The sequence below is a fragment of the Lygodium microphyllum genome, chromosome 5 (genome assembly GCF_053477565.2).
Source record: "Lygodium microphyllum isolate KBCC chromosome 5, Lygodium_microphyllum_v1.1.10, whole genome shotgun sequence".
Classification (NCBI taxonomy): Eukaryota; Viridiplantae; Streptophyta; class Polypodiopsida; order Schizaeales; family Lygodiaceae; genus Lygodium; species Lygodium microphyllum.
The window spans coordinates 73,968,611-74,040,699 of record NC_141139.1 but is presented as its reverse complement, the minus strand read 5'-3'; the positions used below and the strand labels follow the sequence as shown (position 1 = coordinate 74,040,699).

At 41.2% G+C, this 72,089-nt stretch overlaps 1 protein-coding gene across 2 annotated transcripts; it reads left to right on the top strand.

The window, feature by feature from the left end:
• Window positions 1–30,518: 30,518 nt before the first annotated feature.
• LOC148035987 (3-oxoacyl-[acyl-carrier-protein] reductase 4-like) lies at window positions 30,519–57,908 on the top strand. 2 transcript variants are annotated; one of them, XM_087677983.1, is made up of 11 exons: window positions 30,519–30,995; window positions 31,997–32,139; window positions 32,250–32,303; window positions 54,681–54,761; window positions 54,850–54,895; window positions 55,938–56,032; window positions 56,163–56,195; window positions 56,364–56,498; window positions 56,727–56,820; window positions 57,336–57,418; window positions 57,573–57,908. In XM_087677983.1, the coding sequence occupies exons 1-11, from the start codon at window positions 30,809–30,811 to the stop codon at window positions 57,603–57,605; spliced, it is 984 nt and encodes a 327-aa protein (XP_087534109.1). In that variant the 5' UTR covers window positions 30,519–30,808; the 3' UTR covers window positions 57,606–57,908. The 2 variants fall into 2 exon arrangements, with proteins under 2 accessions (XP_087534109.1, XP_087534110.1); XM_087677984.1 differs by having other exon boundaries at window positions 55,938–56,036; window positions 56,167–56,195.
• The last annotated feature ends 14,181 nt before the right edge of the window (window positions 57,909–72,089 follow it).

The window sequence follows — 72,089 nt, the reverse complement described above, 5'->3', positions numbered from 1 at the left end:
TCTATGTCCTGGCAGACATGGGCGCATTCGCTAAAGAGCAGCTCGAAGAGTACTTGCCATTTTCCTTATCATGGGAAGAGCAAGAACATCTTGACGAGCACTATAATAGGCTCCTGTATGAACGCATGCGACTCATCTCGGACGAGGAAGCCCACGAACTACGCTTAACTATCACATTCAATGATATGCCCTGCCAACCAAATCTCTTAGAGATAGAGTAACTAAAGTGACTATCATAGGGTCAAAGTCAATTTGAACAACATTGGTGTGAAAACCATGTTGCAATGGCCAAACTAGGAGCCCAGATCATGACAGTCTCAGAGGAGCGATTGGCCAAATGGCGGTCTCAACGAGACCCAACCTATGTGGCACCAACTTCCTTTCGAGTGCTGACTGCCATTCGAGGTATGGACTTAGCTAAAACTAGCCAAGAGAACTCTCTATCTGATAAGGTTCTCACAGAGGAGGAGTTACATGTTGCCAGTAGACTCGGACAAGGTTCCATTCTACTCGATGTTGCAAAATATCTATCGGTATTGAGTAAGCTACCACGAGTACTAGATGCGTGTGCCAGACTCCAGTACAATCCGGAGTTCTGCAATTGGCTTTTATCCTCATGAAGTGACATGGATTCATGGATATGTATATAAATAAGCAATGACTTTTGTGACCTTGTATAGACACTATCAACACACACAAACAATAATAGTCAAGCGCAGGGAGAAGAGTTGGGGTCAACAGGCTAAGCTCCTCAGGTCCTCCTCTCACCACACATTTAGAAGTTGTGTGACCATTTCCACCTCCGGGCGGAGGGCATGCAACCCTCATTACCACCATAGGAAGCCCTGACCAACATCTTTGATGGTGTAGACAGGGTACCGTCCCTTTCTATACACATTTCCCCCTTTCTGGTCTATCCTTCCGAGGATGAGCCTTGTCCCACTCCATGACCACCAGTCCGCGTAACTTAGCATGAGCCAAGATCTGCTAATGGATGGAGGCTACATGAACATCATCATGGGGGCCATCCCTCTACAACAAACACTGCATGCCTCACCCCTCCCCTTCTCGTCATATGCGCTTGATAACCCACACTATAATCCCTTCCATGTGAATGGTTTTATCCTGTATCAAGGTCTAATCCCTGGTTCGCATTTTGCAAACCCCCCTACGAGGAAGACATGGAGCACGTAGAGCAACTGGCTTGCAAAGACGCTCTCCACTGTCAAAGGGAACATGCAGCAGAAGCTCCTCCATCGGTGCGCTACGTGCCTACCCTCAAAAGGTATGCAAAGAAACGAGGTCCTAAGCGACACCATCCCAGACGTAGGCTGAAGAATCCCCAAGCCAGGGGAGTAGAAGCTCAAAGAAGCACACAAGGTGTGGCAACACCGGTTGTGCAAACCCCCAACAAACGCTCGAGCACCACGTGCTCAAAGGCAAAAAGGGCAGCTCCAGACAAGGAAGAATTCAATGCATTGCTCAAAAGCACTTTGGAAATGGTTGCGGGCAGAGACTACACCATTTAGGTCCCGGCCGATATCTTCCATGCCCAACCTCACAGGAACCCCTCACTAGCAGAGCCTCAGTCGCTTGACCACCTGGACTCACCCCGCCTCGTGCAAATCGAGTAGCCCCTATGATATACAAGCAACTTAACAAGCCATCCTGCCATAACTTTTTGTCTTTTGATGGTTAAAGGGGCAGGCTCCCCACTTATACACACTTCCCTTACATGTCACTAATATATTCCATGTCTTTAACAAGCACTGGAATAGGCATCGCAATTAGCATCATAAGATTTTTAAAAAGTTATATCTTGATATGATTGCATTTGTTCGTTGTACTTGATGCATGCGACTTGCATATACTCTCATGAAGTAACAAGTGGATGTAGGATGACACAGGTCTTCATGCAAACGTGCTCAATGCCCAAGTCACCGCAAGACCACCAACCTCACAAAGAACTGCGACAAAGCCACGCTATCGAATGCAAAAAATCACCCTTGCGAGTGTCCACATTGCACGAACCAAAGCATAGTCATAAGCTGGGCTCTCTTCCTGGGTCAAACTCTACAGTGGGCTCATGACGGTTGTTACCTCAATTGTACCAACATCGCGTGTTGCAAAGAGGTTTGCAGTATCTCAAGTACATCTCCCTATCTCAACAACTGCTTCTCTAACAACGATGCTAGGGCACCATCATCATTGTAATATCCATTTCCTGAGCCTTCAAAGCTTGACATTTCCCAACCCGTTGAAAGGCTAATAATCTCAACATATTGCAATGGTTGTACTCAGGCAAGTCACCAAAAAAAAAAGAGAAAAAAAAGAAAGAAAGAAAGAAAGAAAAAAGGCATAAGAAAAAGAAACAAAAAAGAAAACAGAAAAAGAAAAAAAAGAGAAAAGAACGAAACGATAAGAAGCACCCACAATCACAGCATAGCACCTAGGGATCCTCAAATTAGGTGCGTCGAGTGACCTTGGTCGGCTGGCTCCGTCCCTAGTTCCCTAGCCCCCTAGCATCACCCACAATAGTTCAAGGCACATTGAGGACATGACATACCTAGGGAGCTTTTCTCGCCTATGGTTAGACCTGTCACCCTAACCCATTTACACGATTCCCTCTTGCACTCTGCCTTAACACCATTGCAATCAATTGTGGTCAGCACTGCACGAACGGCCATGAAAAGTATACTGTCCTCATCACACAGGTCCAATAGAAACTAGCTATCGATAGTGTAGTGTCCCTGTGTTCAATTATGTTACGTCGTGCAGTCACAATGCAAAGGATGTCGCATACACCTTCACGTGTACTTCTTCTCACCATGGACAACTTTGCTTCATCCACACATCGTTATGAGAGCCCAGCCCGCGGTCTTCTAACTACGTAATATCTAAGTATACACGAGCACTCATATAATATTTGTACCAAAATATATACACAGTTTAGGTCCTCAAGTGCAGGACAATACTCTCAGCTTGCTTAGAGTTCGACCTGTCTCCCAAACTAATTAAACTATGTCTTGTGCACGATAGAGAAAACTAGCACTACCCCTAGGGAGAGAGCACCTATGAGAGATTTTCAATTGCAGGTATTGAAGACTCCAATAAAGGTGTCGTTTGCTCTTCATCGACACTCAACTTTGAATTCCTATCCTTTATCATCCTGCAAGCCCGCCAAGAATCGTCATGTGCAAAATCCCCAACAAACTGCCACTTGTACTCCATCAGTGCAATCCCCACAGAGAATAGCCCTACCACCAACCACCTAAACCACCAACGTGCCCCCAATGACCTTCCTCCCCACCACTACCAACACTCCACCATGGCAACCATAGATGTCCTTGCCACCCACATCCTCGGTGCATGCTAAAGCCTGCTACCTACGACGGTGAGTGCCATGGGACTAGCACTCGTCTAGGAGGGGGATAATGTTAACCCTCAAATGAACGAAGGTGGAAAATCCATAAAAGCTAAAGTAGAAGACAAAGACAAAGGCCAAGGTAAAGAGAAACGAAAGACAAAGACGCACAAGGAGAAAAGTCCTAAATAAGGGAGAAAGGCGCGCAAGGAAAAGCGCAAGTCAATACTTTAGTAAAAGAGCGCAAGCACATCATGGTTTAATTCAAGGAGCATCGGGCTCTCACCCGTCGTGCAATTTGTAAATGTAGACGGGCGGTGGAAAGGAAGCTAGGAAGATAGAAGGACAATGGGAAAAGGGGCCTAGGCCACGGTCAGGACATGTAAAAAAGGGGAAAAGGGGATGACCGCCCAAAAGGGATTTAGGGTTTTGTATATAAAGTTGAAAAGTAAATGAGAAGCTCATTCTTGTGTGTGGTCAAAAGTAGCTCTCCTCTTCTTCTTCTTCTTCTTCTTGTTCTTGCTTGCTTGAGCTTGTGCTTGAGAGAGGGAGTGTGAGAGTGTGAGGGAGTGAGTATGTGAGGGTGAGGGACCAGGGAGGACTGTGTGAGCGTGGAGCTTGAGGATGGAGCTTGCTTGAAGCTTGCGCTTGGATCATGGAACTACCGGAGTGCGCGGGAGAGGAGGTAACTCAATCAACATGGAGGTAAGCTCACTACACCCGTAGATATGGATTTGGCGTCGACTATGTAAGAGGTAGCCATTAGTGCTCGGCTTGGAACTCTTGAAGCAATAAGCGGTCAGAGGGTCTTGGCGGTTGAGCGAAGCTCCCACACCAAGGAACACCTACAAAGAGCCTATGAGGGCCAGGGAGAGGTGGGAGATGAAATCTTATCTCAGGTGGAAGAAGCCATAGCTGGCATTGAAGCTCCAACCTCTAGGTCTTCAATCTGGGCTAAAGTAATGTCCAGCCAAGCTCCATGATCAAGCTCTGATACCAGTTGAAAGGTGAGAAGGATCGAAGCTTGCTTGGAAGTGAGTTACAGCAGAGAGCAAGAGCAAGAAGAGAGAGAGACACAAATAGGAACTCCAATAGTCACAATGTGTGACCGGGCCTTCCTTTATTCAGACTGTCACTAAAAGAATAAAGAATAAAGTAACGGTGATGGGTACCCGCCACCTGCAGTGTGCAATGGCGAGTACTGTCAGTGTAGTAATACATGGGCAGTTAGGTAGAGGCACCTTTACCCCGAACAAGGATAGATGACGTCTATTCCTCATCCTATTGTCCCTATATGTATAGATTGTACTTTATCACTTTTTTTTTTCTTCATACTCGGGCACATTTTCCTTTAAGTGGGAGATTGTTGGGGGTTAAAGGCCACCTATGCCTAGCCACCTATATTTACTTATACTCATTGCCTATACACCTATAGATTCCAAGTGGTGACCACTTATCACTATCACTTTATTATTTATTCTTTATTCTTTACATGACAATAGAATAAGAAAAGGCAAGTCACATATTATTATGACAATAGAACAAGGAAATGCAAGTCACATATTATTGTGATTGTTAAAGTCCCCGCACATTGATCTCTTTTTTATTTTCTTGAACTTCTATAGCTCTTACTTCTCTCTTGCTTCCGCTCATGCTTTCGCTCCAGTTTCATCTTTGACATATGATCCAACTAATGCTTTAATGCCAATGAAACTATTTCCTTGCTTTATAACTAATAGATTCCTTACAACCAGTATTAGGAAGTAAACAGACTCAAAAATGGGCCCTTAAATATATTATAGTCTAAGATATGGGCCTTTTGGATTGTTCAATAGGAAGGCAAGATATTGAAATCTATGGAGGATGAATCTTTTCTCTCAAAATCTTAGGTTTTTAACTTTTTCAAGAGGTAGTGGGGGATTTTAAAAAATAGAGAACCAATAGGGCACAAAAATTGAGTATCTCTATTCTCATTAACTCTCCCCCTTTTGGCCATTTTTAAATTTTTCTCTTTTTTTTCTTTTGCAAGCTCAATTTAACATGAAAAGTAAGTAGCAAACTCGTGTTCCTCTCTTCACTATTTTTGTACATTTTCATATATATTGGAGCTTTGTATTAAAAGAAATTAAGGTCTCTTACCTCTTCACTTTCTTCTACTTAAAACAATAGATTTTGGGCAAAACAAAGATTTTTAATCCTCTCTCTATTTCCTCTTTTCTACTATTGTTTCAATAGTGTTTGATGTCAAATCTAAAAGAAATGAGAATTTTGAGGATTGATCTTAACTATTACTTTTGTTCATCTTGCAACAATCAAACTTTGAGTAAAGTATCCCCCTTCTCTCTTTCTATACATAAGTTTTCACTTCATAATGCTACCACAACTTTAGGGTTTAATCATCATTTTTGGATTTATATTAATGTGTCTGACTTATACAATGTTGCAAAAAAGTTAGCATCTAGATTAAAGAGTATCTTTGTTCTAGTGAGTTTTATTGGTTTTAAGAGAGCTAACTTCCGTCCCTCATATCACTATCTTGCTAATTATTGAGTTAATTTAGATCTCTATAGCTCAATCTCTATTTTCTTATATATATCATCTTTCTAATAGGATTTGATATCTCATCTAAGTGAAATGACTTTTTTGAGTGAATATGCTAACTTTGGAATTGATTATTCTTGCAACAATCAACTCTAAATAGAGCAGAGATTCGATCTTCTCTTCTAGAAATCTACTTATAGGTAAATTTACCCTTTTGTATTAGCAAAGATCCTGTGATTCATTTGTTTATCGTCCATCCCCACTTCATTGAATCAATGCTCCATCTTTCTCTCATACACAGCCATATAAACAAGAAACAAAGAGAAGAGAGAAAGACTGAAATTGGATCTTTTTATTTATTGCATCATTTCTCTCATGGTCTAAAGTGTTGAAGGGCGAAGAATTGCATGATCTCATCGAGGAGGGCTAATGCCAAGGATTACAACAATCCATTTTTTGATTTAAAAATGAGGACACAAAAAAATTTGTACCCCCTCCCGCCTCATAGTAGTTTTTTAGAGCTTTTAGTTCTTTTAATCATGTTTAAACACTTAACTATTAAAATAACCAATTCAAACTTGCATGTTCACACTTGTTTACAAGTGGTTTCAAGCCAAATGGAGGGGCAAACGACCTTGAATTCACGATCCGACTAGACGAGCAACTTCTTAACATCAAAATCTATTACTTTGGTCTCTATCACACACTTTTTGGCTTTCGAATCTAGTAGCCACTTTATAAGGCCAAACCTTGCAACCATTAAATGAGGGATCAAGTGGGCTTCAATCAACAAGCGGACACTTGCATTGGATTCATGGGGTCGAAATGCATCTAGAAAAACTCTAGCTCCTTGATCCATAATCGTTTCGTTTTTCACCAAAAATGCCTCTTTTACGAGTCTCGGGTCACTTTTGCACTATAAAGTTCGGCTTTAAGATCAGCTCTCAGTCTACACATTTGAATGAATTTCACTCCATCATCAACCATTTAGCTTTGTATGAGATTGAGTTCAATGATCCTTTGCATCCTTTATTTCTGATTGGTATTCTACATGAGTTATGGGACACTTTTTAACAACTCTATGTGCTAAGGATGGGCTGAAATTGCAGGATGTTGAGAGTGCCCTCTTGACAGAAGAATATAGACGCTTCCCATATGTCACATGCATTGATTGTGAGAGGCCGGTAGGATGGAAATGGTCATGGTAGAGACTCTCAAAGATCTTAGTCTAAGACACGTGGATAGTCTTGCAATAAGTCCAGGTGGCCATAAGTCCTAGTATTACTTGTCATAATTGTGGGAAAGCAAGTCATATTCGGCCACAATGCCATAAAATGTACGAAGACAAGCATAAGGAAAAGGGAAAGGGTAAAGTGCATGACAAGAATGATCATTGCAACATTATACCTAACAAGTCCAGCATCAAGATTGAGGAGATTAATGTGATGCAGCCTAATGTGTCTGATGATCTCACATTGACAACCTCTTCCTTGGATACTTCACAACTGATTGATGCTTTGTTAAGATATACTCAGTGTTGGTTGACAAATTTAGGGGCTTTCTTTCACGTGACCCCTCATAGAGATTGATTTCACTCCTATCGTAGTATGACTAGATCTATCAGTTTGGGTAATGACCTGGCATTGGAAATAGTTGGTATTGGTGATGTACAACTACAATTTGGTTCAGGTAACATGTTCACTTTTCATAATGTACATAATATACTAGCTCTCACAAAGAGCCTTATCTATATTAGCACATTGGATGATCCAGGTTATGTTGTCTCTTTTGGTGATTCCAAATGAAAGCTTACTCGTGGGAATCTTGTTATTGCACATGGTGCTAGGTCTAGTATCCTCTATCCCTTTTTTGTATCTATGTTAGTTAACCATGTTTTGGTTGTGTTTGTAGTTTCACATATATATCTCTTTGGCATCGTCACCGTAGGCACATATCTTTGAAAGGAATGAAAATTCTTACTAGTTTGCAATATATTTTTTCCCTAGACTATAAGTTTTTTGAGTCATGTGATCATTGTTTATATGGTAGGCAAACTCGTAGTATACATAAAAAGTTTGGCATGAAGCACATGGGTGAGCCTTTGGCTCTTGTTCTGTGGTTTCATTTAGGTGGTGTGAAGAAGTACTTTGTCACCTTCATTGACAAGCGATTACTCACAAAAGGTCTGGGCTTACCCTATTAAGTAAAAATCGAATGTTTTATCTACCTTTCAACACATGGGCTTGCTCTTGTTGAGAACCAGTTTGGGTATAGGCTGAAATGCTTATGGACAAATAATGGGGGTGAGTATATCTCGAAAGCTTTTGAGCAGTTTTTGCGATGAGTAGACATTAAGTGTCAATTGACTGCACCCTACACCCCTCCCTAGAATGGTATTGTTGAACGCATGAATAGGACGATTCAAGAGAGAGTCCACAATATGCTTAGCTAGGGAGGCTTACCATGGCACTTTTAGATTGAGATAATTACTACTACCGTACACTTGATTAATAGGTCCCCTTACACTACTATTGATTGCCAAGTTACAGAGGAGGTATGGGCTAGGAAACCTCCATCATATGCTCATTTATACGTCTTTGGTTGTGAGAAATTCTAACATGTTTCCAAGGATAAGTACAATAAGTTAAATCCTAAGCTTGTGAAATATATATTTTATGGAGATACATGTGAGATGGGCTATGGCCTATGGGATCTGCATGCTCCCAAGATTATCCGCAATCATGATGTAGTTTTCCATAACGAAAAGATGTGTAAGTAGCCTAAGTGTTGAGATATCGAGCTCCACTCGTGATATGCCAGGGTGACCGTTGTGCATTTATGTCACCGATGTGTTAGTTGCAGATGCGGTTGGTACACCGCCCATGAATAATAGCTACATGATAGCTATCCTTATCTACTCTAGTTCGTGGCTCAGTTAGTATGCCACCTTAGTTAGTTGAGTTTGGTTTGAGACCCATATATAGGGTTCTTCTATTTCTTTGTATGAGAATTCTTTTGGCTTACACAACTAAGAAGAGGAAAACTGTTTTCAGCCTCCACCCTTGTGTGTATTCCCCCATTGTGCAAGCAAGAAAGCTACAAGTGAGACTCCTTCCTTCTCTCCCACAATCTTGACATGGTATCAGAGCCTTGTTCGTGGTAAGGAGCTCAAGAAAGCAAGCTAAGCTCGCGGTGTTCTGGTAAGAGGAATAGTGTTGCTTTCATTTTCTGTTTTGGGAGCAGATCTCTGCAGGTAGCACAACCGGAAAGTGCAAGAGTGCATTGTCTCAGGTTGAGACGCCCTTTGCGTTGAAGCAAGAGGGCAGTATATGCTGCGGGCGACCTTGTTTTTTTTATTTGAGGCCATTTCGGGGCCTGTTTTGGAGGCGGAAGTTTTCTGCACGCACTCAGGAAAAGGCCTTGTTTTATGCTGTGCGACCACTGTTCTACAAGTCGGTGAATAGTTACCACAGAAATTGCATCGTATGCTTGTGTGCAGAGACATTGGGAGTTACAGAATCATCCTTGGTTCTTGTTTATGCAAAATCGTCACTAAGAAGTGACTGTGTGGTCAAATACCACTTTTGCCAGTTTTGCAGATTTTCCCTTGTGAGGGTGAAGCTGTGTTTTTTGCAGTGACAAAATTTTTTGCAGTGTTCTGTAATGGCGTCTGATTCTCTTTCACAGATTGTCACTAAAAAGCTTGACAAGAACAACTTCCAAGCATGGAAGTTTAGAATGACGAATTTCCTTATGGGAAAAGGATATTGGGAATTTGTTGCAGGAAATGAAGAAGAACCAGTTCTTCCTGATGTTCCCAATCAACAGCAAATGCAGGCATTTAAAGCATGGTATGAGAGAGCCAAGAAAGTTATGTATTGGCTGTCTATCAGCATTTCAGACTCTATGATTGTGCATATTCAAGATGCAAGTACACCAAAGGAGGCATGGGATACTTTGTCAAAAATGTATAGCACAAATACGCAAGCCAGGAAAATGCAGCTCAAGCAAGAGTTGCACAGTGTGCAAAGAGAAAGTATGAGCATCAATGACTACCACATGAAGGTGAAGAAGATTGCAGATGCACTTGCTTCCATTGGGTCGCCAGTGGAAGATGATGATTGTGTCTCAGTGACCTTGAATGGTCTAGGAAAGGATTATGCACAGTTCTGAACATCAATTTCCGTCCGTGAAAGATTTCCTGATTTTGAGGAGCTGATTGCTCTTCTAATTTCTGAGGAGCAGAGAAATGGTGGTGCATCTTCTTCAGGAGAAACTTCAAAAGAAGCTGTCTTCTACTCAAATGCTGGCAGAGGTAGAGGAGGCCGATTTGGAGGCCGTGGTAGAAATCAGAATATGCAGCAAACTCAAGAAAACCAGTCCTATGGAGGAGGACGTGGTAACTTTAGAGGCAGGGGGAGCCAAAGAGGTCGTGGTGGATGGCAAAGAGGCCAAAATGCAAATAGTAATGTTGAATGCTACTACTATGGTAAAATGGGTCATATGGCTAAAGACTGCTATAGAAAGCAGAATGACATCATGAATGGAAAATTGCAACAAGAGAATTATGCATCTTCTAGTAGACAGGGTGATGACAGAAATGAGCATTTGTTTATGGTGCAGTACATGAACAATTCTGTGACAAGTGTAGAAGAAAGCAATGATGTATGGTATGTTGACTCAGGTGCATCAAACCACATGGCAGGTCATGCAGAATGGATGGAGGATGCAAGGAAAATGGAAAAACCAGGATTTGTGGAGACTAGTGATGATACTGCACATCCTATTGTGCAGATTGAAAATTTTCATTTGTCTATGCAGGATGGGAAAAAGAAATACATGTCCGATGCATTTCATTTCCCGAATATCACCAAGAATCTGGTTTCTGTTGGTCAAATGGTTGAGCAGGGCTTGCAGGTCAGATTTAATCCTCTTTGATGCTTTGTTGAGAATATAAAAAATAAAGGTCGCTTGATAGCAAAAGGAAATAAGAAGGGCATAATGTTTACGTTGGATGCAGACATGACTGAATTGAGTGCAGCAATGTTTGCACATGGGACCGATGTAGTTGCAGATATTGATATCTGGCATAAACGCATTGGTCATGTTAATGTACAGCGACTTAAATCAATGCAGGCCCAAAATATTATTGCAGGATTGCCCAAATTCAAGGTTGCAGAAATGCATAAGGTATGTGAAGCCTGTCAGTTTGAAAAACAGGCAAGGAAACCATTTCCTAGACATGTTCAAGAGAGTGAGAAGCCATTGGAATTAATCCACTCTGATGTGTGGACTACTAAAGTTGCATCCCTTGGAGGCTGTCATTATTTTGTCACTTTTATTGATGACTATAGTAGAAAAGTTTGGGTGTATTTTATGAAAAAGAAAAGTGAAGTTTTTGGGCATTTCAAAACTCTTAAAGCTATGGTTGAAAAAGAAAGAGGCCTGCAGATAAAATGCCTAAGGTTAGATGGAGGGGGAGAGTACCTCTCAAATGAGTTTGCAAGGTTCGTGCAGGAGCATGGCATAAAGCAGCAATATTCATGCAGTCATACCCCACAACAAAATGGAATTGCAGAAAGGAAAAACAGGCATATTGGAGAGGTATCTCGTGCCATGCTCAATGAAAAAGACTTGCCAGATTTTTATTGGGCTGAAGCAGTTGCTACAGCAGTCTACATAATGAACAGGACTCCCACTGTAGCAATACATGGGTTGACTCCAGAGGAGAGGTATACTGGTAGAAAACTAGATATTTCTCATTTGAAAATTTTTGGTTGCATTGCCTATGTACATGTGCCAGATGAGTTGAGATCCAAGTTGGATCCAAAAGCTGAGAAGTGCATCTTTATTGGTTACTCTCTGCAGCAAAAAGGGTATAGATGCTATAACCCTTCTACTCGTAAGTTTACAGTGAGCAGAGATGTTGTTTTTTATGAGATGAGTAGTTGGTATAAACCAGTAAATGTGATTGACGATGTAGATGCACAAAATGGTAATGCTGCACAGAATTCATAGCAGCAGTCACAAAATATTAGTGGACCTGGAGCGTCCTCTAGCAGTGGTTCACATTCTTCGCCATGGACAGGTAGATTGAGATCAGGAGAATCTTCTCAAAGTAATGCAGATAGTGGTATACAGGTTTCACGAAAAGGAAAAGAGAAGGTAGATCAGCACATGTTTGATGTGAATGCAGGTCACTCTTATGTGGATGGTGAATCCAGTGGCTCAGAACAGAGCATTGATGATGAGTTGGGTATTCCTTCTATTGTTACGCCTGGAGTAAGGAAGACCAGGGATGTTTTGAGAGCACCTGGGAGTGAACCTATCTTGCGCAGGTCTACGAGAGCTAGGTATCCTGTGGATAGGCTGAAATATGATGGATTTACAGCCATTCACTATGCATATATGGTTAAAGTGATACAGGAACCAAAACCCACTTCTTTTGAGCAAGCCATGGGAAAAGAAAAATGGGAGAAAGCCATGGATGAAGAAATGGATGCCTTGAAAGCAAATGCTACATGGGAATTGGTACCTTTGCCTAAAGGTAAAAATGCAATTGGCTATAAGTGGGTTTATAAGGTGAAGCACAATGCAGATGGTTCTGTGAACAGATACAAGGCAAGATTAGTAGTCAAGGGATATGCACAAAGATATGGCATTGACTATGAAGAAACATTCAATCCAGTTGCAAGGATGGCAACCGTAAGAGCAATCATTGCTATGGCTGCATCAAAGGGATGGTCTTTACATTAGATGGATGTAAAGAATGCCTTCTTGCATGGTGATTTGCAAGAAGAGGTCTATATGGAGCAGCCACCAGGTTATGTGCATGATGTTCATCCTGAGTTTGTTTGCAGGTTGAAGAAAGCCTTGTATGGCTTGAAGCAAGCACCTATAGCATGGTCTGACAAAATAGGACAGTATCTTGTCACTATTGGCTTTCAGATTTCCAAGGCAAATTTCTCACTTTATGTGAGAAAAACAGAGAAAGGTATTATGCTACTTGTCATTTATGTTGATGATTTGATTATGACAGGTGACAGTGATGAAGATATCCTTCATGTGAAAATGCTATTGAAGCAGAAGTTTGAGATGAAGGATTTGGGAGAGCTGCGTTATTTCTTGGGCATTGAGGTGATTAGATCACCAAGTGGGATACAGCTCTTGCAGAGGCAGTATGGATTGGACATGCTGTCCAAATATGGGATGACAGGCTGTAAGCCTATTTCAGTTCCTTTGGAGCAGAATGTGAAGCTGAGCACAGATGCATGTGAGCTTCTAGAAGACCCTACTATGTACAGACACATAGTAGGAATTTTGATTTATATGACTATTACTAGGCCAGATTTGAGCTATGCTGTTGGACTGGTAAGTCAATTTATGCAGGCTCCAAGGAAACCGCATTTGGATGCGGCTAGACGCATACTCAGGTATGTGAAGTCCACATTGCAGTATGGACTATTTTATGAGACTGGGATTCAGATACAGCTGCATGGATACACTAATGCTGATTGGGCTGGTAGTATTTCTGATAGATGATCTACCAGTGGATATGTGTTCTCTTTTGGGAGTGCTGCAGTCACTTGGAGCAGCAAGAAACAGCCTACAATTGCCTTGTCGAGCACAGAGGCTGAGTACAGGGGTGCAGCAATGGCTGCATGTGAGGTAGCTTGGTTGCATAAGCTATTTTATGATATGCATCAGTCTACAGATGGGCCAGTTGTCGTTTATTACGACAACATGAGCAATATACACTTGGCAAATAACCCAGTCTATCATGCTAGAACAAAGCACATTGAGGTGCATTATCACTATGTGCGGGAGAGGGTTTTACTAGGTCTTATTGATCTAGTTTATGTCAGCACAGAGGATCAAGTAGCTGACATATTCACGAAGGCATTGGGCGCAGAGAAGCTGCGCAAGTTCAGAGACCTGCTTGGTGTGCAAGAATTGGGATTGAGCTCGAGGGGGAGTGTTGAGATATCGAGCTCCACTCGTGATATGCCAGGGTGACCGTTGTGCATTTATGTCACCGACGTGTTAGTTGCAGATGCGGTTGGTACACCGCCCATGAATAATAGCTACATGATAGCTATCCTTATCTACTCTAGTTCGTGGCTCAGTTAGTATGCACCTTAATTAGTTGAGTTTGGTTTGAGACCCATATATAGGGTTCTTCTATTTCTTTGTATGAGAGTTCTTTTGGCTTACACAACTAAGAAGAGGAAAACTGTTTTCAGCCTCCACCCTTGTGTGTATTCCCCCATTGTGCAAGCAAGAAAGCTACAAGTGAGACTCCTTCCTTCTCTCCCACAATCTTGACATAAGTAGGTAGTTGATATATGCATGGTAATCTTTTAGGAGGATCCTCCAACTCCCATACAACCTAGACAGCCTGTAGTAATGGATGCTTTTGTGGCCTAGGATCCACTTGTTGTGCAATATCAACCTATTTTGAGATGCTCTACTAGAACTATACATCAGCTTGAGTGCTCTACGCCCTCCATGGATTATGTTATGGTGACAAATATAGATGAGCCTCTCTCTTACATAGAGATGATAGTTACTCATGGGACATGGCTATGCAGTTGGGTTTGACTCCTTAAGACAAACCATATGTGGGATTTGGTTCCTTTGCCTAGTGGTAAGAAGGCATTGCTATGCAAGTGGATGTACAAGTTGAAAAGTATTCTTGGATGCCCCAAGCCCACTTATAAGGCCAGATTGGTAGCTAAGGGTTTCAATTAGGAACATGGTGTTGACTTTGATGAAGTCTTTTCTTGTATGATCAAAATGATGACCCTACGCTTGGTATTAGCATTGGTTGCTCAACTAGATCTAGACCTTTATCGTATGGATGTTAAGATAGCTTTTCTACATGGGGACTTACATGATGAGGTTTATATGTAGTAGTCTAAGGGCTTTGAGAAAAAAGGCACGGAATACCTAGTGCGCAAGATGAGAAAGAGCTTTGGTGGCCTTAAATAGGCACCTAGGAAATGGTACCACAAGCTTGATGCTTTTATGCATTCATAGGGATATAACCATAGTGCTATGAATCCATGTTTATACACTAAGAAGGCTCATAATGGTAGGCTTATGATTTGGGTACTCTATGTGAATGATATACTTATTGCTAAGAGAGCTCATGATGAGCTAGATGCCTTGAAAACTCACCTCAAGAAGATCTTTGAGATAAAGTACATGGGATAAGCTTCGCATATTCTTGGAATGCGCATCATGCACAATCGCTCTAAGAGCCTCCTTTATTAGTCATCACAAAATGAATATATTCAAAAAGTCCTTGAGTAGTTTCATATGCAGGATGGTAAGCTTATTGGCTGTCCTTTTTCTTCCCGTATGAAGGTTAGTCACATTGATATTGTCCACAGTTTGACGAGTAGAAGGCCGAGATGGTTAAGATCCCTTATGCATCCGTAGTGGGCAGTTTGATGTATGTCATGATAGCCACTTGTCCTGACATAGCATTTGTAGTGGAAGTTGTGGCACACTATATAGCTACACTTGGAAGATGACATTGGGATGCCATAAAGAGTATCATGAGGTACTTGAAGGGCACAACGACTATGTGCATATGTTATGGTGGCCAAGATATAGGAGTCATGGATTACACTAACTTTGATTATGCAGAACAACATGTAGATAGTAGAAAGTCCACCTCTAGCTATGTCTTCAGCTTTGCTAGAGTTACTGTTTCTTGGAAGTCTATGATGCAAAGATGCATAGCCTTGTCTATTACTGAGGTCGAGTATGTTGTAGCCACTAAGGCTTGCAAGGAGGCTCTCTAGTTAGGCTATGTAGTGGCAGACCTTGGTATTACTAACATGGTCCCTACATTGCATTTGGATTCTATGAGTGGTATTTAATTGAATTCGGTCTTCTATGCAAAGACAAAGCACATTGAGGTGCGTTACCACTTTATTCGAGAGGTCATTGAGGACAAGTCTATTGAGCTTGTCAAGATCTCCCTAGTTACCAAAATCTTGTAGATTACTCACCAAAAGTTTCTTAGCAAAGTGATTTTTCTTTCTTAGAAGGTTGATGGGCATTGGATGAGATGATGTCTTTTATCATCTTGTTGTACTTATGTACATTTGTATTTTGTCACTTTTTTCTCATTCTCTTCTCACACTAGGGACACATTTACCTTTAAGTGGAAGGTTGTTAGAGGTAAAGACACATGTGCTGAGCTACTTGTTTATTAGTTACATCAATAGTACCCACACACATGTACATTGTAGGTGACAGGGGGCACCCATCATTGTCACTTCATTCTTTATTCTTTTAGTGACATTTGAATAAGCAAAGGTTGGTCACACGTTGTGACTGTTGGAGTCCTCACATATCTTGTGTGTCTCCCTCTCTTGCTCTTGCTCCTTCAATCATAGCTCTTGCTTTTACTCGTGTGCTCCCACAATGAGGATTCACTCCCTTCAGCTTTGAGGGTCCCCCTCTATTGAAGTTTACATACTAAAAATGATTTGAATCCTGCACACCAAAAGGAGAAACGAGATAGGGTTTTGATCCATACAACTCAAAGGGGTTATACAAACTTGAAATTGGGCCAAAAGATGGGTCATCAGTTGTCCTAAGCATTGCATGTCCTCCGTGATCAAAGAGGCGGCCAACCTCACCAACCGATCTGCATGGAGTAGCAAATCTCGTAGGAGGGGTGTAAGCTCAACTCTACATAATGTGCAAGTACTCTTCAAATTCCTCCTCTGTCAAGAGACTAAAATCTAGAAGAGGAGAAGAATGTGAATGTGAGGGTGGGGTATCGTCTTCCTCACCAAGTCCATAATACCTCCTGAGGGCCTCCAATGATGCAAAAGCTTGGTAAGACATTATGGGATCTCGAGAAGAAGGTGTTTGAGACATTATGAATTAGATACATGGCATTCATGTACGTCGCACAAAACCAAGCTTCCACAATATCCACGGGAAACTCTTTACAAGAGCACTCACCTTGATACCACATGAAGATATGCTAGGGTTTTCACTAAGAGAATACAAAATGTATGACCATAACTAAGACACAAAGACTCAAACTATGATGTGCAAAACTCAAACCCTGAATGCAAAACCCAAAAAATACGAATATAGATAGAGAAATAAGAGAACTTTGAAGTGAATGTATCAATGTAGCAAATGAATGACGAGTGTTTAGAATGGTGAAGGGTAGAGCAATGTGAGTGTTGGAGTGTAATGTCCATTGAAGATGGATCTCAAGTGCTATAACTGCCAATCGGAGCTAAAGAAGGTAAGGAATATACAAAATGCTAAACATCAAAGGCTATAGGATGTGTGGCAACAATAGAGGAAGTGGTGAATAATGGTGGCAGCCCCTAAAATTATCAAATGTTGTAGCAAGAATGGTCACCTGAGTGCAGAGCTTGTCACCAAGAGTTATGGGTAGCAAATGCAAGTTGATCAAGGCGAGGAGAGAGACTGGTGATGGTAAGCTAATATTAATGTAGCAGTGTAGACCATGCCAAGAAATATGGTGGCAATAGAAGAGTAGTAGTTGGGTGCTAGGAGGACTGATGGAGAGATGGCAACAATCACACATGTTGAACAGCCATTGTGTGGAAGGCTGATGGTGGCTGGAATTTACACACAAGGGTGAGAAACCTGCATAGAAAGATGGGGCTAAATGGTGGGTAGCATGTCGATTTATAGATGTGGAAAGATCCTCCCAAATTAGGGTTTTGTATATGCGACATAAAAACTCTTCAGAACCGCTCCCATTTTAATGAAACTTTTGGTAATTTATTATTTTGTGAATGTTTTAAAGAGCTAATAAGTGGATAATGAATTTTTAGATTCAACTCTAAACTTACACAAACCATCCACAATATATTTTGATTGCATGTCTTTCGGCTGCATGCACATTCATGTGACAAATCCTCTTTTGCTAAATTTTAATATTAGCAATGTTACACTTAAACCCTTGTGCAAAAATGGTAGCATTCATTTAAAGCAAACTTAAATTGTTTAGGGGCTATTTTAAATAGCTAATTAGTGGATAATGAATTTTAAGATTCAATTCTAAACTTAGGTAACCCATCCACAATATATTTGACTACATGTCTTTTAGCCACTACACATTCACATGACCAGTCCTCTTATGCCAAATTTTAATATCATCCACACCACACCTGAACCCTTATGCAAACATGGTAGCATTCATTTCAAGAAAACTTACATCAAGAGTAAACAACTTGCTAGCACGTTTCCTTTTTACAATTAACTTGCAATCATTTTTAGGATCTTCTACAAAACAACCATCAGATGTGAACTGAATGTACAATCCTTGTTCTACCATATGACCAACGGAATCTACATTTTTTGTAATATTTGGTACATGCAATACATTAGCCAAGTACTTAGTTTTACCATCCTGCATCTCAAATAACATTTCCAACATGAGAGAGTATCTACTTTACGTATTAATAAATTTTTAGTCATGCTTATATACTACTTGAAGCATAAAAATAATTCACATGCTTAGCTTTCAAATTGCACATGCATGCATACCTAAAGTAATGATTAGATAAAGTCATGAAGTACGAGTATTGCCAAAAGATGGCGTTTGCTTTAGACCACAAAGATCACTATGTAGAAGTTATAATTTGCAAACAACTACAACTGAACTAGAAAGAAAGCGTGCTATAGTTTACCTAATATGGAACCCTCACAAATGTGTTTTCTATGTGCCTCAAGAGTAAGTTATGACGGCACAATTTCATATTTCCATAGGTAGAACAGACTAACAAAATCCAAAAGGCCAAAATGTGCATTTTAAAGTTTTGCATCTAAAATAGCCTATGGATATGTAGCTAGACATGGCATATCTTCCACACATTTACTATAGAGCTTGCATAGCCCACAACATAATGAACCAAATGTAATAATCCCTTACTATTATATAAGGAAGGCTTTTGGGGGAGTCACCATGTGTCAAATTTTTGCCCCTCCCCCAAAAGCTTTCGGAGGTGCCATGTGGCACCCCCTAGCCTTGGCCACCCTCTCTCTCTCTCTCTCTCTCTCTCTCTCTCTCTCTCTCTCTCTCTCTCTCTCTCTCTCTCTCTCTCTCTCTCTCTCTCTCTCTCTCTCTCTCTCTCTCTCTCCGACTCCCATGCAAAGGGGTAGAGAGAGGGGTCATGAATTGTACATCTTTCATCAACAAACTTCATAATCAAGTCAATCTTGGCAAGCATAGAAAATGACAATAATTTTTTCTTGATCTCTAGAATTACAAAGCATGTGTGAGTATGGAAGTACTATCATTAGTAGATTAATACAATTTTGCCAACACCTAAAATAGGATAGAGGATTTATTGGCACATGTGACAATACTCCCTTTAAGGGTCAAGAGAAGTGAATAGATTGTGTTGAGAAGTAATATGCTTAGTGGCGACATTATCAAAGTACCATACACTTAAATCCACAATAGACATACAAGAATCATGTAAAGAAGGGTTATTGCTACATTGTGTCCTTAATGCCCTCTATTTGCAAATTTTGATTAGAAAGAGAGATATATTCAACAACTATACTAGCCTATTTTTTCTTATTGTCTTTTGCAACCAATCTAGGATAGTTCTCAGTAACATGATATACATACTTATAATACCCATAATAGATTTAAGTATCATTTTTTTCTCATCTTCATCAACCTTCTTTGTTTAAAATTTTTGCAAATTTTTGCTTACTAGCAAAAAAGACAACTTTTCGTTTACTCTAACCACAAATGCTTGATCTACAATATGTATAATGGACTTGTTTTATTGAGATTGGTCTTCTAGCAATAAAAGAGAAACCAACTCATCAAATTAAAAAGCATTAGTATTTTCTTTCATAATCAAAAGTTTAGTAGATGCAAAACTTGGTAAGAATTAGGAAGACCATTGAGAACAATCTACATAAATGGATGGTTTGGCAAAATCTCATCTATAGCAATCAATTCCTCCTTAATATATTTAAACTTTGTCAAAAAACTATCCATAGAGTCATGCTCATTGTAAGAAAGCAATCAACCATGGAATGAAATCTAACTGAAATTGAAAATTAACTAAGCAACAACAAAGAATTAACAAGTCTATTGCACCAAGACATCATCATCATGTATTAATGGTTGGGGATTCAAGAATACATGACGGCCATGGCTGAGTGCTTCATAGACTAAGAAGAAGCTAACTTCAAGAAGATGGAAAAGCCAAGATTATTGAATGATCAAAAGATCTCTTGCCTTTGGCCTCTAGTCCCTTTTATTCTAACCCTCTTTCCAAAATTAAGGGCTGTTCACACATGTACACATAGGCTAGGGCTGAATTTACAAAGGCTGGAATTAATCCAAGGTGCAAATATTAATGTTGTATTTTTCCTTCATGACAAACCATCCCATCCTGAAGATGGTTTTGTCCTCAAAACCAAGAAGTAATGGACTAAATCCAAGTCAAGGATGATAGTAATCATGCCCATTCATCTTCCAAGTGATAAGAAAGCACTGTCCATGAAAAGAAGACCTTTTTGCATGCCAAACTGTGAGAAAACTGGCTGCTGTCCAAATAGGGCTGATTCACTAAAACTGCCATAACTTTTGATATATTGGTCCAAATGAGGTGTATGAGGTGTAGAAATGAAGTATACACTCCCAAGCATCACCCCATAACATGAAAATCAAATTCTAATGAAGTCAGGACATTTTTATTGTCTGCAGAAATTTCATACAACAAGTTGTCTCTGCACAGTCACTGCATACTGCATCATATATCATCCTGTAATAACCAAGGAAAGTTACTGACATAAGTGGATGGTTGCCAAGAAGACTCTTCAATGGGAAAATTCTTCCACTTAATGAGATACTCAATGAGAGTACGATTTCTGAGAACTTTCTCTCTCTTTCCAATAATGCTTTCAAGTTCATATATGATCAGTCCTGCCTCATCCAATGGTGGTAACTCTTCCAATACTTGTACATCGGGCCCAACATACTTCTTCAGCTGTGAAACATGGAATACATCATGTATTCTAGTAGAAGATGGTAGCTGAAGTTTATAAGCAAGCTCTCCAATTTTGTCCAAGATCAAGTATGGTCCATAAAACCTATGAGCAAGCTTATTGTTCCCACCCTTTAATGAAGCATAATGCATCTTGGGTACTTTGAGAAATACCCAATCTCCAACCTTGAAATCTAAATGTCTTCTTTTCTCATCTGCATAGACCTTCATTACCTCTTGTGCTTTCCTTATGCCGTCCTTGCATTGCCTCATGAGCAACTCCATTCTTTCCAACTCTTCCTTTGCTTGTCGGTTGATATCTTCATGGAATAAAACTGATGGAAGTTGGACTTTATACCCATAAAGAGCTTCAAACGGAGACATCCCAATGCTCATGTGGTGCGTGTTATTATAGCAAAATTCAGCAAGGTGGATCCAACGATCCCATGAAGCTTGTGTGTCATGACAATAATGCCTAAGGTACACTTCCACCCAATGATTGACTCTCTCCGTTTGCCCATCAGTCTGAGGGTGATAGGCCGTGCTAGGAGTGAGGAAAGTACCCATAGATGAGAATAGACTTTTCCAGAAGTTGCCCATAGACTTCGAATCACGGTCTGATACTATTCTCATAGGCATACCATGTAGTTTGAACACATCTTCCATAAATTGTTCGGCGACTTGCCTTGCTGAAAATTGGACTTTAGTTGGGATAACGTGGGCTGATTTGGTCAATCTATCTACTACCACATAGATACTGTTCCATCCATGACTGGTAGTAGGCAATCCCGTTATGAAATCCATGGAAATATCTGTCCATTTGCCCGTAGGTATGGGTAAAGGCTGAAGTAAGCCGGCTGGTAATAGAGTGGAATCCTTATTTTGCTGACACTCCAAGCACTGAGATACATACTCTTTAACATCTTTCCATAGACCTTTCCAATAGAAGCTTTGATGAACTCTATCAAACGTCTTGAAAAGGCCCAAGTGACCAGCCATTGGCGATGAATGCATCTCTTGAAGCACCTTCAGCTTGAATTTACTGCTGGGAATCAAGTACACTTTACCCTTAAACCATAAGAGGCCATTATGCACTTTAAAATTAGGATATTCAGCATCACACCCTTGCTGTAATTTCTGTAAAATATGGGCAGCATGCTCATCAAGCACATATTCCTCTTGAATGTCTTCAATCCAATCCTTATAGATGGTAGACACAGTAGATAGACTGCATGCCCACATTCTTGATAACGCATCAGCCACCACATTATCCTTGCCAGCCATGTATGATATTTCAAAATCATATGATTGCAAAGTGGCCAACCATCTCTTTTGCTTGGGAGAAAGATTGGGCTGCGAGAGAAAATATCTCAAGACCCTATGATCGCTTTTGACTTTGAAGTGTGTCCCATAGAGGTAGTGGTGCCATTTCTTGATTGCATGTAAGATAGCAAGCATCTCCTGCTCATAAACATGCATCCCTCTCTCTTTGTCATCAAATTTTCTGCTCTCAAATGCAATGACACCATGCTCCTGTACCAAAACTGCCCCCAAACCTCTACCACTGGCATCTGCATAAATGGTAAAAGTCTTGGAGAAGTCAAGGCAAACTAGTATGGGTGCTGAAACAAGCAATTGCTTCAGCTCATTAAAGCTCTTGTCAGCGATCTCATCCCAGAAGAAGGCCTCCTTTTTCAGCCGATCGGTAAGAGAAGCTGCAACATGAGCATAGTTCTTCATAAACCTTCGATAAAAGGATGACAAACCAAGGAAACCTCTTAATGAAGTGGCATTGGTTGGCGTAGGCCATTCTTTGACGCATTGAACCTTCTTAGGATCCACTTTGATTCCATCTTCTCCCACTATATGACCCAAGTACTCAACTTTCTTTGTCATAAAAGAGCATTTAGTGGCCTTGGCAAACAGTTTGTGTATCCTCAATATGTTAAAGACTTCTTTTACATGCTGCAAATGGTCTTCTTTATTCTTGCTATAGATCAAAATGTCATCAAAGAATACCAAAACTGTTTTAAAGAGCAATGGCTAAAGTATCTTATTCATGAGAGACTGGAATGTGGCTGGAGCATTTGATAACCCAAAAGGCATAATCATAAACTGGTAAAGACCCCTCTCCGTCCTGAAGGCTGTTTTAAATTCATCCCCTTCCTTCATGCGTATTTGATGATATCCCGATCTCAAGTCAATTTTGGAGAACACCTTGGCATCCTTCAATTCATCTAAGAGATCATCTATTCTAGGTATTGGATACCTATTCTTGATAGTGACATTGTTGAGATCGCGGTAATCAATGCACATTCGAAAGGAGCCATATTTCTTCTTCACAAGAAGGACTGGAGAAGCAAAAGGTGATTGGCTTGCCTTAATGAGACCCATTTCCAAAAGCTCTTTGACTTGGCGTTCTACCTCTTCTCTTTCCACTTTGGAGAGGCGATATGGTGTGGGCTTTGTATTGGGCAGCAAGTCAATGGGATGATCCACTTCTCTTTTGGGAGAAAGAGAGGTAGGTGGCTGAAAAATATCATCATATTCTTTCAGCAATTTACAAAGACATGGGTCCATATTGTTGGTAGGAGAAGAGGGCTGATCCTCTTCAATCTTGGAAAGAAGAATGGTGAACATACATGCCTTTGCATTTATCTCTTTCTTAACCTTCTTGGGGCTGATCATCTCCATTCTTTTCTTTTCAACTCCATGTAGTGTTACTTTTTGTCCACACCATTTAAACCCCATTTCCATGTTGTTGAGATCCATGGTAAATCTGCCCAAAGATTTCAGTCAATTGCAGCCAAGTATTATATCAATGGGACCCATTTCTAATGCAATTAGGCTCACCGATGTAGTGCACAATGGGGAAAGGGTGATAGGTACATTTGGACAGCATTGATTGCTCTTCTCAAAATTTCCATTTGCCACTTGGATTTTGAGTGATGTAGGCATTTCATGCGTATTCAATTTCAGCCCATTGAGTGACTTAGCATTAATGAAGCTATGTGTACTTCCCATATCAATGAGTATATGAGCGGTCCTTCCCTTGATTTGACCTTAAGGCGTAGGGTATTATCCCTTCTTGAACCACTCCATGCATCACTTGATATGGCACATAGCGATGGATGTAAATCAGTCCATGAATCATCCAAATAATGACCGCCCGGGTCAAAAGGAAACCCATCCATCAGATCATAGAACTCATCATGGACATTCTCTTCATTTTCATGCGCCTCTTCTTGAGTTGATGTGACATCAAGCTGAGCCAAGCTTCCTTCAATAGATTCAACATCGGAATCATCCTCAATGATCATGCTAATCTTCATATTTTTGGCCTTGCATTTGGACTTATGATCGGGTGACCATTTCTCTCCACATTTGAAGCATAGTCCTTTAGCATACATATCTTTGAGCTTGTCATTCGATACATGTTTGCCTTGAGTAGGGGCTGAAGTTTTGGCACTTATATCAGTTCTCTTTCCATCAAATCTATTTTCAGCATTAGGTCTGAAATTACTGCTTTGTTTTGACCCAAAAATAGTAGGAAAAGTGAGTATCTTGTTGTAGGTATTGTTGAAAGTATTTGATGGCTTCCCAATATGCTGAAAATCAGTTTTAGCATGCCCATATTGGCCTGATGTCCTTGGGAACTGCGTAGGCTGAAAAGAATGCCCTGTTTTTGGTTGAAAACCCTTGTATTTCTGCCCATAACGTTCAGCCAATTGAATGGCAGCTTGTAGGGATGTAGGATTCATGGCTCCAACTTCGGAAGAAAGAATAGGTTCCAAACCAAATATGTATTTATTCAACTTGGCACTATCGGAGACCCCATGAACATACATCGAAAGGTTCAAAAACTGATTTGAGTACTCTCTAACCGAGAGACCACATTGCTCAAGTGCATACCACTTCTTCTCTAACCGCTCTTTTTCAATAGGGGAAACAATGACTTCAATCATAGCATTTTTCAATGCATCCCAAGACAAGAAGTCATGTCCCATCCTCACCATATATCTCCACCAAGTGTGAGCATATCCTTCTAGATGAAGGGCTGCAAATTTTACTTTGGCATTCTCGGGCCTTGGGTAAAGGGAAAAATACATCTCTAACTTGTCAAACCACTCCTCCAATTCCGTGGGTGAAGGGTTCTCTCCCTTGAAGTTTGAGATAACTATTTTCTCCTTGTACTCTCTCTCGTATTGAGGAGGTTGTCCATTATGGTGCTGCTGCCCACTATGGTGTTGTGGCCCAAAAGAATTACCAAAAGATCCTTGCCTAGGATATTCATTATTTCCCTGCCCTTGTGCATAAGGAGATGGCTGTCCATAATGCATACCATGACTTTGTGGCTGGAAATAATATCCTGGAGGCTGAAAGTATGTGTTGCTCACATTGGGAGGTTGTCCATGGTACCCTTGAGGTTGTCCATGCACAGGTGAGTTGAAAGGTGGTTGCTGCCCATTATTTTGCTGATTCCAACCATGATTTGACATGGGACTTGGCTTATTGGGCTGCACTTGAGTAGAGAAATTATGTTGTGGCTGTCCATAAGCATTTGGGGCTGAATTCACATGTCCTTGTGGCTGCCCATAAGAGTTTGGGGCTGAATTAACATGCCCTTGCTCATAGCCACCAACATTTGCTAGAGGGTAAAATTGCTTGTAGAAAGAGTTGCACCCATGGATGTCTTCATCATGCTTTGAGTTTGTTTGCACTCTCTCTTGAGGATCTTGCCCATGTGGTTGTAAATGACCCTTTTGTTGATGGAATTGTGGCTGAAGTGAAGTGGGCTGAACAAAATCCTTAGCTTTAGATGACTCTCCAACTTCAAATTGACCTACCACCTTAGGAGTAGGTGGTTTAGGTGGTTCTTCAGCCATATGAGGATGTGGGACATTAAGACCAGCTGTAGGCAACATTTTCTCACCAAGAAGTGCTACAAGCTTGTCAATACCCAACCTCATACCCTCGAAGCCTGATTTCATATCCTTTATGTCATTTGACAATTGTTGAAAACTGTTTGAATTCATTGAGATATGAGACATCTCTATGGGTTGATTGGTAGGGGAGTGGGTGGAACTTGCATCAACCTCTTCGTTCTCATAATGCATTCGATAAATGGCATCTTGAGAAGTGTCATGTTCACCCCTTTCCTGTTGATGTTCACCCCTTTCCTGTTGATATTCCTTCAATTCTTCATTGATAGTATCCAAAACAGGGTCTCTCTTCTTATTCCTAGCCATGGGTTGATTTTCTGTCCTGAATTTCCTGCAGTAGAAAAACTTGATTATCTTCACTTCTAGAGATCCAAATTACGAGGTCTTTGTCTTTGTTCGAAGCTTGAAGAGTCCTCTATCCAACAAGCTATCAAGTGCAGAAAATGGATGAGTACAGAAATTTCTGTAAAGGATTTTCTGTTGCTGTCTGAAAATTCCTGCAAGCAGTGAATACCCTGTTCTAGTCAATTAATGACTTGTACCATCAATACCAAGCATGTACCAACTTCATAACCCTGTAGGAGAGTCTCATACATCTGCCCATACTGAAAATGACCTCTGTAACCAGTAAAATGGCTGTCTAACTCAATGTAGACTGCAATCTTTAATGAGGGTATGCATACATACTCTGTCCCAAACTTTAATGCTGAACCATAGTGTCTTTACCATAGGATGCATACATTTTACTGTAGCCATATGTCTTCATATATTTGCCATACATTCATGAGTACCATACATTTGCTAATATCTCAAGAACTCACTGCCCATAAACTCATGCTATAGGCTGATTTCAAGTGCCTTTGAGATTTGTACCTGCACCTAAACTTGAAAATGCGTGGGATCCGAGACCGGAGGGGTTTGCAAAGTTCCCTCTCGGGCCGGGTTGCGCTCCCCTTCAGGGTCCTCGTCGGTAGGGGAGGGTCACCTCTCTTTTGTCCTATCGACTCGCCCGGCATCCACTTTTCCTCGTGGGCATGTACATGGCAAGTGAATTCTAGCTCTAAAAATCAGTATGATATGCATGGAATAGGAAGGAAATACAATTGCCTTTCTTTTGCCCTTTCATGGTATGCAAGATTGGAATTGAAAAGGCTGAAATGTAAATGAGCAATGGAGAGGTATTTACCTCAGCAGTGACTCACTGCTTACAAAACTTTTCTCACTTACCAATTGGGTAATGATTTTCTTATGATCAAGAGGCAAAATAGGCAATCAATTTCATGTCAGGGTTAGGCAATAAAGATGGAGTAATGAAGCTCAAGAAATTACTGATTTCAGTGAATGAAAGTAGATGGGTAATGCTCATTCATTATGGAAGAGTTTGAGACATTTAGAGATGGCCATTTCAGTAAATTGAAGAGGTTTAGTAAAGACAATGACTGACATAACCTATAGGCTTCATGTAATGCATTAGGCTATGAATGAAAGCTTCATTAATCCTCTTATTTCTCTTCAACAATTGGAAGTGAGATCAGCAATTGGATGTAAAGAGAAATTAAGAGTGATTAGAGTACCTCATTTGATTGATTGGAGAAGAGTATTGTTGATGGAATGACCTTCAATCCATAATGCTTGACATAGGTGAGTTGAGCTTGATAATCCTTCTAAAATCAGTCCAAGAGATCTTCAATCTTCAATAATAATCCCTTCCTTGATAAGCTTCAGCTTCATTAATCCCATGAAAGCTCCATGACTCCATGAATGCTCCAATTTGCTCCAAATGAGGGTTGATGAAGACCGATTACCTTCTCTGCTTGAAATAGGTTGCAATAGGTAATAGAGAGGGCTTCAATGTGTCCAAGAGATCCCGAAATTTGAGAGGGAATGCCAAAATTTAATGGCATAAAAGCTTCATGCTATCCATTGAATACCTAGACCTCCATTGGCTTCAATCTCCTTCAATGTCGGTCCAATGTTGATGGATTCTTGAGGGGAAATGGTTGAGGAAGCTTCAGAGATGCTTTGCCCACAAAAGCCCCATGATTTGCTTCAAAAATTTCAGGAATCTTTGATGCTGTCCCAAACTGCCATAGCTAGGGTTTTGAAGAAGAGGGAAAACTCCAAAATAGTAAGAATCTTGAAGAAGCTTGTGAGAGACCTCTTGCCCAGGGTTAGAAGGATTAATAGCAATGCTTAAAGGACATCCTATTTCTGAAATTTTTCCACGTAGTAGAGGAGTGTGTGCAGGCGGCGCAAACAGCGTGAGTACATACTCATGTACAAAAAGTCCACGATGATGCTAAGTAGCTATATTAGCTACTTCAATTGAAGCTCTTGAAGCAGGGAAGAAGGTCATGTAATCCATTCTCATGTTAGGAGTGAGAAAGAGAAGATCTGATCTTGTCTTGGCCATGGATTCTTGTGGACAGCTTGAAGGAAAAGAGAAGAAACCCTTGTTTCATGAAAAGTAACTCTAACTTTTCCTTTCTCTAAGTCTTGTAACCATTAGTTTGTCCACTTACCCCAATTTTTGGCTCAAATCTTGATCATGTCCTGTTATTTTGGCTGGAGCCCTCCATTTCTTCCATTGGTAATGCCAAGAATCACCATCTTCATCCTTGTTTGTAGCAGACCTTCACATGTAACTCCGGTTTGAAGCCTTCATGTCCTGTCAAGTCCTGTCACTCAAATTCCTAACTATGGTTTGCTCTCTCTAGCCTAGGAAACTGAATCTAGTACTTGAAAATGACTTCTGCAAGGATCTAAGCTACTGCTCTGATACCAATGTAAGAAAGCAATCAACCATGGAATGAAATCTAACTGAAATTGAAAATTAACTAAGCAACAACAAAGAATTAACAAGTCTATTGCACCAAGACATCATCATCATGTATTAATGGTTGGGGATTCAAGAATACATGATGGCCATGGCTGAGTGCTTCATAGACTAAGAAGAAGCTAACTTCAAGAAGATGGAAAAGCCAAGATTATTGAATGATCAAAAGATCTCTTGCCTTTGGCCTCTAGTCCCTTTTATTCTAACCCTCTTTCCAAACTTAAGGGCTGTTCACACATGTACACATAGGCTAGGGCTGAATTTACAAAGGTTGGAATTAATCCAAGGTGCAAATATTAATGTTGTATTTTTCCTTCATGACACTCATCAATATGTTCACTCCCTAATTACTTGCACAAGTAAGCAACACGTGCCTCATTTCTTCATTGATACAAACACAAAAGAATATCTTAAGCAGTTTAGTTATCTTATATGGGTGGATATTTGGGATCAAAGTACATTTAACAAGTAATGCAATCAAGATATAAGCCTCTACGTCTCTACCATCCCAATGAATCTACTCAAGAGTAGGCGGTGATAGTACTCTAGCATTGACTAGAGTAGAACTAGAACCTAAAACATCCTCAAAGCACTTGTTTTTATTGTTTTTGCTTCACTTGCAACTTCCAAAACACCCACATGATATTTTTCAATTCCATGCACAATGTTCTAAATCCCCTTTGTAACCAATATATGACACATCGTATAAGCCCACAAAGAATAGTTGGTTTTATCTAGTGTATCCTCAATATCCAACATATGGAATACATCATTGTTACTAGCCATGGTCATTGATTGTACTTGCTGCAAAAGTTGCTTGTATATAAGAAAATATACACAAAACCAGTTTGTGCTATGTAGTATAGTACAAAGTAGATTATAAAGGCTCTTAGCTATGAGAATTGACCATTATTGAAGATTCTTCACAAAAGAATGAAATAGCCTATGCAATATTGGTAAATATGCAAATAGAGACCGAAAGAAACTTGAATGACAATGCAAAGCCCTTATCAATTGGCCCATAGGATTTGTTGATCTACAAATACTTGTTAAATCTCATCCCAATTTGAGGAAATCAAATGGAGGGTGTTGACGACTTTGCTTAAGAGGAGGTCGAAGCCTACTTTGATGCCAATTGTTGTATTTAGGGTTGTAGAAATGTATGTGTATACCTCGGAGAAAAAGAAGCTTGAGAGAGCACAACACAAAGTGTATTGAGAAGTATCACTAAAGAAGATTTACAAGACTAACACTAAAGTGAATAGACATATATACAAGGCTTGTTTTGGGGGGGGGGGGGGGGATTCTTAGAGACAGAAAAAAGGAACTTGGTAGTCCTAAACGTGTTCACACACATCACTATTGAAATATGGTAATAGAGAGATAGATACATGAAAAAAGAATCATGGCAAACCTTTGCATGTTTGCATATCGTGTTGTCAAGAAATAGGGGTTGGAGGGGGGTGGGGAGGGAGGTGTTGTGCCTTACAATGCCAACAAATAACCCCAAAAGCTGACTAGCAACATCGACACCCATTGATGTGGTGGGACCTTAATCCAAAACAAGGCAAGACTAAAGTCCTTTTTTGGGAGTTTTCCTAAAATAAGATGTAGTTTCCTACGAAGAAGCCACCCAACTCTACCCAAGTTGTGTTCTGAGAGGGGTAGAGGGTTTTAACTAAAGACTAAAAACTACTCCATCCTTGGAGGGGTTTGTGATTTTTGGTGGAAACCATTCGAAACTCCTAAATGAGACGCTCTTAAGTAGATTGGGACATTTTGGGTGGTTTGGTGAACCATGCATAGACAAAGAGAGAGAGAGAGAGAGAGAGAGAGAGAGAGAGAGAGAGCGAGCCTAGACTCAAGAGGGGTAAAGATTTCCTCTCTCTTCGAGATCACCACCGAAGCATGGATGAGTTTGTCTTTAGTTCCGATCAGACAGACCGGACACACACACACGCACGCACATTGAGATTGTCGATACAGGAGCCGGGGGTATGCAAATGCATATAGGCTAGCTCTCACGCATTCTCCCACACAGACACAAACCCCCGTTCCCCTGCTAATTTTTGCATCCAGATCAAGAGAGTTCGCCGCCATGGCCACGGCTGCCTCCTCCACCCTCTGTTCCGCCCCTTCGTCCTCCCTCTTCCATTCCGCGGCCTCGTCTTTCGTCAAACTTCATTCTCCCTCCCGACATGCCCTTGCCCGTTCCGACCCGGCCGCGCCTCTCCGTCTCCGACAGGACTTGTTTCCCCTCACCAAACGGCCAGCCGCTGTAACAAGTAAGGAAGTTCAATTTCGTTCCGTTTTCCCAGAAACGAGCTGCGGGAAGGCCCAGCATATGATTGCATGCTTGGATTGTGCTGCAAGAGGTTTATATGATAGTGTAATTTGGCAAGCCAGATCTCGCAACAGACCATGTCGTTGCAATGCATCAAGTTTGATCTTAGAATGAAGACCTGACTCTCCTCAAAAACATGGTGTGCTGCATGAAGGCAGAAAAATGTAATATAGAGATTGCTCAAAAAATGTTTGATGTAAATCATATTGATTGATCTTTGTTTATCTATATGTTTCAGTGACATGCATGGTTTTGCGAAAGATATATACACCGATTAATGCATTGCAATTAAATTTAATATGATTGATCCTTGTTCGTAAAAGTTTCAGTGACTAAGTAGACCATCTACAATCTCACCGGTATCTGAGAAAAGAATCTGTGCAGCTAAAATGCATGCTGTGCTTACAGAAGGGTATCTTGTTTGAAGGGACAACATTATTTACTATTGCTGGGGCATAACTGCAGCACCTTTTCTTTCTCAACATTGTTGACACAGTTCTCCACCTCCAATGCACCATGCTTTACATTGGAATGAGTGATTTAATTTATAATCATGCAGAAAACATGCATAATAGCACTGCGTTTGAATGTATTGTATAACAGCCTCCTTTGGGCTTTGACCATGACACCATTCTTGTGCATCAATGAGTTATTGGGTTCCTATATTCATGCAGGACAGTGCTGCTTAGCTGGCTTTTGAATAAGCGGTATAAGAGCCTCTGTTTATTTACTGACTGGGTTTAGTACATATGGATGAATATGCACGTTGATATCTAGATTTGCTTTCTGAGAGGGAGTTTTTGTATTTTGTGTGTTCGTTCTGTATTGTGTTTTTATTCAAGTTGTTGATTTTATCATGAAAATCATAAGTTGGATAACTTTTGTGAAAAGCATGGGCTGCTGCACAATTCTGAATTGCTTTTATCATGGCTCATGTTCCAGCTGTCAGATCTATGGTTACTACGACAGAAGAGGCCACTGTGGAAGCTGCAAAGGTAGTTGAGGCTCCTGTTGCAATTGTAACAGGTGCTTCCAGAGGCATTGGGAAGGCAGTTGCTCTTGCTTTGGGAGGTGCGGGCTGCAAGGTACTGCCAAATCTCATTCTATAGTGAAGGAAAATTTGGTGTAATTTAACTTCTATTTTCAGAGAATGAAGGAAATTGGCAGCCAACAAATTTTGATCTATTTCTTGTAGGTTCTTGTCAATTATGCGCGGTCATCAAAAGAGGCTGAGGATGTCGCTAGTAGAGTAATGGATTGCATCAACTTACTGCTCGGTTTAATTTTTACTGTATTGGTTAAAATTGTATTCCACATTTGGCTTTGTTTTGAGTTGTGAGGCAGATTTCAGGACTGTTCTTTAACCTTTCTTGCTTTCATATAATGAATCAGACTTCATTTGGGACTGTGGTTAAATGATATCTTGGTCAACTTTCTGCAATGCGGGGCATGAGTTTGATTGGACCTGAAAGTGGCTAGATGAAGTTGAATGTGGCAGCAGGTTGCAATCGCCAGTGCTGTCTGAGAACTCAAAACTAATGTGCATTGCAGGTTAAACTCCCACTGTCATGCATTCATGTGTGCACAAAAGCTTTAGTGCAAGACATCTGCTGATGATGCTGATTAAGACAGGATGGAGCTAATGAAAAGCAAAACTACACCATGATAATTGACCACATTGGATGAATTCCAACTGAGCAGTTGGAGGTATGGCAAGGCAACATCTGCTAGTTCTCCAAAGATGGAGCCACACCAATATGTGTTAAAGGAATATGAAGGTTTTCAATCTAAAGAATACATGGTGATGGCCAGGCTCTCGCCTACCAGTATGATATCACAAAAATTATGACACACATACTGTCTTGAGACTCCCACTCTGTTTGCAAGGTGGTTGTCCATCATCTATCCTACTGCATTCTAGTCCACTCCTTCCCCCAGGGCCCACACCTAACTTGCCACCTAGCAATAAAAAATTGTTCATCGTCCATTGTTGTGTTGCTATAGACGACATCAAACTGACAAGCATCAAGTCTCTCAAGGCACTTTGCACGATAACCTTATTGCTTTTGTTGGATTGTGGCTCATAGTGCGGTGTGATCAGCTGATGTGCTGCATGCCAACAATGTCCGGGTCTGATCTTGCAATTTTAGGACCTTTCTAGGGTGCAGTAACACAGATGTTGGATTTGTACCTGCAGATTATTTTGTGAAATGAATGTGGACTCTTACTCCTGATGGAACCTGGGAGTGCCTTGGTGCTCTGACCATTCCATAGAGTACCCCCATCTTTGCCATTGAGAAGCATGCACAACCCTTGAGAAGCATGCCCTGGTCCTTGCTGTTGCCATTTACTGTAGATTATTCAATGATTGAGAAGGACCGCAGTTGCCTTTGTTGCAACTTTAGTTCTAGTTCATAGTTTCCAATGTCTAGAGCATCGTTTTGCAATCTCTGTTGTGCACTCTCTCAGCATTGATAGCACAATGGGTTTTGTCAGTCTTCTCAAGTCTTGACGACAAACCCTAGACTTGTAATGGTGGAACCGTTACCAATTGAGAGTAGTTGAGAAGCACTCGGTGTGGTAAAATCTAGAATAATAATTCATAATAAGGAAGAAATAGAGTGAAGCATTTATGGATGGTGTCGATGATTTGCCACTCAAAGTTAAGGTGTATCAACTCAAGTGACCCCTTGGCTCTATGGGTGGAATGATGAGGGAATGGTATACAGGGTTGTTTTCCTGATTGATAGGCTTGGCAAAAAACAAACATATATCAACTTCAGTGGCCCCTTGGCTTTGACATTTGTGAGTGGAATGTTTAGGGAATGGTATGTGGTGTTGTTTTCCCAAATGATGGGGTTGGTAAAAGCAAAGTTCAAACATATATCAACTTTAGTGGCCTCTTGGCTCTATGAGTGGAATGTTGAGTGAATGGATATGAGGTGTTGCTCCTTGGCTCTATGAGTGGGATGCCAATGGAATGGTATGTGGATTGTTCTCCCAACTGATCGGCTTGGCAAAAAACATACACACACATCTTAAGTGGCTCCTTTGCTCTATGAGACGAATGCTGAGGGAATGGTATGCAATGTTGTTTTCTGAATTGATAGACTTGTCAAAAAACATCTTTTGCTAGTTTTAGGCATGGAATGCCCTCAACCAACTCATGTCATGCCATCTTCTAAAGAGCGTTGTAATCAAGTTGGCCTAGCCCAAAGTGTCAAAGGCACTCCTCATCCAAGGATGATTTGGTTGCACCCAACCCATGTGATTGATGGAGCTTGGAGCTCTTGGTTGTCGGCTAGGAGAGAAATAGGCCATAAAATAGAGGCCATTAGGTTGTACTTTGCCTTAAGCTGTCATTAGGCTAGTCTTGTCAATCATCAATGACTTTGATTATAGCATAGTGAAAAAGACAATTCTTCCCATGAGGCAAAGTTGATGGATGGAAAGTAGATTAACCCAAAGCCGGGGCACATAGTACATGCCATCCAATGTAGCAAGATTTGAGACCTTGTCAATATCAAAATGAGTTTTTCGATGCCTTGAATATTGGCTAAGACGTTGTTTTTGCAATGAACTATCTGTACCACTTGTCCACAACAAGAGATAAATATATCCTCTAGTAGTGTCATGTGATGTGTGGCTCCATTGTCCACCATCCATGTTGCATGATGGTTGCATGGATATGTGGGGTGGATGTTGGGAGGCAACTCATAGATGTGGACCAAGCTCTCAGTTTCATGCATCTCTATAAAGACAAGGTGGACACTAGGATTGAAGTTCATCAATGTTCCATCAAACCAATTTGACATCCCTTCTTGAATCGAGAATGGCACAGACTATGATGGTTGTTTGATGGTTGTGTGCCCTTGGGGTCTCCATGGGCCTTGGGCTAGAGATTGACCGCCACTTTGCGTCCCTTGAGGGGGTTTACTTGTAGCAAGAGGGGTTAAGGTCTAAGTATGGGTGTTCTTGGCTGCCTTGGCCTAGATTAATATTTGTTGTCAAAATGGTATGCTTTCTGACAATGTTTACAAAATCTATTGTTCTTTATAACATTTTGCCATCCCAATTTTAGGGTAGTTGGGAAATTTTTTGCTTATCACTAGTCTTTTTAGTTAAGCAATGTTTTTGATTTCCCCTTGTTTTTCCCTTCGGGGAGCAAAAACAAGGGTCCCTTTTGGAAGATTGCAAAGAGGATTTCTTATGGACTTGGTCAAATGATTGTGCGTAACGTAATAACTAATACTTCAATTCATAGAAGGCCAACAAGAAATATTGTGATACTACTTGTTGCATTAAATTCTAATATTTAGGTGGCAACTTGTTGAGGAACAAATTGACTTGGTCATAATCAGAATTTGGGGATTTGGTGGTGGCAAACTCAATATCTCCACTCAGCCATCTTGACCTTAAGTTCATTTTGGTCTGATATCTTGAACTCTTGGAGCTCATAGGCAAGTTTATGTGGTGGGTCTTATCATGGATGCATAACAGTTAGTCAAGTGCACCTATTGGTTATAGTTTGGTGGTACTCAATCATGTTGACTGTTATATTAATAAGGTAAATTACGGGAAACAGGCATGAGGGATGACCGTTCGGGGCCTTGGGCGCCCGAACGGGGTTTAGGGGAGCCTAGAATTAAAGAGAGTCCAGGAATAGTAGGACTCACCAACAAGTGACGGCTGGCAATCGGATTACGATGAGAGTTGCTAGCAATAACTAGGCAAGGTTGGGAGGAAAAAAAGGATTTCGTGCCCTTTGAGTGTTGGACTGTGTTCCCTTCCGTTCTCTTCATCTTATCAGTCGATACATTGTGAGAGTGCGCAGCGAAAGAAGAACATGAACACAGAGGAGAGGAGAGAGGAAGCAGAGAATGAAGGAAGAAAGTCTGCACTGACTGAGATGAATGCTGAATACACTGGAATGGACAGAACAGTCCCTGCACGCAGCCCGGAGCGTCAGTGAGGGAACCAGGACAGACTGGAAGCAGAGGCAGCACCAATGCCGGAGACGGAGACGGAGGGAGCAGTGCTGTACCTGCAGAGCATGAATGCTGGACTGACTGGGGGGGCTGCTATAAATAGCCCCCCAGCCAGCAAACTGGCCGACCAGCTAAACTGGCCGACCTGGCCAGATCTGGCCGACTATGGCCAGATCTGGTCCGACTGCCCAAAATAATGGGCAGTCAGCCCAGAAACAGCTCAGATTGGGCTGTAAAATGCCCAAGGCTGAATGCTGACTAAAGCAGCCTAAAAACATACTGACAGAGCTCCTCTGTCTCCTGTCAGACTCTGACAGGAGCTCACAACCAGGAGATGACAGACTGAGACTGAATAAGAGCAGGCTAACACCCCCTCTCAACTCCTGGGAGAGTCTGAAGACCCAAGAACCGCATGTGATGAAGCAGAGAAGCCTGAGGCAACGGCTTCGTAAAGAGATCAGCTGCATTGGCCGCCGTAGGACAATAGACCACCACCAGCTCCGAATCCACGATCCACTCTCGAACATAGTGATACTGAACCTCAATGTGCTTCGTACGAGCATGAAACACCGGGTTCTTGGCCAGAGCAAGAGCACTCTAGTTATCCACGCGCAGCTCCGTAGGTCCGGTCTGGGAAAAGCCAATCTCCGCGAGTAAGCGACGGAGCCAAACTGCCTCCATAGTGGTCGAACATAGGGCCCGATACTCAGCCTCTGTAGAAGAAAGGGCCACAGTAGGCTGCTTCTTGCTGCTCCAAGAGACAGCACCAGATCCAAGGGTGAGAGCATAACTTGTAGTGGATCGTCGCGAATCCACATCACCTGCCCAATCAGAATCACTCCATCCAGAAAGGGTAATCCCATCTCCATACATGATCCCAAAGGATCGAGTCCCCTGCAAATAGCGAAGAACCCGCAAGGCCGCCTGCCAGTGATCCTGGGTAGGAGTCTGCATAAAGGAAGACAATAAAGCCACCACAAAGGAGATATCCGGCTGAGTGTGAAGCAGCCAGATAAGAGAGCCGACAAGGCACCTGTAACGGGTGGGATCGGTAAGAGGAACTCCAGCTGTCAAAAGCTTGGACTCAGGGTCCATAGGGCATGAGATAGGCCGACAATCAGCCATATCAAACTCCGAAAGAAGCTCGGAGATATACCTGTGCTGCGAGATAAAAATGCCCTGTGCCATTTGATAGATCTCCAGACCTAGAAAGAAGTGAAGGATCCCTAGATCCGTCATGTCAAACTCCTGCTGTAGAATGGACCGTGTATACTCCACCTGCGGAGTGTCGCTCCCTGTAATGATAAGATCATCCACATACAAGATGAGGAACACCGAAAGAGAATCCACAACCCGTAAGTAGAGGTTGGGATCATAAGCGGAGCGCGCAAAACCACTCTGTAGAAAGAAGCGGTCAATCCGCTAGTACCAAGCACGAGGAGCCTGCTTTAGGCCATAAAGAGCCTTCCGCAGCCTGTAGACATGATCCTCCTTCCCCTGCACAAGAAAACTAGGAGACTGTGAAACATAAATCTCCTCCTCAAGAACGCCATTCAGAAAAGCAGACTTGACGTCCATCTGACAGACAGGCCAACGGTGATGAGCAGCAAGAGCCAAAAGCACTCGGATGGTGGACATCCTAGCTGTAGGAGCAAAAGTCTCAAAGTAATCCAACCCTGCACGCTGGGCAAAACCCTTGGCAACAAGCCTAGCTTTATGCTTGTCCAAGGAGCCATCTGCAAGATATTTGGTCTTAAAGACCCATTTCACACCAATCACCTTCCGTTTCGCGGGACGCGGTACAAGCTCCCACGTATGGTTTCGCTCGATGGAGTTGAGCTCGGCCTGCATAGCCTGTCTCCAAATATCCTGTGCAAGAGCCTCCTCCACAGTGGAAGGCTCGGAATCCTGAAGAATCTGTGACATAAGAGCATAGTTCACACATAGTGAACTGTCCCGCTGGGCCTGTAAGCGTGCTGATCAACGTGGACCTGAAGAAGAAGCAGGAAAGTGAGTAACACCTGAATCTTGCATAAGCCGGCGATACCATAAAGGAATCTTGAGAGACTCCTTCTGTGAGGGAGAGTGGGGGGTCTCCGGAACCTGTAAAGCACCCAAATCGGAGAGGGATTCCCCCTCACCGAGTGAAGGTAAATCCTCCGCATCTGAAGAAGGCTGTATATCCCGAGAAGATCCCGAAGTGGCGGTAGAAGAGCTCGTAGAAGACGAAGGCATATCCACCAAAGGGGAAAGGGAAGCCGAAGGAGGAGGTATAGGGGGGGTGCTAAGGGTGATCCTGGAAGGAAGTGAAGGGAGAGAAGGTGGGGGGGGGGGGGTCCGTCGATGATGAAGAAACATCTGTAATAGAACCATCAATCGGATCCTCAGAGGCCGAAGCCTCATCAAAGATCACATCCCTGCTCACCTCAACCTGCCGAGTTGTCGGGTCGTAGAGCCGATATCCCTTCGTGGTCGTACTATAACCAACGAAGATAAGCTTTCTCGACTTAGAGTCGAACTTCGTCTTCCTCTTCTTCTTGTCCACATAGACAAAAGCATCGCACCCAAAGATGCGAAAATGGGACACGGAAGGCTTCTTTCCAAAGAAAGCCTCATATGGAGTCATGTCCTGTAACGCCGAAGTTGGAGAGCGGTTGCGAATATGCACCGCTGTAGCCACCGCCTCACCCCAAAGGAAATGAGGAAGACTCCTATGCTCCAGCATAGATCGGGCCATCTCAATCATGGTCCGATTCGCACGCTCCACCACACCATTCTCTGATGGTGTGTTCGGATGGGAATACTCCACCCGAATACCATGATCCCTGCAAAACTGAGAGAAAAGGTGAGAAGTGAACTCTCCACCGTGATCAGCTCGAACACCACGAACTTGGGAAGTTGTTTGGGTCTCCACAAACACCTGCCACTCACAGAAACGGGAGTACGCCTCGCTCTTGTACTCCAAGAAATAAGGCCACACATAACGACTAAAGTCGTCCACAATCAGCATCAAATACTTGGCCTTCCCAAGGGAGGCCGTGCCCATCGGTCCGCAAAGGTCGGTATGAACCAACTCAAGCGGAGAAGTAGCCCTCCTAGAAGCAACCTTCGGGTGAGGCTGCCGGTGCTGCTTGCCCCTCAAGCAGCTAGGGCACAAAGTGTGAAGAGGAGGGAAATCAGGAAGTCTCTCCACCATCTTCCTCCTAGAAGCCCGGCGAAGAGAATCGAGGTTCAAATGACCATACTGAGCATGCCAGAGCAGCCCAAGCTCATGGGAAGTCCGCGCAGCCAAGGCTGTGAGCGTATAAAGCCCACCCTCCTGTGTACCTGTCCAAAGAGTATCACCTGTAGAAGCATCCTCCACTGTGATTGCATCCTGAGTAAAAATGACTCGGGTACCTAACTGAGTAAGACCATGCACAGATAATAGGTTAAAACCCAAATCAGGCACATAGAGAACTTTGGCGGAGGAAGACCGCCTGTCAGAAAACATAGGTAAAGTCCCCACTCCATGAACAGGAACTGTAGAATTGTCACCAATGGTGACTGTACCCCCTCTGGAATGAAGATCCTGAAGCCAATCCTGACGGAAGGTCATATGTGAAGATGCTCCACTGTCGACGAGCCAAGGCTTCTCCTGTGTGGTAGAAGCTAGGGCAGTGTCTTCCTCAACAAAGAGATGCACAAATGCAGATTCTGTTGTGGCTGGGGCCGCCTTCGAGTCCTCCTTAGGCTTCAAATGGGATACTTCTGCCAACACTTCTCCTCGGGATGAGTGCCCTTCCCACAATGGGGACACTTGGGCTTCTTCTCCTTCGCATCCTTCTTATCTTCCTCCTTCTTGTCCTTGGACTTCTCCTTCTTTTGTTTCTTCTTCTTGCCACCACCTGTGGCAGCCGTAAATGCCTTGGTGGAGCCACTGGCTCCCACCTCTTTGAGTCGCTCGTCATGCTCCAAGACAAGCGGGGAAAGCTCCTCCCATAGGAGAGTCTCACGGGTTCTCGTAGTGATGAGGCTGGTGTAGAAGACATCATAACGGGGTGATGGCAGCTGAGTCAACATAATCATCGCCATATCCTCAGACGATATCAGACGACCAAGAGAGGCTAGCTCGCCTCGCATATCCTCCATCTTCGTGATGTGCTCCTTCATGGAAGAAGAACCATCAAGACTGAGCATCCGCAACTTCTTCTCCAGGGAAATCTTGTGGGCAAATGTCTTGTGCTGATACAAAGACGCAAGCTTTGTCCATACTTCCGCCGCGGTCTTTAACCTGTGAACATGTACAAGAACAGAATCATGGAGACTCATAAAAAGAAAGGAACGGGCTCGAGAGTTGAGCCTATCCCATAAGGCTGCACGGTCCATAGAGGTGCCATCGGACGAATCCACGGGGGGTTGGTCGATGGGCGAAGAAACAAGCTCCCATAGATCAAAGGTATGAAGGATGCAAGCCACCTTGCATGACCATAGGGAGTAGTTGGAACCATCCAACTTATCTTCCTTCAGAAAGGAAGGGAGAATCGGCACCTGTATAGAGGGAATCAAGGAAGGCATCCGCACAGTTGATGCAGTCTTCACTGAAGAAACCTTCGCAGTAGATGGAACCCTCTGAGATGCATGGACTGAAGAAGGACGAGTGCGAGGAGGGTCTTCCCGATGTCGAACTTCACGATAGTCCCGCCTCTGCTCAGAGGAATGATGAGAAAGAAGCTCATCCTCTGAGTCTTCAAAGCCTGAAAACTGGTAAGACATCTTCCAATCTGCAAAATACCAAAGAAAGTTGTGCCGCTGATGAAATAGGACCAACAATGTGGTCACCAACCACCAAGATGCAGGCAGAGAGTGCCTACAAACACTTGGATTTGCAAAACGCAAATAGATCTGATATCGAACACCAGAATCGAGACCACCAGCACCGGGAATAAGCCCAAACAGAGGTCGCCTGCAGGATAGGAGCAGCCGGGGTAGAAGCGACCTGCAAAACAGCAAAACGCAAGCTGTAGGAGGGTCGCCCTGCAGCAGAAGAGGTCGCCTGGCAGCATACGCAGGGTTGCTGCGTCACTGGATGATGTGGCAGCCCCTGTGTACAGCAAACGCAGGCTGTACAGCCTTCTGATGTAGTCGCCTGGCTAGGATGGACCTGTTGGCAGCCGCCTGAAGGAATCGCCTGGCTGTTGTGGAACTGTGGGCAGCAGCAGTAAGGTATTTCTCTCGTCCTCTGTGCTCTCAATCAGGCGATGATACCATGTGAGAGTGCGCAGCGAAAGAACACGAACACAGAGGAGGAGAGAGGAAGCAGAGAATGAAGGAAGAAAGTCTGCACTGACTGAGATGAATGCTGAATACACTGGAATGGACAGAACAGTCCCTGCACGCAGCCCGGAGCGTCAGTGAGGGAACCAGGACAGACTGGAAGCAGAGGCAGCACCAATGCCGGAGACGGAGACGGAGGGAGCAGTGCTGTACCTGCAGAGCATGAATGCTGGACTGACTGGGGGGGCTGCTATAAATAGCCCCCCAGCCAGCAAACTGGCCGACCAGCTAAACTGGCCGACCTGGCCAGATCTGGCCGACTATGGCCAGATCTGGTCCGACTGACCAGAACTGGTCTGACTGCCCAAAATAATGGGCAGTCAGCCCAGAAACAGCCCAGATTGGGCTGTAAAATGCCCAAGGCTGAATGCTGTATCTCCTGTCAGACTCTGACAGGAGCTCACAACCAGGAGATGACAGATTGAGACTGAATAAGAGCAGGCTAACATATATAACATTGGTATAACTTTTTTCTTTCCCTTTAAGTTGGTCTGTCATTGGAATAGCTATTTTGGCATAATCTCGAATGAATCTACGATAAAATCCAGATAAACCTAGGAAGATCTGCAGCTCTTCCAGGTTCCTTGGAGATGGCCATTCAATAATTGCCCTTACTTTTTTTGGATCCATCTTGATTTCCTCTTTCGAGATAATATGTCCCAAATATTTGACCTCTTGTGCGAAGAATTCACATTTAGTTTTCTTCGTATAAAGAGAATGTGTTCTTAACAGTTGGAATACCAATTGTAAGTGTTCCAAATGTTCTTCACTTTATTTACTAAAGATCAAGATATCATCCAAGAAGACTACTACAAAATGTCCTAGATAGGGCCATAAGATACTATTCATCAGCTTCATAAAGGTGAGGCCAAAAGGCATCACCAAAAAATCATAATGCCCGTATCTAGTGCGAAATGGTGTCTTAGGAACATCCTCACCAAAAAATCATAATGCTCGTATCTAGTGCGAAATGCTGTCTTAGGAACATCTTGTGTCTTAATTCTTACTTGGTGATAGCTTGATCTTAAATCTATCTTGGTGAAGAATTTTGCCTCTTGTAATGGTTATTTACTCTACAAGGGTAGGGTATGTGTCCCAAAAGATAAAGAAATAAGGCGCCAGATACTCTTTGAGTGTCATGATACCCCTAGCGTGGGACATCCAGGAGTTAATAAGACTTATAGTCTTGCTAAAAGGCAGTTCTATTGGCTTGGAATGAATAAGGATGCCCTTGACTATGTGGTCAAATGTAATAAATGCCAGGTTAATAAAGCTGAAAGATTGAAAATGGGAGGACTTCTCTATCCACTAGAGATTCCTTCAGGAAAATGGGAGAGTATCTCCATGGATTTTATTGTTGCATTACCCAGAACACAGAGGGGGCACAATTCTGTGTGGGTGATTGTGGATAGGTTAACCAAAATGGCTAGGTTCATTCCAACTTCAACTGATGTTAAAACATCAGAATTGGCTAGACTGTTCGTAGAGAACATATATCAATTGTATGCCCTTCCGGCAAATATAGTTTCTGATCGGGATAGAAAATTTGATAGTCAATTTTGGCGTGCGGTATTTAGGAAGTTGGATACTAAACTTAGCATGAGTACGGCGGATCACCTGCAAACTGATGGGCAAACTGAAAGGGTTAACCAAATCCTTGAAGATATGCTTAGGGCATATGTAAGTAAAAGGCAAACTAATTGGGAAGAGTATCTACCGATAGCAGAGTTTGCATATAATAGTGCCAAGCACTCTTCCACTGGATATAGTCCATTTATGTTAATGTATGGGTTTCAGCTCAGAGCTCCTCATGCAGTAGGACTGCATAAGGAAAAGGTTCAGGCAGCCAAGGACTTTTTGGAGGATATGAATAGTATGTTAAAATTTGCTCAAGAAAATATTAAGAAAGCTCAAAATCGAGCTAGAGCTTACGCAGATCCTCACTGAAGAGACGTCTCCTTTCAAGAAGGAGAATTGGTCTATCTTAAAGTGCCTGAACAAACTAAAACCATGAAAACGGGACAATGTCCAAAGCTTTCACCCAGGTATTGTGGTCCTTTCACAATACTTAAAAAGGTGGGAGAACGGGCTTACAAGCTCCAACTACCTACTCGTAGTAAAATACATCCAGTTTTTCATGTGAGTAAGTTAAGGAAAAAGTTGGGTGATTTGGATAATTCAATCTTAAATGATAACATTGAAGAGCTATTCGATGACCAATCTAATCCACATGAACCAGAAAGAATATTAAATTTTCGTAACAGACGAACAAGGAATACTATTTATCAAGAATGTTTGGTCAAGTGGAAAGATTGTTTAGAAGAAAGCTCAACATGGGAGCGAGTAAGTACCCTAAGGAAAAGGTTTCCCAATTTACAGTTAGACCTTCCAAGTATCGTTTTCGAGGACGAAACCGATTCTTAAGGGGAAGGAAATGTTATATTAATAAGGTAAATTACGTGAAATAGGCACGAGGGATAACCGTCCGGGGCCTTGGGCGCCCGAACGGGGTTTAGGGGAGCCTAGAATTAAAGAGAGTCTAGGAATAGTAGGACTCACCAACAAGTGATGACTGGCAATCGGATTACGATGAGAGTTGCTAGCAATAACTAGGCAAGGCTGGGATGAAAAAAAGGATCTCGTGCCCTTTGAGTGTCGGACCGTGTTCCCTTCTGTTCTCTTCATCTTATCAGTCGATATATAACATTGACCTTAAGTTCATTTCGGTTAGATATCTTGGACTCTTGGAGCTTATGGTCAAGGCACATGCGGCGAGTCTTATCATGAGCTGCATGTTGTTAGTCAAGTGTGCCCAGTGCTTAGATGCAAGGCCAAAATGTTGTAATTGGGAGTGAAACTCACATAGTAGATGTTTGCATAAGCTTGAGGGTGACTACAACTTGCTTTTCCAAGATCGAGAAACTTTATTAAAGTGAGTCTTCTTGCTTCTTGCTAAAGGAATTTTTGGCTGATGCGGATATATGGAAAGAACTATTAGGTGACATTTAGGGCTTGATACGCTTCGGAGGAATTGTCAGAAGTGGAGCAGCGGTGGAAGCATAAACATGTGCTGAAATAAACTGCTGAAACACAAGACAAAAAGAGAAAAGAAAAGAACACGATACAGATGAGAACTCAGATGTATGCACGGGAGATGGAATCCATATATCTGAATACGAGACAGTCGCATACAACAGTGAGTCACTGGCTGCGTGGGCACTGGCACTGGCACTGGCTCCTCTCTCCACAGAGTCTGCAGATGGTGAAGGTGATGATGATGATTGAGGAGGAGCCATTGAGTATATATAGATTGAAAAAGTGGGGAGCAATAATACTGGTCGGACAGCATTAAAGCTGGCCGACTGGTGCATAAAATGCTCCACTGGCATAAAATGCCACACCAGAAAAAACCTAAAATACCTAATAAAAATGCCCAGCCTAGATCAAGCTCAAACTCACACATGAGCTGACAAATACTCTGCTAACACCCTCTCTCAGATCATGAGTGATCTGATACAATACAATAGTACAATGAAAAGGGATCAGAAACTATACAACATAGAACCACCAAGAAGAACCATGGATACCCAAGCAGTGGGTGATCAAGCCACCACCAAGGTGCCTCGGAGAGAACCTGATGTCGATGTCGATCGTACCAAACACCTCAAAATAGAGAAGATCATAGCATGTCTCTTTGTCCATCACCAATGTCTTGCAGTAGCATACAAGACCATCCTGGCAAAAATGCCGTTGAACATATGTGACCATGGATTCCCGGCCTTTGGCCAGACCGCCAAAGTGTCCCCTCATGTGAGCGCCAGACGAAAGCCTTTCGCTCTCTGTCAGATAACCAGCTCAGCATGAACTTGGATGTCAATCCCAGCTCCTGGATTTGATGCCGCCAGACTGAAGTCGATGCGTCAGGGACGTCCCTCTCTGGAACCTGTGCACCTGTATAAAAATATAGATGAGGCGCGGCTGCCCCATCTGAACACCCGCTCACACTCCCTCTCTGGCACAAGAGAGTCGTGAGGGATGACCTCATTACCACCACTAGAAAGCAGCCGAGGAAGGGGCCACCAAGCCCTTCCCGCGATCCGAAGAAGAGGATCCCTTCTGCGCCTTGGACTTCACCTTGGTCGGAGGATCTGAGTCGGAGTCTGATGAAGGAGAGGACTCATCGGTAGAGTCAACATCCCGCTTCGTCTTCTGCGCCTTCTTCCTGGAAGCCGCTAACTTCTTGCAGTCCTTCTGCAAATGTCCCTTCTTGCCACAGTGGTAACACTGGGCCTTCGACTTCGTCTTCCCGTTACCCCTCTCTGAAGCTACATAAGCCTCACCTCCGTAATGTGCCGGAAGCCGCCCCTGTAATCTCAAGGATGCCTCATGCTCAAGAAGCATTGAGGTCATATGTGTAAAACTGACAGGAGTCGATGATGTCTGCGTCCGCAAAGCATTGGCCACTCCATCAAACTCCGGGGGGAGCTTGTAGAGGACCGTCCCGACAAGATGCACCTCGAGAAGAGCAGATTGCATGTGCCGAAGCTGGTCCTGTACCTGCATAACACGAAGAAGAAAAGACTGAATAGTATCTTTCGGCTCAAACTTCATATGTTGGAGCTGGCCATAAAGTGTGACGGCCCGCATGGTGGAAGGTGCCTCGTACATCTACTGCAACTTCTGCCATACTTTAGGAGACGTCCTATAGGAGGTAACCGCTGGTAAGACCGCTTTAGAAATACACTGAAGCAACGCCGAGTAAGCATGGGCATCGTCCGAGTCCCATGTGAGCACCGCTTCCTCATGGTTGTCCTCATCAAAGTCTTCAGGAAGAGGAAAAGGACGGAGAGGTCGAGCAATAGCTCCATAGACGATGTACCATAGCCGCTTCTGCACAAACCAAGCTTTCATGACAGCACTCCATGTGAGATAATCAGGTCCATGTAACTTATCATCAGTGGAAGTGCACGGAGGAGCCATATGGAGAGGATAAGAAGAGAAGTAGAGAAGAGATGGAATTTAGAGAGGAAACACAGTCAAAACACAAGCACAGACTGTAGAAAATGAGAGTTCACATGCAATATAACCCAAAATCTGATCAATAGAAGACAAAATCTGCTGCAGAAAGTCAAAAAATCAGTCAAAAACTGCCAAAAACAACAAAAACGGCCTGAAGTAACAGTCAACCAGCCACGAGAGATGCTGAATCAGCAAAACGCAGGCTGTAAACTGGAGAAAAACAGGTAGAAAACTGTCGCCAGCAGCTGCAGATGAAAAACGCAGGCAGCAAAGGGTGCGTAGGCAGCAGACGATGGCAAAACAGCAAAAAACGCAGGCTGAAAACAGCCCCAAAACAGGTCGCCTGGCTGCTACAGCAGTTGCCTAATCAGCAGGGGTACAAAACAGTCCTGAAATCAGCAATAAAACACAGCAGAAATACACATCCTGAAAACTGATACCATGTCAGAAGTGGAGCAGCGGTGGAAGCATAAACATGTGCTGAAATAAACTGCTGAAACACAAGACAAAAAGAGAAAAGAAAAGAACACGATACAGATGAGAACTCAGATGTATGCACGGGAGATGGAATCCATATATCTGAATACGAGACAGTCGCATACAACAGTGAGTCACTGGCTGCGTGAGCACTGGCACTGGCATTGGCTTTTCTCTCCACAGAGTCTGCAGATGGTGAAGTGATGATGATGATTGAGGAGGAGCTACTGAGTATATATAGACTGAAAAAGTGGGGAGCAATAATGCTGGTCGGACAGCATTAAAGCTGGCCGACTGGTGCATAAAATGCTCCACTGGCATAAAATGCCACACCAGAAAAAACCTAAAATACCTAATAAAAATGCCTAGCCCAGATCAAGCTCAGACTCACACATGAGTTGACAAATACTCTGCTAACAGGAATGCCCTTGTATGTAGGTCCATGTAGCTGCTTGGTTTGGGGGATATAACCCCACTACTGGTGCACCTCCATCACTAGGTTGAGTGAAATGTCCATCGAAGATCCAATTTGCACATGGAACATCACATAAGTTGCACTCGCAATATAGAGTATATAGGGAATGGAAATTAGACTCATCTCCCAAGCATAGAGCCAAATGGGCTCATCCTTGAGCCTGGTAGCTAGCAATACATCCAATCATGACCGTGTTCCAAGAATCAGCGTCCCATACTGGGCCACATGGTCCGAATGTGTAAATGTATAGACCTATGGGCCAAGAGTCCAAGAGTGGTGATCACACAATGAATAGGACTAGGCTGCTTTAACCCTAAAGTATCCCTAGTGTATTTTCATTAGGTCATTTTAATAACCATTGTGACCAATGCTACTAGTACCCATTCGGATATCTAAGGATGTAACCCTTCCGCAGTTTCATCTTTGGACATTTGGATGGGTGCTAGCAGTATAATGGGTTACGGCCACATCCCAAGAGTTGATATCCCATACTATCAATCCACACAATTTTTTGTGTAGATGTATTGGTCTACGAGCCAATAGTAGTGCTACTAGTACCCATTCGGATATCTAAAGATGTAACCCTTCCGATGTTTCATCTTTGGACATTTGGATGGGTGCTAGCAGTATATCGGGTTATGACCACATCCCAAGAGTTGGCATCCCATACTATCAATCCACACCATCCTTTGTGTAGATGTGTTGGTCTACGAGCCAATAGTAGTTATCACCCCATGATGTGCACAATAGGGCCTTGAGTCCTATAAATAGGACTTGATTGCCCTAACCCTAAATTGTCCCTAGTGTATTCATAGTGGGTCACTTAGTGTTTAGTGTGACCAATGCTATGAGTGCCCATTTGGATGTCTAAGGATGCAACATTGGGGGATAGGTTAGGAGTCTATCATGAGGACGTGAAATTTTATTACTTTGCTTAGCATTTGGTTAAAAGTTAATCAAATGTGCAAATGTGACTTGCATATGTGAGGTGCAAATTAATTATTTCAGTGTGGAACCTAGGACCTTGAGATATTTCTTTAGGCCTAAGTATCAAGAGCCATGGTGTGGGGGAAGGCTGATATGATGGTGTGAGCTTTACCGTTGCTATTCTGCTTGTTATTCTTGTTACAGCCATCAGTGGCTACAAGCAGTCTCTCCAGTTCAGGGCTTTAAGTGAGATGTCCAGGTTCAAATTATCAGAGGCAGATGAACGAAAGTATTGTCTATCTTTGATGTGGTAGTGGGTGATATTGTTCACCTCAACATTTGGAATCAAGTTCCCTGTGGTTTATTGTTAAGTCAGTGGATCCATAGATCCGTCCTTTGGTTGATGCTGCTGAAAGGACAATGCTGAAATTTCTGTCTATAGTTGATAACCAGATTTATACTGAAGGTTCCTATGTTGAAGGATCAATTCTATGCTCAGCTGAAAACTTGCTTTCGGTCCTATCATTGCTGCATAGACGAGGTCTTGTTGGGAGCTTGGCAGATCTATTACTGCTCACAAATCCTTTCATCTTGCTTATTTGTATGATTGATCTTCTATTCTGAAATTAGACAAGGTCCTCTGTGGTTGCGACTTTGTTTTCAAAAACCCTTCGACACCGCATGTTGTAATAAGTGATGTTTGACAGGTACTAGGTGGTACCTAGTGTCAGATTTTGGCCAAGACCAATTTATTGGCTACTAACATCAATGGTGACATTAGAGACTAGACAAATAAGTGTTAGGTATACTTGGAAACTGTAATTAGTGTTAAATCAGGTTAGTACCACCCTATTTAAGAATGAAGGTTTGTTTCAGGGCCTATGGAATACATGCCTAAAGGTAGTGTAACCTTGATGTGGTGTATCATGGCATGGGTGGATGAGTTGGTGATTGTGCATGAAATGTAAGTATGAAGTGGGTGGGAATGAAAAGAACTATCGTCCACCAAACTCAAAATCTCTTGAACCAACAAGTAAATGAGAGGGGTTATCTTGTCTTTTTCTTCCTCTTGACCTATCTCTAGTGACATTTGAATATTGGTGTAGGTCAAGGTTATCATGGGTACTTATCCTACAGATGTACCTCAAAAGGGGTTAACAACGAAGGACCAGATGAAAAATATTTGCTTACCGTTCACCAATTCTAGTGGCTTTGGGTAGGTTGGATATGCCTAGGGTATCCATGTTGGTGTGTCCTCTTTGGGCGAGGTTCAAAATCTTATCATGAGCTTCCTCCTCAGCCTGTTGAGCAGCTTTCTCTGTGTGATGTGCATGGTCATTGGAATGGCATGGTGAAGGGATAGAGATTCCTTGAATATCCCTCTTCTTTCTTGCTCAATACCCCAATTTATTTTTCTTGAGTGAGCAGGTATATGGATCTTTGGAGGATCCCTTCAGCAATTTGAGGAGGTTCTTGTGTGTGGGGTTGAGATGTTTTGTACCAATCCTCAAAGTCTCTATGGAGGGGGATATTGGCATTGAAGGGATAGGCTTCGAGGGCAAATGCAGCAGGTTGTGATTTCTAGCAAGTTGTGTGCATTAGATTGTTTGCTTGGTCAGCAGGTTTTTGATGACATGACTGCATTTGATGCTGCGTTAGTCCAGGGTTTTGAATGATTGCAACACTAATTGGGATGTTGTCGGTAAAATAAAGGCAATGCTCTATTTATATCATGGTTGGGGGCTGCATTTATATCAGGCCGCATTCATATCATAGTGGATTGTGAAGAGTGTCATTAAGGTCCTGATTGTGATCAACGATCTTCATGTGGAGTCATTAGGAGTCATCTTTCTTCTCCCCTTTTCAGCAAGTTCGTGGATTGGTGCTGTTTTTGATGCTCTCATGGCGAGTCATTGCCATGATTGTGTGGGAAGGCATAAGTGTGAGTGAGAGATTCGAGGGGTGTGGACCAGAGTGTTCTTTGCTGTTAGATGGAGTAAAGACTGTTTGTTACCAATCGTGGCTGTCCTGGATAGGGATGTGCTTTGAGGGATAGGGAGTGTGTGAGTATGGTGGATAGTGCATGGCTTTCAGAGCCATAGCTTGTATATTACTGATGTAATATAGGGTTTTAGTTTTCTTCTGCCTTTTGGGTTTTTTTCTCATCTTTCCCTTGAGGCTTGAGCTGTGCAGCTAGGACCTAGTGTCTTACACCCAATGAATAGAGGAATAGATCAGTTGCTGCCTTGACCTTTGCACAAGCTCAATCTTCAATCTCCATAGCTGAATCCATGAAGCCAAACTGAGCATAATGTGCCAACAACATGGGATGGCTGATATATGCGAGAGAGAGAGAGACAGAGAGAGAGAGAGTTGGAGCCTTTGACTTGTGCTTGTCAAGATTTTCATGGTTGGATAGAAGGCCTGATGTGAGACTTGTATCCTTTTCTATTTGGTTGGCCTGAAGGCGTGATGTAAATATTCCATACATTAATATACACTTACTCACGAAGAAAAAGAGAGTTATAACCAATGGGTTAAATGTGTTATCTTTTGGCTATAGGGCCCTTTTGTAAATATTTCAATTCATTAATTCAAACTTCTTCATGAGAGAGAGAGAGAGAGAGAGAGAGAGAGAGAGAGAGAGAGAGAGAGCTTCTTTACGAAAAAAAGAGAGCAAGAGCTTCACCTTTAATGATAGTTCTAGTGTTTTAACCTTAGAAACTCATTATTTCAAATGTTTAGAGCCTCTTCTTGGATGTTGGCCTTGTGCCACAAGGTCCAAACCCTGCCCACTATATGCCCATTGCCTAGTGCTCATGTCCTTCATTGTTGGTTTAATGGTCACCATGCCTAGAGTTAGGGGTACCAGAATTGAAGTATCTAAATTAAAAACCTTATGTAAGTTTGATTAAGTTATTAGGAGATCATTCACATTTCACATTTCGATGACTGGAACCATTTCTAAATGGATGGTTGAGAAGCACCCTAGTATTTGATGCATTCCAACTTCAATATAGTTTGTAGATTCTTGTTTGTTTTTTAGTCAAGGTCTCCTTTATGTTTGCCCCTTCCATAAGTTGTGCAATTTCAACTTTTTGTTCTTCAACAAATACATATTGGTTGAGATAAAATATTTTGGGAAATGAATGCTCCGTACAAGTAGAGATGAGCTTGGTTGTGTATCTATGCTGGTATGCCTGCGAGTTTCATGTCTTGTGAGACTTGGCTTTGCTTTGGAAATACTGAATTCAGATGCTGATTTGCGTTTGTATTTTAGTAATGTATTTTCCCCTTATATATTGTTAACAATATCAAGTAATGGGATACATAATGTGTTATATAACACTAGTGCCAAGAGTATGGTAGGTGTGTGTCTTTTTACATTTTGTACATGGTTGTTTGGGTATCCACAAGTTAAGTACATTACTTGTGGAAAGGCTGGCTGATGTTCTCAATAGTGTTAGCTGGTATGTTAGCTCATGTGTGAGTCTATGCATGCCAGTTGGGCTGGGCACACTAGTCATTATTTAGTCATTATTTTAGTGATTTTTTGTGTGGCATTTGTGGCATTTTATGTCAGTCAGCCAACATTAAATGTTGGCTGACCAGCTGCCATATTTAGCATATTTTGGGCCTACTTATTCACGGGCTACTCCTCCTCATTCAATCATCATCATTGTTTAGGTGGTCTTCTTATTGGAGAGAGGCAGCAATGCCGATGTCCATGCGGCCAATGACTCATTGCCGTATGCATCATTCTTGTGGTTGGTATATGGATTCCATTTCTCGAGCACATCTCTGAGTTCTTTTCTTTCGCAGTGTTCTTCAGTTTTCTCTCTCGTATCTTGTGTTTAGTAGTTTATTTCAGCACTTGTCTATGCTTCCATTGCTGCACCACTTCTGACATAGTATCAGATTGTAGGATCTAGGTTCCTGGTGCAATTTTTGTTGATTATAGGTCTTTCTTCCCCCTGCTGATTAGGCCTGCGTTTTTCAGATCAACAACTTGTGTTTTCAGCCTGTGCCTGGATTCCAGCATGCAATCGTCAGTTTGCTGCATTAAATGCTCCACCAGCCTGCTTTTTTCATTTTCTACTCCTATTTGTGGCTGGGCGGTTGTTCATATTGTTTGTATAGGCCGTTTTTGCTGTTTCTGGCAATTTTTGATTAATTTTTCTTCATTGATAATCAGTTTTTTGGTTACACTGCATGTGAACTCTCATTTTGTGAAGTCTTTGTTGTTGGTTTGGTTGTATTCCCTCTTTGCATGTGAACTCTCATTTTGTGAAGTCTTTGTTGTTGGTTTGGCTGTATTCCCTCTCTGTATACCCCTCTATCCTCTATCTTTTCTTATTCTTCTCTCCTAATGGCTCCTCCATGCACTTCTATAGATGATAAGTTGCATGGACCTATCTATCTTACATGGAGTGTTGTGATGAAAGCTTGGTTTGTGCAAAAGCGTTACATGGAGTGCTATGATGAAAGCTTGGTTTGTGCAGAAGTGGATTTGGTATATTGTATGTGGAGCTATTCCTCAGCCTCAGTGTCCTTTTCCTCTTTCCGAAGATTTTGATGAGGACAACCATGAGGAAGCTATGCTTAGATGGGATTCGAATGATGCACGTGCGTATTCTACATTGCTTCGGTGTATTTCTAAAGAAGTTCTACCAGTGGTTATCTCTTGTAGGACATCACCAAAAATATGGTCAAAGCTTCAAATGTTGTATGAGGCATCTTTCCCCGGATACCATTCAATCATTTTTACTCCGTGTTACACATGTACAAGACTAGTTTTGACACATGCAGTTTGTCCTTCTAGAGGCAATTCTAGTGGGAACAGTACTCTACAAGCTCCCCCGGAGTTTGATGGAGTGGTCAATGCTTTGCAGGTGCAGACATCCTGTACACATGTGAGCTTTACACATGTCCTCAATGCTGATTGATCAAGAGGCATCTTTCCGTTTATAGGGGAGGCTTCCATCTCATTATGGAGGTTCCAGTGAGGCCTTTACAGCTTCTGAGAGGGTTGACAGGAGGAAGAAGACGAAGGCCTAGTGTTATCATTGTGGTAAGAAGGGACACTTGTGGAAGGACTGCAAGGAGTTAGCAGCTTCATGGAAGAAGAAGAAGAAGCGGGGTGTGAACAACTTTGATGAGTCACTCTCTTTCTTAGACTTTGACTGTGATCCTCCGACCAAGGGGAAGTCTAAGGTGTACAGAAGGGATCCATTTCTTCTTACCGCAGAAAGGGATTGATTGCCCCTTCCTCTGCTGCTTTCTAGTCCAGGTGATGCACTCATTCCTCATAACTCTCCAGTGCTAGAGAGGGAGTGTGAGAGGGTGGTGAGATGGGGCAGTCATGCCTCATCTATACAAGTATACAGGTGTATACGTTCTAGAGAGGGATGTCCCTGACGCATCAATTGAAGTCTAGCAGGTTCAAATCCTAGAGTTGGGATTGACATCCAAGTTCATGATGGCCGTTTCTTTGATAGAGAGTGGGATTGGCTCCTAGTTTGAGATCACATGAGGGGACACTTTGGTGGTCTTGGCCAAAGGTAGGGAATCCATGGTCATACATGTTCAGAGGCATTTTTGATAGGATGGTCTTGTATGCTACTGTGAGATACTGTTTCCAGACACAAAGATTTGTTATGACTCTTCTCTACGTTTAGGAGTTGTTACAATTGACATCGACATTAGGTTCTCTCCAAGGCACCTTGATGGTGGCTTAATCACCCATTGCTCAGGTATCCATGGTTCTACTCTGGATTGGTGTTAGCAGGATTGTCAACTCATGTGTGAGTTTGTGCATGCCAGTTGGGCTGGGCATACTAGTAATTATTCATTAAATGCTGGCCGACCAGCTGCCATATTTGGCATATTTTGGGCCTATTTATTCAGGGGCACCTCCTCATTCAGTCATCATCATTCTTCAGGTGGCCTTTTTGTTGGAGAGAGGAGTGAATGCCGGTGCCCATGTAGCGAGTGACTCACTGTTGTACACGTCATTCTCATGTTTGGTATATGGATTCCATTTCCTGAGCACATCTTTGAGTTCTTTTCTTTTGTAGTATTCTTCTGTTTTCTTTCTCTTCTGTCTTGTGTTCAGCAGTTTATTTCAGCATTTGTCTATGCGTCCATTACTGCACCACTTCTGACAGATAGTACACAGGAGAATGTGATGATTGCTTCAAAACTGTGTAGATTTGTGGCAGTTCTTGCTAACAGTAGGTCAAAGTAGTTGTATGTTGGGGGAGTGCTGTACAATCAGATCTGTTTTTTACCCTTACACATGCAGAGCATCTCTTCATAGCTTTTTTGATAGTGTTTTATTTAGACATAAAATTGGGTTGCACATTGCAGTTTGCATAAAAGATCTGAACTTGCAAGGCATATTGAGAAAGTCTACTGTGTGCAGATTGAAGAGATGGGTGGCTCAGCCCTCATTTGTGGTGGAGATGTTTCAAAGGAGGAGGATGTTGATGCCATCATGAAAGCTGTGAGTTGGGGAACTGGTCGTTAATTATAGGTTTTTTGAAGTGATTTATCTAGTGTCTGATACAATATACCAATTCTCTTCTTTGCAGGCAGTTGAGAAATGGGGCACTATTGATGTTCTGGTAAACAATGCAGGTACGTATTATAGCTTGAAATATAGCCAGTCTTTCTATAAGTTCTTACCCCCCTCAATCATCACTGTAATGGTAAAGTGCATACAGTATAAGGCCCTTCAGCCTTCTTTTATCAACATAGTGTATTCACAAATTTCATGTATGCTAAACAGATATTTATCCTAATAGCTACTGCTGCATTATCATCTGACAGCATCATGAACTGATTCCATCTTTGGGCCACCTAGTTTATTTCCAGCAAGGGGTATGTCATAAGGCTTTGTTTGCCTTTAGCTATGTCATAAACTTGTTTGCTTTTAGACCTTATGTGATACTCTTAGCTTATGTCATCAGGCTCATCAAGCCATGAAACCTTTGATTAGTTGAATTACTTTGAACTTCATAGGGTATCCATACACTTTCAAATTCATGCCCCACTCTAAGCATGATGTGTGTTTGGATGTAGTAGATAAGGACACAGACAAGGTAGGACGGATGAGAATAGAATCTCAGGCTCAGGTTGTATGAGCTTGATCCAGTATCACATTATGAAATGTTTTCTCATATGAAGAATATTTTTAAAACGTGTAGTAACAGTATTGTACAGGACAGCCATGAGATGCTATTGAAAGAGAAAATTTCTCCCTCTTTTTGTGGGAGATGTATTCAGAAACTCCAAATCTTGAAAGAGCTATCAGCTCCCAAAAGTGGTAGTCCATCCCCATAAAGAACCGGATTGTTTTGTTTTCCTGTAGCGTAATCCAAGTTATACTAGATTACTATACTCAAAAGATGACTATAAAGGAACGGGATGAGGCTTTTCCCTCCTAGTACCTGTGTTTCTGTCAATGGCCCCAACCTAGTGGGGACCTGTCCCCTTTTTCCTTCTGGTATTGGAGTTGCAACTTTAGACATGGTTAGTTTATGTATATAAAACTGTGTGTGTGTACTTCTTTCAATCTGTTTTTCTACCAACTTTGGTTTTGTTGGGTTGGATCAATTCCTGATTACTAGTTGCTATCTTATCTAATCAAAGCTGTTTCCTCTTGTTGATGTCCTTGCAGGCATCACAAGGGATACTTTAATGATGAGAATGAAGAAATCGCAATGGCAGGAAGTTATTGACTTGAATTTGACTGGTGTTTTTATGTGCTCTCAGGCGAGTTTATACAACTACCTTCTTCATGATTTGCAATATTTGGATGTGTCCTTTTTTTGTGATGTTAGTTTTACAAGTTTTCTTTTTCTTTTTCTTTTTTTGGGCTTTTCAAACAATTTTTCGAACCCAGGCAGCTGCGAAGATAATGATGAAGAAGAGAAAGGTGCTTAACTTCACTATATGCCATCTTCTAGAAGTTATTATCCCTTTTAATGATATGAAGTTGATCATGGGGAGACTCTCCTTAGGAGTTTAAGTTTGAAGAGGAGTGAATGCATAGGCTGGTTCATTTGCTCCAAGTTTGCTGATAAAGGATTTGCTTTTGCTGCAGGGAAGAATCATAAATATATCATCAGTTGTTGGTTTGACTGGCAATGTAGGTCAAGCGAACTACAGTGCTGCAAAAGCCGGTGTCATTGGGCTCACAAAAACGACAGCTCGTGAATATGCATCAAGAAATATTACTGTAAGTCGAGGAACATTACTGTGAGTTGGAAAGATGTGGGCCTCAATACACTGTTAATACTTTCTGGAGGGAAATCTTCATGTAAGATGGTTTTATGGGTCGATTTGATTTTTGAAGTTTCAGAATCTGAGACATTTGTGGCTGGGAAGGACACTTGGCTTGTACATGAGTACTGTTCATGCTTCTGGCAGCTTGTATAGTGGCTGATGTTTGAACTGTTTATTTCAGGCAAATGCGATTGCACCTGGTTTCATAGCATCTGATATGACGGCAAAACTTGGTGCTGATATTGAGAAAAAGATTCTTGAGACTATACCTCTTGGTATGTTTATCACTGAGGCAGTTTTCGGATAATGTAGGAAGAATGAATTTGAAATAGTTAGACTGAATATTCCTCTTACTTTTTCCTCTTCCATTTCTGGTAAGATTTTGTTTGTCTCCTAGTCTCATACTTTAAAGTCGATGATATACTGGCCTCAGAATGGAAGCATAAGTACATTACAAAGGAAAGTGATTGAATACGGAAAGGGTTTAGTGGCTAACATGATTATTGCTCCTGCAGGTTAGAAAGTGTAGAATTTAGGATTTAGCAAAGTGATTAGTGGCAGTAGTAATTCAGGAACTAGTGAAGTGACCAGTGGCAGTAGTAAAGGACATCTGAAACAAGGGGCAAATTAGGGAGCAGTGTCTCCGGCTATCGCTCTTCTCATTTATTAGATGATGAGTCACTCGATGTCTGTATGTCATATTCATGAAGATAATGGTGTTATCTAATCATGTTCTATGTATGCTTTTGGCATTTTGTTATGGCCAATTCACACACACTGCTGTCTGCAGGTAGGTATGGTCAACCAGAAGAGGTTGCTGGATTGGTCAAATTTCTGGCTTTAGATCCAGCAGCTGCATACATCACTGGCCAGGTTCTTTCATCTCTCTTCCCGGTCCTACAGTATGCAATCATCTGTCCTTTCTTGTTAGAGCCCTTTCCAGATGCTCTAGAAGCTGGATGTTCATCGATTTTGTGGTTTGTTATTACTGACTTCTGCTGAGGGAGCTAATTGGTCAACTTTGCAGGTGATGACAATTGATGGTGGAATGGTGATGTAGGATAAGTCTGTCTGGATTTTCTTTGCCAACTGGTAAGATAAAGAAAAAGGTGCAGCTAACACTACAAGATAGTGTCTACACTTCTTTTATCTGGAGTAAGTGAAGGCCCAAGTCATCAAAGTGTTTTGCCCATCAATTTTGATAGACTTAGCCCATAGGGCATGTTAGTGCTTGATGTAGCCTTGCATAAGACATGGCAGAGCAGGAGTTATTAACACTTTGCTTTAGTATTATCATTGTAACGATACTGTGGAAAGGCTTATGTAGGCAGATCCTAACGGCAATCTTAACAAAATAATATTATGAGTTGTGAAGTGTGAGTATATCTTGTCTGAACTAGTTCATTATGATCTTTCTTTGTGTTTGTTGGGGATTCAGATGTGTGCTTTTCATTTATGTTTGTATGAAAGCAGTAATGAAAGCTCTCTCTGATATATGGAAGCAGTTTGTGTGTTTTTCATGGCCCGTATCAGAGATGTCTTTAGGTCACAAAAATGGATTTGGAGGATAAAAGACCACAGATCTTACAAACGTACTCGATCCTACATATTGCCAGATAGAAAAGGTGCTCTAGTGTTGGGAATCATTAGATTTAAATGTCTCTTTTGTTACAATAGAGGAGATTCTCATGGTGTGAGAGCAATGTATATATAGGATGGTAAAGTTTTGAGATGGTAATGAGAGTTTGTATAGGAAGAATCCTTACACTTCGGTTAGGAGTATCTTGTATCATAGTTTTTGATGTGTGAAACATTCATATATGCAATCAGGTATGAAAGTATATTTGGTTGCACTGTTTCAGCCTCAGGTGGAAAATGTCACCTTGTAATGGTGATGGTAAGTAGTTGGAAAATGTGATGGCAGTATAACGAACCGATGAATAAATGGCACACATAGTATGCACAAGGTCCATAGTTTTATCATACTCGTATGCTTGGCCATGCAAATGTCTGCAAATATTGATATTTGGCACTCCTAGGGAATGTTTTGGGTATCAAAGCCATTATTGAATCTCCATAAAGGAATGTGTTTTGCAAGCCATATTCCAAAAAACACAAGCTTGATTGCAACACTTCCATTTGGTGCAATTTACAACATTCTACCAAATGTTGCAACAATATCAAGCGAGATGTAGATGGAAGATAATTAATTTTAAACTACATGTGAGCCATGTGTGCATTGGCCTCTCCAAATGATTAACATGTAATTTTCATGGGATGAGCTAACACCAAACTGTGCCCAAACAAAGCACTTGGTTGATCATTTACCTTGGACATTCTCTAGACCTAAGGTGCCATTAAGAAAAGTTTTGGTTGTTTGTATAGTTGGATGCATATTATTCTCTTTAAACATAATATCAATGAAACTCTTTATAACGATTTGCACTTAAAAGGATGGTATACTTTTGGGAGTACTATTCAAGGTGTTCTAGAAAATTATAATTCATTGTTTGGGGGGTCTCATTTAGGGTATTATAAGAAATCACATCTAAATTAGACATTTTCTTGTATTCACTTTCTCCAAAGTTTCTAAACACTTCAAACCTTTTGTTAATAATACTTAGATATGTCTAAAATATAGGCATTAACCCACTTTAGAGCTGGGGGTACAATTTTTTAAAGCAACTTATGGGGGCAACTATTGGCCCACCATTAAACTTCAACACCTTGGCAATCAATTTTTGAATCAATTAACCAGAAGATTGGCAACATTTGAAGAGTTAGGAAGGTGAAACTTAGAACCAGCCCCAATTGAGTTGTGCAAACTCCTCAAGTTCCAAAAAGGATGTGGTAATTCTTCTTGTTGCCCTTATAAGTTCTCATGTAATGTTTGATCAAGACTTAAGAGTTAAGACATCAACAACAAATGGAAAGAATACCAAATGTTGCTATTGCCATTGTAGTTCATCGTACATGGGATGGTTTTAGTAGTTTGTTTTATACCTCATCCATGAAAATATTCTTGGTTTCACGTATGTGTGGGGAGATCAACACTTGGAAATATTGAGCCATTTCCATTTTCCCAATCCTTTGTTGGAGCTCAATTTCATTTACCCATTCCTTTGGGCTAGTTTACTCATTAAAGGAATTTATTTTAAGGCCAAGCACAAGGTACTCATGGAGTATATGGTGTACCCAAGATTGAGATGTGAACTCTTCTACTCAACTTGTAGTGATTTGACTATTTACAAAAAAGCAGATTTTTTCTTTCTTAGTGCCATGAAAACTTGCAACTTGGTTTGATAAGTATTTTCATAGAAGATATGGAGTGGTAATTGAGAAGCATCCAAATCCATACAACACCTATGGAAATGATAAAATTGGAGATCTCTTGGTCATGGGACTTGGTTGAGTTGGCTCTTAATGGACTTGCTCAAGCATTGGAATATGTTTCCAAGGGGCACAATTGCAAATCTTACAATAGTTCAAATGTCTCCTCAAAGCTTGTAGAATAAAAGTTGAGATTTTCTTGAAACATTAAACTTGCACTTTTGTATTATAATTTAGGAGGGCTTATAGTGTTACTTATTTGCCCCATGTACCATGGATTTATCAAAGGAAGGTCTATTCATGATGCAATTGTTAAATATGGATTTATTGTCCAAGTGAAATTTGATACTATTGCCTAACATACATTTTTGGTTTAGCTTGAACTTGAGAAAGATTTTGCCAAAGTGAAATCAGATTATATTTGGAACGTTGTCTTCCTTAAAAGTTGGTCCTCATATTTTTCTAGCATTCGATGGTCCTCATATTTTACAAAAGGTTTCGATGGTACAACAACATTCACAAAAGGTTTGGCATGTGTTAACTTTTATTTTTCTATCATTCAATGGTCCTCATATTTTTGAGATCTATTTAACATCTAAAATGTAGACTATCCAATGAATGTTTTCATTAACATCTAAAATGTAGATGATCCAATGAATGTTTTCATTAACTTATTTAATTGGTCTTTACATCTCATAATCACATAAACAAATCATCTTAATAATTTTCATTAGCTACGAGTGTGAGCCACAAGATAAATGGATGGTGATGCCTTGCTAAATAACAAAATCAAAGTAATGGATGCAAAAACTAATAAAATAATAATTATAATAGTCAAGATCTAGCCTCATTCTCTAAAGGTTTTGTTTTCCCTAGCTCATAGGCTATCCTGCATACATTGTCATAGCCAAGATCATCATCCGAGAGTATTCTTTAACACATCTTATTAGTAGTAATCCCTAGTTACATTCGTCATTTGCATCAACATTTCTCATTGAAGATTTTCTCATAAAAAAGTCACCCTACACATATGGGGTGCATCAACAACTCAACAAGGAGAATCTCAAGAAGAAGTCTATCATAACAAGAAGGAATGCATCTCTCATGATAAGTGTTAACCCCTTCTAGGAAGGAGCGACAAAGGAACCATACAAAAGGATGTAAAAAATTTTAAAATTTAGAAGGACAAGAGAAGTGGGAATTAGAGCGATTGTTCAACATGTGTAATGTTTGGATAAGAAAATTATTTTGAAATTATTTTTGTAAAAGAGGCTAGGCTTGCTTTCTTGCAAATTGAAAAATCCAAGTGAGGCATGAGCTCAAGGGATTTCTACCTAGCAAGTAAAAAAACAATGGTATAATATAAAATAGTGTGCAAAGATGAGAGAAGGCCATTCTAAAGTAGTGTAATGAAAGGATACCCAAGAAAATTAAGGCCATATATAAAAACTAGAAAGTGAATGGATAAGCTCATTCTCATGGTGTGCAATCTTGTGAGCTCTCTTCTTGTTCCTTGTTTGCTTCTTCTAGAGAGAGAGAGAGAGAGAGAGAGAGAGAGAGAGAGAGAGAGAGAGCGGTGTGGGAGATGCTCTTGCTTCCCTTTATTATTATTATTATTATTCTTCATGGAGCTTGTATGGTGATTGAGACAATGGAGGTGGAACTCGCTTAAGACGTGTTGCGAGGATCGTAGAGCCATGGACGACCTCTTTTATAGATAGACTACAATGAGAAGGTAAATCGGTAAGTTCACTACATTCATTGGGAGAGTTTGCAATGGTTATATGAGAGGTAGCAATAGTCATGGTTTCTGAAAGCACTTGGAACAATAAGCATTCCGTTAAGTTTGACATGCATGGCTTGTGAAAGTTATGACATTTTGGTTCCATTGCCGAGACCAATAGATTCACGCAACTAGGTGCATACTCTCTATGTTGAGTGGCAGAATAGGATATTACACTTCACAATGTTGCATGAGTTAGCCTAAGACAAGCACATCAAGAGACAATCAATTTGTTGCTTGTGTATTGTAATTTTTGTTTGGGATTGTAGGTAGATTCAAATTTTTAAGGAAGGTAGAAGTGTTAAAAACTAAGGTTCAAAGGTCGCAAAAATTAATTAAACATAAAATCCTCAGTTTTTGTTGTTGAAAAAGAGAAATCCAGAAGTAGGGGGTTTAGGAAACATGGGGCTTTAGAAGAATTCGTGGGTGCTTTTTGAGTTGCAAGGTAGTTTGCTTTTCATTTGGCTCTCTCTTTTCGATCTATACTTTTGCGTATTCTCACTTTTGTGCTTTTCACATTTTGCTTTTTGTAAAAGCTTAGGGAGTGGCAGAGCTATAGAAACAAAGCAATATACTTGAGAAGAGACCACAAATTGGAGTTTGTAGTAGACAGAGGCAAAGGAGACAAAACAAGGCTTGATAACAACAAGGGCATCCTTGACTACATTCTAGACAAGGTATACAAGTATGAAGTGTGAGCTAATTGAATCCTTGTGTGCTGTGAATTTTTGCGTGTGTTTTCTCCCTATCTTTATCTACGACCTAACTTTTCAATGCTGATAAGGTTTTAGGTTTAGGGTTAAGTCTTGTAGGCTACAAAGCCTATTAGACAGCCTGCACAAGGCCAATGGAGCATGGTTGGCTTGATAAGGCCATAACTTTGCAAAATCAACCTATTAGGCCATTTTCTTGATTGGCACCTATAAGGCCACCATCTAATTTTGGCCTAACAGGATTTTCAACCACCAATTGGCTCAATAAAGGCCTTGTTTGGTCTAATAGATTACATTCTGCCATTATAGGTTTGATTCGTCAAGGGAAGACCTAACAAGGTCTTTACAAATTTATTTCTTTATTTGGCCTAAAAAGCTAATTCGATTGTGTAAGGACCTAACTAGGCCTCAATAAATTCTTTATTCATGATATTGTTCAATAGGCCACATGCTAGCGTCACGCCACTAGGCCACATAGGTACTTGATCAACAACAACCACCACCTTAGGATGTTTCTTATCACTCCTCTTAGACCAAGCTCCTAGTGCAATAGCTTACTTGTCCAAAGCTAGCACAGTTAGCATCTTGCCACCAATCCTAGGATAGAATACCCCCACCCTAGACATATATCTACCTATTTCTATCTCCTTAAACACTCATTCTCTTTAAGGAATAGTTATTTAGGGTCACCTAGTCTTTAGGAGCATCCCTTAGATCTAAGCCTAGCACATTCCCATTGCACTCAAGCACACCCCCTCAACCTTAGCTTGATGGGTTTTCATATAACCATGCAACCTACGAACCCTTGGAATATCCAAGCTTGCACCCTAGAGCCGCTTGCACCACATAGAGAATAAGACTAATGACCGTCACCATTGAAATCATCAAGTCCTTAATGTCAATTGAGTTGATTCTCACATTGCACTTGGGGTAATTCACTTGGGCTCATGGCATTAGAGCCTTATGTCAGATAAGCATGTGGACTAGGTCTCATTTTCTTTGAGATCACTTGCACATCCCTACACTTAGGTCAAACTCCATGTAGGTGAGAAGGAAATTGAGTGACCAAAAACACTAGGGTTGAGTTCAAATCCTACACAAAGTGCAATTGACTACATCAACATGTGGGACTGTGAGGAAAAAGCCAACACCTTAGTCAATTATCTTGCCTCTTTTCACCTAACGAACCATGTTCATAGGATACTCACTTAGCCCAATCAATATTCTTGTTTCTTCAGAGCCAAACTCAAGTGAGATTTACTTGCTTAAATTAACTAAGATTGGCCAAGGAATGTTGCCTAAAGCACTGGTACTCTACATAGTATTGGCCAAGCTATTACTAGTGGCATACATTTGGTTGCACACCGACATAGTGAGAGATAGTCCCCTTGAGTGGCAAACTTAAAACATAGACATAGTTGAGGGGCATGTGATAAGTAAAAGTGCATTAACAAGGGGATTACCTACTCATTTTGAGAGGACCCTAGGATCTTGCTTGGAACTATTGTTGTGTGACAAAAGGAAAAGGCTAAGGATTACTTGACAAAGTTCAGAATAGGTACAACACCTTATTTGACCAAATTGTGAAAGCACTATTGGACCATTTGTGAGGAAGTCAAGTAAAGAGAGGGAACTAAGAACCCTCATGACAATTAGCTATCTTGAAAAATTGAAAATTGAGTCAAAAGGGTTGGGAGGGGGGGTTAAGACTTCATGTCAAAGTCACAATTTCAAGTGTGTAAAATAATTGAAGGTTGAAGTTAAGCTCTTGATTAGTGCTACTTGTTTTGTGATGTTTGTATGTGAATGATACAAAATTGCAAACACTCTACTATTACAAAAAGTGTATAGTATTCACTCACATTGTTTGAGAAAAACGGAAAGTGTGGTTGTGCACGGTGCATTGGCAATTGCACCTAGTGGAAAATATTATTTGTGTCAAAAAGTAATGCATGACTAAATTATAATGGGATAACAAAAGAAATTGGGATTAATCGAGGAAGAACAAGTAAGAAAAATGAGATTGCAAAACTATACAATCAACCCAATAAACTATCTTGTCAAAGGAAAGGAAAACAAATAAACAGCAAAGCAGACTATTGAAACAACCCAAGAGAGATGACTGATAGAGACAAAAGTATCAATGTGCCTCACTAGCCAACAAGGGCTACTTTGGTGACATGCATATCAACCCTCAATGATCTACACACTTACTTGGCAAACCCTAGAAGCAAAGAAAGCTGTCTTCAACATAGGCACTTGCCACTCTACCTAATCTCATTGGCATCTTAAAACCTTAGTTGCACAAGAAGAAAAAGTGACCATGTTAGCCTTGAGCCCAAATGTTGACAACCTAGGTATTGATCCTAGAGAATATATAGGTGAAATCTAGTAATTACTAGTGCAATACAAGTAGAAAGCACAAATTGTGCATGTGGATAGACTAGTATATGAGATCATAAATGAACTAGAAAAAGAGAGAAGGCTAGGAAAAGACCTACTACAATAGGTTGCTAGGTTTGCACAAGCACAAAGGATCGATAGGTTGAGGAAAGAGACCAAGCTTAACCAAGTCTAGTGCACTTGGTTGATGTTTTTTGGATGTAAAAGACTAGGATCCAACTTAGATAGACAAAGAGTGCTTGAAACTGGAAAAATAGGGAAAGAGAGAGGGAGCTTGAGCTCGTGCAAGACACACAACACACAAAGAATGCACTTAAGATATGAAGTTGAAAACCCCAGTCTTCCTTCTTCTTCTTCTTCTCCACTATAACAATCTACCAAGAATAAAAGAGAGTACAACATACATAATACACAAGTGGTCCATAATGTAAACATGCTAACTAGAAAGAAGACTAGATAGAAATCCCATATCTTGAGTAGGTAGACAAAACTGATATCCAGCTTATGTGAGTGTTAATTCGTGTTGAACTTGACATATCAACACTCCCCCTTAAGCTCAACTCCATGAGTTGTACTCCAAATAAGCTTCCAAAACATCAAATCTTTTCTAGTCCTAGGGCCTTGGTGAAAATATCTGCAACTTGCTCCTTTGTGCTCACATATATGAGATCAATGCCACCTTCCAAAATCTGCTCTATGATGAAATGGTAATGAACGTCATGTGTTTGTGCATGCATGAAACACTGGGTTCCTTGCCAACTATATGTTGCTCTCTCATTTGTCACAATAAGTGACAAGTTTTCTGTCAATCAGTATCCCCAAATCATCAGGTAGATTTTGTAACCAAACAACTTCACATACTGCCATAACAACACCCTTGTACTTTGTCTCTGTACTTGATAATACAACAATGGGTTGCTTCTTATTTCTCCAAGTCATAGCCCACTCCTAAAGGAAAATACATAGCCATTGGTGGAATTCTTGTCAAACACACTGCGGGTCTAATCTACATTAGTATAACCAAATAACTACACCACGGAGTCACCCTCATAAAAGAGAGTGCATAAATTGAGTCTCTAAGCCAACTATGTAGTTACAATCTAACGTGGTGATATTTGTGAAGATCAAACTTTCCACCATTTTCCTTTACATTGTGGGATCCACCAATATTTTTCTTTACATTTTGATCAAATGGTATAGAGATTGGCCTACAATTAGCCATACCATACTTTTTCAACATATCCATGTCTTCGTGAAAGTCATGCCCCCGTAGATGTTCTTATCACCTCAATGCCAAGAAAGTACTTCAGCTCTCCCAAACTTTCATGTTAAATTTCTACTTAAGAAGACTCTTCACATGCTCCATCTCTTGTACATTATCACCCCCAATGATCAAATTATCCATATACAAGGTAATCATAATGATGTCCCTATCACTTTGATGCCTATAAAGTGAGCGATCATCATTTCCAACATGAAAACCAATAGAGACACGATGATGTGCTATGTGGTCATGCCATGCTCTTGGTGCCTATTTTAGCCCATACAAGGTAATCATAATGATGTCCCTATCACTTTGATGCCTATAAAGTGAGCGATCATCATTTCCAACATGAAAACCAATAGAGACACGATGATGTGCTATGTGGTCATGCCATGCTCTTTGTGCCTATTTTAGCCCATACAAGGATTTCATAGCTTGCGCATATAATTGGGGTGAACCATGCTCTCATAACACTATGGTTGCTCCATGTACAATTCTTCTTGCAACTCACCATGTAAGAATGTATTCTTACATCCATATGATACAAGACCCAATCTTTTACTACAACCACATCAATAACAATTCTTATAGTTGCCATATTTACCATTGAAGTAAATGTCTCCTCATAATCAATCCCAAAAGTTTGTGCATAACCTTTGGCAACTAATTTTACTTATATCTTCTCACACTTCTATTTGCATTATGTTTTACCTTGTAAACCCACTTGTAGCCTATAGCTTTTTTTCTCTTAGATAGGGGCACCAAATACCAAGTCTAATTTATATTTAATGTAGCCATTTCTTCATCCATGGCTTTCTCCTAATGCACATGACCAATAGCTTCCTCTAAGAAAGTGGGCTCAACTAATTTTATAACCATCATATATCAACCATCATAACCATCATATATCAACTTGTTTGTGAGATACCTTACTCTCATTGACCTACGTACTTAGGGAACCCTCTATGATCCCTTTACATTAGCCCTATTTTTTCTTACACTAGGTGTATAAAAAATTGGAATACCAAGTTCATCATTCATGCTGTGATCTGTGCAATCAAACTCACCATCTACACCAAGTGGCTCAACTACTTTTCTTTTCTCTTTTTTGTGATATATTTTCTTCACTTGTAGGAGCGTTACTTGCATGAAACCTATCTAGGAGCGTTACTTGCATGCAACCTATCACTCTATGGTCTCTTAGTAGACCTATTAGATGTTGGGGGTAAAGGCACATGTGCCTATGCAACATGTGTATTCACTACACTGATAATACTCACACACTTGTACATTGCAGGTAGTGGGAATCCATCATTATCACTTCGATCTTTACTCTTTCAAATGACTAATGAATAAGGGAAGGTCATTCACACATTGTGACGATTGGAGTTCCCGCATCTTGTGTCTCTCTCTCTTGCTCTCTTGCTCCATCCTCCACATCTTGCACCTCCCTTGGTTCCACTTGCTCATGCTCCCACTTGGGCTTCTAGCCCTTGATCGAGAAGAGCTTTCTTAGCTTGACTTGTGGATTCAAAAAACTTCAGCACTTCACTCATGGTAGGCATGGCTTTAGCTTGAAGAGGTAAACACTGATGCTCCCCATCTTCCTAGTCTTCCTTGAGCACCTTAGTTGCCCCTTGTGCCCTATTTTCTTCAACCAAAGTAGCAATAGGTACAACAATAGTAGTGTGAATTGTGCCTACTGCTGCTGCCCCCTTTTTTGATCAATTGGACATCATCTCCTACCTCTTATGTGGCATTTGACACTCCTTAGCACTTGGTCAACCTCCTGGACACTTCTCAGGTATTGGCATTCATCATTAGGTATTGATTCGAGCCTCTAAACCTTTGTTATTCACTATAATATACATTGGATTGGTTGTAATATAGGTCGATGAAGGGTCTATTCAGTGATTAGAGCTCACTCTTGTCTCTACTATTGATACTAGTATGCATATGCATTAAGGCTAGGATGTTTGACAAATGTATTGACGTGCTAGTGGATCGATTTGAGCAGCTTGCATAGCTCAAATTTTGTAGGGTATATCACTGCTCTAATATAGTGGGTAGCAAGCATAGGGAAATATATGCATATTGCTATTTGATGCCATTCATGTACTGCATTGGATGTATTGATGTATGATATTGATGCATTGCACCATGATATACATATGGAGTGCTTTGAGCTTCTCATTTGAGCTCGATTACATGTCTTGGAGCTTTGGTTAGTTGCTACAGTGATCATTCACTTATAAGCTTGAAGATTTCATTGAGTTTTATGCTCTAGGCTACATACTTGATGTATCTTGGATGCTTGGATATCATGTATATGATCTATTGAGCTTGTCTTGATTACTTGGCATTCGATTTTGTTCTAGTGGGAGTCACTTGAGCTATTGCTTCTTGCATTGAGACAATTGGACTCATTGAGTTGTGTGCATGCTCTCTTGATGCTTATTGGATGCAATTACTCTTCAGTGGATTGATTTGAATTATGCTTTGGATATGGCAACTATCTCTATTAGTTTGATCTCATTGATGTTTACACATTGCTTGGCTATGTATTGAGCTTCTTACCTGTGTCGAGTCATTGCAGTTCTCTTTTATTCCTCCTAAGACCTACTATATGCATGATGTCTATGAATATTGGATGTATGGTTTACTGACACATTGAGGTGTAATAGATCTTGGTACTGGATGTATGCACCTTCACTGCTAGTTGCTCTTACATATTCCATTTGTTGTTGGATATACTTAGTAGTGGGAGCTTGTCTTTTTTCTTGATTGATTGCCCATAGGGTTTTGGATTCACTACTACATTTATTAAAGCATTACTGTAATTGTAGGTTTACACATTATCTATGGGATTAGATGACTTTGATTTAACATTTTATTATTGGTAGTTACCAGTTAGCCTTATACTTTGGTTTCTTCCTCTGTTTAGACCTTGTCTTGGCTATGATTTGGGGGCAATTTGGAATTATTTACAACAACATGTCTTCTTGTACAATACTTTTGTTTCTTGGGCATAATGGTTGGTGGATTTGCTATCTTTATCATTGAAAAATTGGATGGCACTAGTTACAACTACTAAAAGGCATAGATTTGGCAAGTTTTGGTACACAAATTGTAGGGCTCCAAACACTTTGATGAGGAGGATTGGATTGAATTGGATGAGTTATGAAAATCTATAATCATTCTATCATGCTCTAAGCAGGTATTCTACAATGTTATCTCTGAAGGGTAGATTGCATGGCAGTTATAGGAGAAGATCTGTGATGTCAATGATAAGTAAGCCCTATCTCTCATATGTATTGGTTGAAGCAACTTATGGACCTTTGTATGAAGGAGAGGACTTCCATGTCCACCCACTTAAATGAGTTTCACTATTTTTGGCAACTTGTCTTCATATAAGGCATTGACTTTAAGGAGAATCTTCTACCATTTTTCTTGCTAGTTACATTGCTTAAATTATGGGACACTTTCCGTATTACTGTGTGCAAATATGCTTGCTGATGGCCTACAATTGCAGGATGTAGGGGGTGCATTACTGAATAAATAAGTTAATGGAAAGAATATTGATGCTTGATGTAGCTCTCATGCTTTGAGAGTTGGAGACAATAATGCTAAGAGCAATAATGATTGCTCTTGGAGAGTCTCTTAGAAGTCTTGTTCTCAGTCATGTGGACAATCTCGCAATAAGTCCTATAGCCATAAGAGGACCATAAGTCCACATTGACTTGTCATTTTTGTGGGAAGTCAGGTCATATTGGGCTGTAGTGCCATAAAATGCATCATGACAAGTGCAAAGAAAAGAAAAAGGAAAACGTTCAAGAAAAGAATGATGATTGTAATATTGCCCTAGTAAGTCTAGCATTAGATTGAAGAGATTAGCGTAGTGTAGACTGATTTAGATGATGATTATATACTTACATCTTATTCTCTTGATATTTGAAAATTGATTGATGTCTCATCCACTTACGCTCATTATTGATTGATTGGGCTTCATTTCATGTTACCCCTCATTGAGACTGGTTTTACTCCTATTGCAACATGACATGATCTATTAGATTATTGGGTAATGACTTGGCATTAGATATTGTTGGTATTGGAGATGTATGGCTATAGTTTGCTCTAGGGAGCATCTTTACTTTGCATGATGTATGCCATGTTTTGGCTTTGAACAAAAGCCTACTCTCTTTTGGACAGTTGGATGATGCTGGTTGTTTTGTATCTTTAGGTGATTCCTCATGAAAGATTACTCGTGGGAATCTTGTCCTTTCATGAGGTGTCGAGCCTGACACTCTTTATTCCTCACTCATATTTGGGCTTATTGACCATGTTTCAGCACTGTCTATAGTACCACATGTATTGGTATGACATCATTGCCTTAGGCACATATGATTAAAGGGAATGAAAATGCTTACTTGTTTGTAGTATCTTCTATCCCTTGATTAAAAATATTTTGATTCTTGTGATCATTGTCTTTATGGAAAGTAGACCCATAGTTCTCATAAGAAGTCTCAAATTATGCACATGGGTGAGCCTCTGGCTCTTGTTCACTCTAATGTTTGTGGATCTATGCTCTATCAGTCGTTAGGTGTAGTGAAGTATTTCTTTAATTTCATTGACGATTACTCACATAAGGTCTCGGCATAGCCCATAAAGTAGAAAACAAAAGTATCGCTATGTTTTAGTGCCCTTGTTGAGAATGAGTTTGGATATAGAATACGATGCCTACAATTTGACAATGGGGATTAGTATGTATCTAATCCTTTGGGAAATTTTGTAATGATGATTGAATGGAGAAGCTTGAGTGAGAGCATGAGCAAGAAAAATTAATGGAGGCTTGAGCTATGGTGGAGAGAGAGAGAGAGAGAGAGAGAGAGAGAGAGAGAGAGAGAGAGAGAGAGGGTGTGTGTGTGTGTGTGGAAACTCCAATAGTCACAATGTGTGACTAGCCTTCCCTTATTCATTAGTCACTGAAAAAATAAAGAATGAAGTGATAGTGATGGGCACTCGCCACCTACAATGTATAGATGTGTGGATAGTAAAGTGTAATGAATACATGGGTGATGTAGGCACATGCATCTTTACCCCTTACAACCTCCCACATAAAGGAGAATATGCCTCTAGTGAGAAGAGAACAAGAAAAAGTGATAAAATACAATATATATAGAGTACAACATGATGAGGAAAGACATCATGTCATTCTATGCCTAGTATCTTCTTAAGGAAGGCAAAATGTTCCATTGAAAGACTTTTAATAAGTAGATTTGTAGGATTTTGGTCAGTTGAGATCTTCACAAGATCAATGGACTTGTCCTCAAACAAATTCTTTGATAAAGTGGTAATGTACATCAATGTGCTTTGTCTTCTCGTGGAAGATCAAATTCTTGGCTACAACTAAATAGTGTTCATAGAATTTGACTACAAGGTAGGGACCACATGAGTAATACCAAGGTCTGCGAAATGACCTAATTAGAGAGCCTCCTTGCAAGTCTCATTGGTTGTGATATACTCTACCTTTGTAGTAGATAGGTCCATGCATTTTAGCAATTGGGACATTCAAGAAATCAAGGTGAATTCATAGCTAGAGGTGGACTTTCTACTATCTACATGTCTTGTATAATCAAAGTCAGTGTATCTCATGACCATGTATCCTAGCTGCCATAAGATATGCACATATTTGCAGTGCCTGTAAGGTATCTCATGATACCTTTCACAACATCCCAATGCTGCCTACTAGATGTAGTTATATAGCATGCCACAACTCCCACTATAAATGCTATGTTAGGATAAGTGGCTATCAATGGCATACCCCAAATTGCCCACTGTGGATGCATAAGGAATCTTGGCCTTCTCGGGTTTCTACTCATCAGATTGTGGACAAGACTGTGGAAAATTGGCTTGACTAACCTTGACATGAGAAGGCAAGGGACAACTAATAGGCATAACATCATGCATATGAAACTACTCAAGGACCATTTGGATGTACTTCTTCTGTGACAAGTAAAGGAGCCCCTTAGAACCATCGCATGTGATGTGTAT

What these genes read in the sequence shown, in the direction of transcription:
- LOC148035987 (XM_087677983.1), top strand. Translation starts at nt 30,809, where the DNA reads ATGGCCACGGCTGCCTCCTCCACCCTCTGTTCCGCCCCTTCGTCCTCC. An exon ending in ACGGCCAGCCGCTGTAACAA is followed by an intron (nt 30,996 to 31,996) that starts GTAAGGAAGTTC and finishes CTCATGTTCCAG; the next exon opens with CTGTCAGATCTATGGTTACT. An exon ending in CTGCATACATCACTGGCCAG is followed by an intron (nt 57,419 to 57,572) that starts GTTCTTTCATCT and finishes TCAACTTTGCAG; the next exon opens with GTGATGACAATTGATGGTGG.